Source organism: Homalodisca vitripennis, unplaced genomic scaffold, assembly GCF_021130785.1.
Source record: "Homalodisca vitripennis isolate AUS2020 unplaced genomic scaffold, UT_GWSS_2.1 ScUCBcl_4106;HRSCAF=10062, whole genome shotgun sequence".
In the NCBI taxonomy this organism is placed as follows: domain Eukaryota; kingdom Metazoa; phylum Arthropoda; class Insecta; order Hemiptera; family Cicadellidae; genus Homalodisca; species Homalodisca vitripennis.
This window is the reverse complement of record NW_025780309.1, coordinates 15,533-72,020: the sequence shown is the minus strand read 5'-3', so window position 1 is coordinate 72,020 and position 56,488 is coordinate 15,533. Positions and strand designations below refer to the sequence as shown.

Below are 56,488 nucleotides of genomic sequence, written 5' to 3'. Positions count from 1 at the left end.
TCCCATGATCCACAAGACCAACACAAAACCGTCTTTGTCCAATAGTGCAGTTCCACACTCAAAAAAATACTACAATAAAAAATATTGGGATATAATATGACATGTATTTTTATATATAATATATTTACTATGTATACAACTACACAAATTTTGAAACATGAAATTATTAATTGTGTTTTTTTTACCACGGATGACTGGTTGACGTCCACTATATGCATTACACATAAACGCTCGACGATGAACATGTACATATACACACAGAATATGAACTTCAAGTTAAATATAATTTACAAAGCACGATATTGTGTTACTGTATAATGTTGGGTTTTCATGTACAAAGTGTGTCAGAAACACATTATAGCGATCGGTTAGTAACTATCATTATAATTAATGAATGTATGTAAATATAAATCAACAAAAGATACATCTATTTTACTTTTTTGGTGATTTTAATGTCATCATAATAGTGATATTAAGGACTCTATTGCTTTATTAGACACTCTTTTGGGTTTATAGTTTAAGACAAACTATTACAGGCATCAACCTGAGATCTGAGAGGATAGGAAGGGTAACATACATTTTGTTAATTTTTAACATAGCAAATTTGGTTTTTATTTAACAGTTTCTTAGAAGCAAGTAGTTGAACCTAAAAGAATAAAACTAATAATTTTTTGTTTGAAAAATATTGAAAAACATTGCCACAAAAATTGGAATAAAGTATTAAATGAGAGAGATGTTGAAAGGCAAATCATTAAACTGGTAAGTAGGCATTCATGGCCATTGTTCGGTGTCTATCTCGCCCGAAGTGAGGTCTGTATTATATTTGTCAAGCCCACGAGTCGCAGACGGACTTGTCATTCTGAAAACTTACCAAGCATGAGTCTTGTGGTTTATTATATGTCAACTGTTAAAATATATATATATATATATATATATATATATATATATATATATATAGACTAGCAGTTGCCCGCGGCTTTGCACGCAATTTCCTGTTGGAAAACAGTACACTATATTCACATATTCTTTTTCTATCACATTCTAAACATTCCTGAGATAATTGATAGTCGTTCTTTTGTAAGCCTCTTGGGCGCATTATGACGGTATGTACCATATTTCCTGCCTCTATCTTTTGTGGTTTTGGTAGGTGTTGAAAAGTTATTCAGTACAATTAATTTATAAGGATCAATCTCTATAAACTAATTAGGTTATTGTGACAGGTCAAATTACGACATTTAAATATTCGCGGGGAATAGGCAGACTGTGACGTCAGTGAATCACATGTTGTCGGATTGAGATTTATTTAATTAAGAACAGAGAAATATATTAAACTTTATACGGGAACAAATTTAATTAATTAAAATGAAATATACATAACCAAAATTCGTGTTTTACAAAAGTATTAAATAAAACTACGCAGAAAAGCCAATTGTGGGATAAAATGACTTGCGTATTGATGACGTCAGAAAGCACATGTTGCTAAAACTTAAATAAAAAGCTTTAGAAAAATAATAAAAGAAAATAGAAAGACTTAAATTGATCAATTATAGTGAACGTGATAAATTTCGACAATTATAAGAAAGAATCAAATTATATTTAATCGTGAAGACGCTGATTTGAACGGGAGAGGGGATGAACATTGTGTGAACCGATATGCGTAGTTTTATACGGAGAATCCTTCTTCTCTGTCTGGACTTGAAGCAGTAAGGACGTCTACTCGTATAGATGAAATTTGAAACTGTACAATAGTGCATTGAAGTTGTAATTAGGGATGGGATGTTGTGTTAGTGAACAAAAATCAAAGCAAAGTGAGTAGAACTAGACAGCATAATATAAAATAAATTGACGTCAAAGTCATTTGCTTTGTCTTTCATTGAGTATCCCATCTACAAAGAAATGTGGTAAGTAAGATAATAAGCTTTAAATTAAAGAATATTACTTTCAAAACTTATTTGATTCAAAGTGATTGATAAGAACAGTGAATATTTTGTGAACTTTATTATGATATAAACAATCATATTGATCAGAACTTTCAATAGAGTAATATTAAGGTTAAACCATTATTCAACCTACTTAAAAAACCTGAGATAATATAGACCCAGTGCTAGTGATATATATATATATATATATATATATATATATATATATATATATATATATATATATATATATAAAACGTGTAGCCTACTTTCATTAATACAAACTACACTTTCAACAACACCACAGACATTGAAGTTTGATCGTTATTTAAATATCAACTTGGAATAATATGAGTTAGCCAACACGAAGCAAGTCGCATAACCAATGAGGGGCAGCACACTTTGAATACCGATTGTGAGAAAATTGGGACAGCAACTTGGGACCTGGAACGTAGCAGGATGGCACACAAACGTGGCGACCAAAGTGGATCGTAGCATTATAAAGAATCAAATTCGGTCTGTTAAAATTAATTTTCTGTCTAAGATATTTCCAGTATTATTGTGGAGTTTGCCTTGTGCTCCGATTAAGAAAATGTATCAACGAAAACCAATTTTGATTATAAAGCATCTTCTTTCGGCTCTTTTCATTGACCTTCGATCTAACCAATTTCGATTACCTTATGTGCAAACATTCACGGTTTTGTACAATGAGGTGGCTTTTATATCAGCGTTTAATAGTATTTTCATAGTATTAGATGGTTTATTGATTATTGTTGGTGCAATCTAAATTTAAAATTAGGTAATAACTTCTTCTATGCATTACATTACTGATCAAGCACTTTACAATAATAATTTTCTAAATTTTAAATGTAAACAAATGTTTCTGCCTCTTTGATGAACTTCAGCTGAAAGTATTAACAGCTGTCAAGTATCAGTTCACTTTGTATTGTGTGTCGTAGCGCAGTCTGCTGGATCAAAGGTAAAACATTCCAAAATCAACAACAGTTTATAAATAAAATATTGATTAAATAAACAATTTAAATTGGACCGAATTGTAAATCTAAACCATTCTCGAATTCCATTGAAAACTTACAAAAAATGTCATCAAAATCGGTCCAGTCGTTTAGGAGGAGTTCAATCACATACACATGAACACAGAAAATATATATATATATATAAAGATATAAATGAATGTTTTCTGCATGTCCTTTACAGAATCATAAACTATTTGACAGATCATTATGAAAATTTGTATGTATATGTATTTTTCCACGGAGAAGGTTTAATGCTATGCTATGCCCATTGATGTAACTCGCCACCAAGCGGCACTGCAAAAGATAAAAGTTTTCAAAGCACCTGCACACTATAAACTGCGATTACGAGACAGTTATGTGTATTAAATAGCCAATCACTATTTGCAGGCGGTAAGTTATGATGTATATTTGTCTTTAAGATAAATTTCTAATTGAACGAGTACGAAGCGGCGGGAAACAGCTAGTATCAAATAAATTAAATCAAACCCGAACTATGTTACACTGTTCAAGTATACTTTCAGTTTAACGCAAGTTAAAATATACCATTGAATGATACACGCCTATGATAGAGACAGTACAATAGGTTCGCCTTGACCATATATTGAAAACCGTTTACGTACAGTGATGAGATTCAACACCATTGTAGGTTTATTGAAGGTAATGCACAGCCAGAAGTTAAGATTTTTCATTCCACCCCAACTAAAGTGCCGAAGAGACGCTCTTTGATCTTTTAGGCTTCTTAGTCCAACATAGGTATGTATATGTGTATGTAAATTTTATTCCAACGATTATATTGGCAAAACAATAATTCTTTTAAAAGAAATAATAACCAAACCAAATACATTAGTTTCAAATTGTTCACCAAAATTCTGAGACTATAATTTGCACATGCGATTCAACATAACCAGAACATTATGAAAATTGCTTCAATCTAAAAAAAATACTTTAGAATCAAATTCTGGACCTAATTTAAATATAATAGATTTATGGAATTTTGAAATCATACATTAGTTCATTTTAAACTCTAGTTAATCAAACAATTTTATACAAAAACAATCTCTATGCCCCCTTTTGTATTTCTTAGTTATACTTAACAATATTCTACATAACAGCCGATGGAAAATTTGTTTTGTATCTCAAAATATAAACATGTTCACTGTTTTTTTGTGTGTTATGTATTGAACTTAACCTGACTGAAAAATTATACATGGCCTATTTATAAATATATACGCGTATTATTTATCAGGACAAAAGAGCAAACTCAAATTTGGCATCGGAAATGTAATTAATATAAACCAGAAGTGCTCCTACAAATGCAAAATCTTACTTAAGAGCCATTCACAATTTCCCTAAACCTCTGATCTGTTAAAATTTACTTAACCATAAAACTGAAAATAGTAATACATTAGAAACTCACGATTATTTTGTTACTTTCTGTTATTTTATATTTTGTTGTAGTTTGAAATTAGCAAAAACAATTTATTATTTGTTAAATTATTGAATAGTAAACTATTCTATTAGTTAACTCAGTTCACGAAAGTCTCTCTTGTAAGGATGTGAAACTTGAAACTATTGTTCCGTAACTAACAAAAAAAGTAGTAAGTTTTATGTTTAAGCGTATATATTAGGTTTATTCATGTATCTATACTTCTATAAATAGTATTCCTTGTATTTTAACAATTATTATATTCCTGATGATCAAATATTTTTGTATTATTCAATAATTAATATTTTTACAAAATTGAGAATTGTGGTTTTTACACAACTTCTTTACATCTTTTTATCTTTTCTAGTGAAAAGACTATAGAGAGGGAATATTTTTATGGAGATAACAACATTGCAATATGAAACAATTTGGAGAAAACTTTGGCAGATAAACATTAACACAGCAATAATTGATTTTTGGTAAAGTTATGAAATATTGATAAATTTGAATTTTGTGGTTGATGCTGGAAATTATGACCTTCTGTTTCATGGGACCTAGGATTCTTCAGGTTCAATAATGTGAGGATGAGGAGTGACCAAATTTCAGCATTTACTTTTAATGTGGATTTCTCATTCAGTATTTTCCTTATTTACTATTTGACTTAACAAAATTTTCTTTTCGTTATAATATTTTACATAGGCCACATTAATGGGAAAAGTAGCTATTAATACCAAACTATTTAATTGTGTATATGAATTTATTGATAATACCTGAAAAAAATCATTAATTAATTTTGATTTAGTAATCCAAACAACATATGTTTACAAACAAAAACTGATTGATGAATAAGTACAATATTCTCAACAATCTATTATATTATCCCTCATTATAGCCCCTGAGCTGTAGGAAATAAATGACTAGATTACTCATGGGTACTGTAATTCAGCTCAATTAAAGTACAGTATATTTGTTCAGAATTTCAGTTGAACTGAATAGTCGCCTATCTGTAGTAAAAGTTATCTAGTCTTAAAAATTAGTTTGAAATTTTTTATGAATATTTAGAGATGCAGTTTCTGTGATTTTGTAAAGCATTTTATAAATTAGAGCATGAAAATATAATTCAAATCACAGAGGATTTAAATGATGTTATGCAGTAAAATGACTGAAAATTTTCAAAAACTAATTTAGATAATTAAAATAAAGGAATGTGCTTATAAAATTCAATCATGGCCGATGCTTCTTCTTCTTCTATGGGACGGCCTACTGCCATGCACTTAAGCCTCAAGGGCCTTTTGCGCACCCCAGAAACACACCATGAGGCCTACTAGTCTATGATTTCAGCAGTTACACAAACCGCCGAAAACAACCTATCAGGTCCTTTTGGGGAAATCCACCTCCTCCTGAAGGATGCCGACTCTATGAAGATGCTTCCTCAGGTGACCATGTCCCGTGATCAGACCTATAACCCGAGAAGACATTGATCTATTTAGTGAGAGAAGGTCAGACGTCACTCTGGAGGAAGGCGACTGTAGTACCATTCTGCTCATTCTCATGCCTGGATGCAACCTCCACCTTCTGTTATGTTCAGTGCGAACCCATTTCGAGACAGCCCCAAAGGATTCACACCTTGGAATACCGCAGAACGGTTGAGGCCCTGTCATAATTGACGCTGAGCCCCGGCATCAGCTCTTTCATTCCCAGGGAACCCCTCATGACCAGGAACCCAACAAACAGTCACATTGTTGATTCTGGCAAGGGAAGAAACGACTTGATAGCGATCCCAGACAAGTTTCGATTTGAACACACAAGAGTCCAGCGCCATCAGTACTACCTGACTATTCATGAAGATATTGATCGTCTTACTCCTATATCGCAGACAAAGATTTTCACGAGCACATTCCATAATGGCTGCGACCTCTGCCTGAAAAACTGTAGGATACAGACCCATAGGGACCACCAGCTCCCTGCATGGTCTCACCCCAATTCCAGCGCCTGTGCCGCTTTTTTGTTTTAAAGCGGTTTGTAAACCATTTAAGCTCTGCTGGTGGAAGAGGTTTCCTTCCCTCCGACCAATCGTCCCTAGGAGGTATCACAATCCTAAAGGGTTTGTCAAAGGAAAACTTTTGTGGCATCTGATCAGAGATTATGTGCAGAGCATCCTCCTGAATCAGGATACTAATTGTACAGTGCCCACTGCTGCAGCTCGACCAGAGTGCCACCTGCTGAAGACAGTAGGCACTCCTCGGGCCATAGCCCGAATAAAAATGTCCAGGGGGGCGAGGTTGAGACAACAGTCTAGAGCTGCACCCGGCGCACTAGAAAAAATCCCAGTGATAGCAAGGCAAGCCATCCTTTGGATGCCTGCCAGACAAGCTACTGCCATCTTGGCCTCCGTTTTTGGCCACCAAACTACAGCTCCATACAGTAGTGCAGTTCTGACTACGGAAACGTAAAGCCAGTACAAAAGCCTCAGCATCCCCCAAGACCCACCTATCATGCGTCTGCATTGAATTAAAGACCATTTCCCCCTGGCGATGACCCTTTCTAGTTGAGGTCCCCAGCTTAGAACCTTATCTACGATCACGACCAGGTACTTGACCTCGGACTTCAACTCAATGGAAGAACCTCTGAGTAGAAATGGACCAACTCCCTCCATCTGTCGCCTCCTGGTAAAGACAACCACAGCAGCCTTGGTGGGGTTGACAGTAAGGCCCACCTCATCACACCAGTTTCCCACCATGTTTAGAGCAGCATTGCTCAGTTCTGTGACTGTTGTGTTGAACTTGCCACTCACAAGAATCACAATAGCATCGACATTAGCAGATCGTCCACAACTAGGTTCCACAGCAGAATGGCTAATGCTTACTAAAATCCATGCTCTCAATAACCATGTGTGGTATGAATATTTTTACGAAATTTATACACGTTTAATAAAATATTTTATTGAAACTCAAAATTTTGAACAGTCACAATACTACTTTATCGTGTTTGACAGAAAAATAAAAACAATTTAAGAACATTTTCTTTTAATGGATAATTTCATTATAATCATACAACTGATTATTGTTAGTTCAAAATAAGGTAAACAATTACAAATTATAGGTAAAACACAAAATATAATCAGAAATTTCAGAGTACGAGATTGATCCTTGTATTGGGATGTCATATTTTGGATTTGTTAAAGGCTTGCAACCAAAATTGGATGTAAAAGCAGATGGTCACTTTTGTATTTTTATGATACACAATGTCAACTTATCTGTATGAAAGACTTTTTAAAACTTGTAGTTAATGTACACATTAGTTGTGTATTCTTTATGAATGATGCTGTGAAGTAACCGGCTGTTTGGAAAACATATGTAACTTTTTTTGCCAATCAAAACAAATGTTACCATATGACTTAGCTTCCAATAAATATTTAACAGTTTAATTCTAAAATTATTAATTTGTTTTGTATGTTGATATTTTTGTAAATACCGAGCTCATTGGATTGGAGTTTGCGGCATTTCTATAGCCTCTCGCAGTGAAACGTACAAGATTACCTATAAAAATAAATGGTTTACAAGGTATAGTGAACTTTCGGACTACTGTATAGTTGATTTATGAATAAGTTTTACCCTATTACATACCATATTAAATAAAAGTATGAATAACTAAAATTTTAGAAAATGAGATACACAAAATGTTTTAATGAAAAACAAAGTAAATTGTGATAAACAGTCGTACATTTATTTCAAGAACAATATAAAAATAAATATATTGTGCAAGTAAACAGTGTAAAACATAACATATTATACTCTATATCTTGAGTTCTGTAACCAGTACATTTATAATTATCATTATTAAATATCACAGTTTCATGCTGTTTTATAAATACAGTTTGATTTAACACCTCATAATTTGAACAAAATATTATTATTAAATATAAAAGATTCAAAAGGAAAAAGTGAACAAACCCAATATCTAACTTAAAAAAGGCAACGACTTAAGAGAGTAAAAATACCTTTTTTGTAATTATATAATTGTAAATACTCCTCTCTTTGCCTAAGATAAGCTATAAAACTCATTGGAAATAGTAAAAATCTGTGATGTTAAAGTAAGCTTTTAAATTAATCACTGGTGATATAATGTAAGTATACAAAAGTATATAAGTAAAGGTCTTCCCTCCCATCCTCTCTCTTTAGTATATGAGTTGTGACTAGAAAATAACCAGATTAACCCTTAGCGATCAGGAACCCACAAATTTGGCCTACATTTAACTCTTGCTCAGCTCGGATGGTCTCATATGGGTTGTCCTCTCATGCATAGCGGCCGGTTGTGTTCTGCGTCATTACACAGTACTTGCATAACCATGTCCACCACTTTTACTTGGATTCAAATAGCAGTATTTCACTTGTAGCTCTTTAAATTTAGAGTTTTAAATTAAATTCTCAAATAATCTGAAAAAGTTTATTAGCTTCAAGGTTACAATTTTATCAATTGGTTTATTTGGTTTGAAGTAATAAGCAATTAAAGTTATTGGTTGATCTGTTTTTAGAAGTATTTTATTTACAGAATAAAAATACAATCTGTCACAATTAGATCTCTAGTATCAACAAAATATTATCTCTTTCCATATTTTGAGCTTCGCCTGCACCAAATGTACTAGGATTTAAATTATAGATAGGATACACCGTAACAGCTACAGTTTGACACAAAAATATTTCTGAACGATGCGTACTACAATACTACTACTGTATGTACTACAAATAGAGAAATATTAATTTAGTTACCTATGGCTGAGAGGTTCCAGCACTTTTTAGCCACAATTGGATAAGGATTGAATTTAAAAACTGCACAATATTGTGGGCCACACATAGTTGTATGGCGCACACTATGGCGCTGAACAGCAAAACAGCTAGGGCCACTGGGTGAGGGACAGGATGTGGTCATAAATCAACGAAATACCATCCTGAGGCACAGAATATTCCAAAATTCATATGATGACGATTGTAGAAGGTTAGTATTGGCAGAGCCATAGAACAAAGGCTTTAAGGCTTAATATCGTATGGCCGGTCATGTGACTCCCCCTCCCATCCCTCCTTCAATTTTGAATGGCTCCCGCACTTATTCCGCCCATAACAACATTTATAAGTAGTTAACCTTTTATGTCTGCACCGGAAGAAAGAATGCTGTAGAATGATTTGTCCTGACATCCAACAAAATATCAAAAGTGATCCTACCTTCTTGGAAAACTTGATTACCTGTGAAGAGTCATGATTTTTTTACTTACAATACCGAAACACAATATCAATCGATACATTAGAAATCCCCTGATTCTCTACACACAAAAAAACACAAATAACAAAATCAAAACTCAAGGCCATGATGATTGTTCACATTGATTGAGTACCAGAGGGGCAGAGTGAATAAAAATTATACACAGCGTCCTGACTACCAGAGCGTGTACTGAGTAAACTTAATAATTTGTGGAAAAACAAAAGCAAATCATGGATCTTCCACCAGGACAATGCTCCAGCTCACAAAGCTTTGTTAGTGAAGACGTTTTTGGCTCAACACAACATACCCTACTCACCCGACTTAGCCCCTCTGACTTTTTTGTTCCTTAAAGTCAATTCAACTTTGAAAAGAACAAGATTTTAGAAGAATTTAATTGATGCAGTAAAAGACAAAGCAACAGAGTCATGAACAGAGTTATGGAAAATAAGCAGCAGCATTGTTACGAAAAGTGGAGAAAATTGAATGGAGTAGTGTACAGATCGAGGAGGGAAGTACATTGAAGGGGATGATATCAAATTGTAAATATCTGTAAATTATATTTTTTTAACTTCAGCCTGGTTATTTTCTAGCCACAACTCGTATATAGATAAGTGTGTTCACTGTAAAGTATATTAAAATAGTCAAATATTTGTACAGATATTAAAGATATATAATTTATATATATATTTTTTGTTTTTGTTACAGTTTAAACAACTAGGGGGCTTGTCCCTAATTTTATAAAATACAGTACTAAAAGCAGAGTAATTAAATAAATAATTTACACTGATAAGTTAATTGTTATATAATTATAAATAAATACTAGAAAAGTTCTTAGATCTAGGAATGTTGACTACTTGTTTTAACAACCTTACAATTTTTAATGTAGTTTTGATTTTTTTCTGAGATAAGATAAAACACTGATTTCAAGTACATTAATAAAATATTCTTTGAATTCAAGTATGATTTAAACTATCTTGATAAAACTTTATGAATTCTTTATTAGTAGTATTCTTATTTAATTAAATTGTGTAGTAGACTTATGTAATTATGCCAAAGTTATCACATTTTTAGCTGTTATTTCAAAGTTTAATGAATTTGTTGAGCATATTTAACCCTCTTAGTGCCAGAGGTGGAAAAATCCATGTTGAAAAGTGCAGAGTAATTTTTTGTGTGACTATGTTTAAAGTGCCGAAGGGTTTTTAAACAAAAACGCAAGGTTTTGGATAAAAATTCACTTAAAATTTTGTTTTTTTATCATAACAAGCTCAAATTCTTTTTAAAGTTAAATGTATTGTGCGTCAAAAAATATGTAAAATTCATATTTTTATATAATTTAAAATATTAAAAATCACTGTAGACAGCGACATTGCTATGGAAACAAAATAAAAATTCAGTTTGAGGTAAAATAACTACTATGAGAAAAATTTATTTTGAAATTTCAAAGACAAAGAGCATTTAAAAACAACCTAAAATCATGTGTAATAAACTAATATTGAACCATAAACAAAATTATAAAAATAGTCAAGTGCTAGAGGTTGGTTTTGGAAAAAATTCACTTAGTTTATTTTTCACCATAAAAAGCTCTTTTTAAATTATTTTTCAAATTTCAATACTTTCATGATAAAGACGATTTAAAAGAATGAAAAAAATCATGTGTAATAAAACATTGCTAACTAAAACGAAACTCAAAACATACACATTACCTTACTCAGGCAATTTTCAAACAAACTACAACACTATCTTCATGAACACTCGGGCATATCACCGGCACAGACATATTCTAAAAGTTTTCTTATCACTTCATCACTTTTTATATTAATTTTAATAACTTAGAAATACTTTAAAAGAATAAAAACGCACAAAAAAAGTTCCGCTATTTACCACGACACCACCATCCAACTGAGAAAGTATTATATTTTTAGTTATTTACGTCATCTAACAGCAGTACAAAGTAGAAATAACAGTTAAAAAGGTTAATTCAGTTCATGTATTGGCCTTTGGTATGATGCCAGCCAGTATTGGATAAGTTATAGAGGTACTAAAATGAAATAGAAATCATCTCGTTCCAAGACTCGACGCTCTAGCATATTTTTTATATCGCCTAGTAGCGAGATCCCCAGCACTATAAGAGTTAAAGTTCTAAATTATTTTGTAGCATAATTAATTTCAAACTTCTTAACATTTTATACAGTGGAGTGAATAACCATTCCCTATGCTCAACGGATTCTCATATATATTCAGAACGAATAGAACATGTTCTATTCCATAATAAAACATATTGATAAATTTTCAAAATATGTAAATAATAAATTAAATCACTCTCAAATGTTGATTTGTTACGTAGCCAGACTTAAGAAAACATAGTTTAACATAACAGATAATGAATATCTTATTAATATGATACACACACGGTTAACTGATACTAAACTGGGAGTTTAGGGCAAGTTAAGCATGCTACTTCTGATAATATAATTTATACAAAGCATTCATATCTGTGAGTGATAAAAATGTAATACAGTAGTATTTTTTTTTTTGTTCACAGAAGTTCCACATGAAGTGAATAAATAGAAAAAAATTGTTATGTTAAACAAATTTAACTTGCTACAAAGTCAAGAAATAAATATGTATTAAAGTAGTGGTTATGTTTGATAACATTGTATCACAAGTTACAATGTCTAGCGATTGTATATATCATTGTATATCACAGATAGATAAAAGATTAGTTCAATGTACAGGGTTTGTCCGGAAAGTAATAGGACTGAGTCAATTAAAAAAAAATGTATTGAGCAAATCGTTACAATTCTTTAAAAACTTTCAAGATAGGCTCCTTTGCGTCGATGCAGCGCTACCAGCGCGATTTCCAAGCATTGAACGCGTCACAGAACCTATTCTCCGGAATAGCCTTGAGAGCCGCGGTACAAGCTGCTTGGATCTCCTCTGTCGTCTCAAAATGCTTGCCTTTTCAGGCGAGAAAACAAAAAAAATCTGGGGGGCACATCTGGGGCGGCTGTGGAAGAGTTGGGATGCCGGCCTTAGTCAGGTAGCTGTTCACAAGAAATGCGGTGTGAGCCGCAATTTCTGGTCGCCAGTGAGCACTTTTGGGACCATCTTCGCACACACTTTGCGCATGTTCAAATGCTCCGTCACGATTTCATGAACGACAGATTTCGGTAAATGTAACATCTGGGCAATTAAACGAATACTTAGTCGACGGTCTGAGTTCAAAACTTTGGGCACACGAGTCACATTGTCGGTGTTTGTCGAAGTCGAAGGTCTTCCAGCACGGTCCTTATCAGCGACCTCTTCCCGGCCCTCCAAAAAGGCCTGGTGCCACCGAAACACACCACTTCTTGCTAAAGCAACATCTGGGTAAGCCTGCTTGATTATATCAAATGTCTCTGTCGCAGATTTACCGAGTTTCACACTGAATCTAATTGTGTACCTCTTCTTTAACGAACGCTGCATTTTCAGCTTGCACCGCTCACAGAAACACGTCACGTGAAAATGCCTGTTCTGACTCTTCAGGTGCTCGGAGACAACTGACCAGCCGCTTGTTCGTTAGCTAGGAACGCCCTCTAACCGTATCCAGTCGTTGCGCGCAAGCTCCGAAGTACAGTCTCGGCGAAAGAAAATCAGTCCTATTACTTTCCGGACAAACCCTGTATAAGAGTACAACAAAAATATTTCCAATTCAACTAATATAGATGACCAAAACCAACAAAAATTTAATACAAAAGTTATAACAACAAATTATTAATTTTACACTTCAGCTCAATCTTGTTGAATTCCACAACATTTGTTAGCGGGAACAGCAATATCTGAAACATTCAAGAAAGAAGTTAATTTTCATAATATAACTTAGCACATTATAGCATTATTGCGTTGTTGCTTCAAATTACAAGCATGCTTGGTCAGGTAAGATGGAGGAGAAAACTTGGCAGAAGTTGTATAAATAGCATTGTGATCGCACCAGTACAAATAAGAGTTGAGGTGTGGTATACAAAAGAATCATAGAAGCTATCGTTAACCTTTTTAAACCATTTTGAGCATTGCTTCCTTTAATTTTTAATGGTTTCAATCAACTGGAAAAATCATATCCATGGCTCCAAGCAAAACTGAACTCTGCAACATATGGATTGTGTATATTATATGTATTATAGCTAAATTTATTAACAACTGAAATATGGAGTGGTATTTTTTGGGACAATTCTTCTGTATTTTCTAAAAATTTAAAAAATTAAAAATTCCTGCATCCGAATTATTAGTAAATTTGGTTTAAATAACTCAATATACAATCTTTTTAATTTTTACATATAGGATATAATATTGTGCAGAAGTAGCCAGAGGAGGTTGGATAAAGTCGGTGCAAGGGTATTCACAAAGAATTTCTGGCTGGCAATAACCTGTGCATCATCTTAGCCTATTTCAGCAAGGACCATTCTACTCTGGATTGAGACCATACAACCGTTTGACAAAACAGATTAAATGAAAACAAAATTATAATAGCTTTAAAAAGCTTTATAAAGGACCTACCTGTAGAGAAGCCAAACTACTCTGTTAGCAATTACCTAAAGTAAAATTCAGTAACAGTACCTTAATATTTTTATGATATAAATTTCAGTGAGTGTGCATTATTTTACTGTCGGATTTTAAGTGAAATAACTGTTAAAATTAAATTATCAAAGTACCTAAAATAAACTGTTAATTTAACTTTTTATTTTGAATAAAAAAGAATGTATAAAGGAATAATTCATAACATCTGTCCAATCTTAAAATTTTGGATTCTACTTTGTAGCCATACTTTACTAAAATTAATCAAAAAATATTATGACATTTTTATAACAGCATAACAGCATACATGCAAAACAAAAAATTTGTTTCTGGTTACATTTTTATATATTACCCCGATAATAATCTTTTGATATTAACATACAAAATGAACAAAATTTAAAAAAAAATCACTTAACCATTCATTACTTATTAGGCTTATCCTTGTATTCTTTCGAAGAGTTTTTCTGAAAATATAAATAACTTATAGGTATATTATTAAGGATTCAAACAAATCTATATATCGAGAGATTTATAATTTTATATGTATAGTAGCTGTAACTTGCTATACAGAAACCTATGGACTCATTCTCCGTCAATTAATGATAAAGTTGATATCTTTTATTTTATACACGTATAAAAATGTATATACTCAATGGGAGTACATACATTTATATTTAGCTATCCTTATAACCTGTAATGTGTGAATAAAGAGATTTTAAAGTTAAATCTGAAAAGGATAACATTGCAATAAATACTGCATCATTTTTGGACTGATATCATGGCAATACTCAGAAAAAAAGTGTTTTCTTCACAACAAAGCATTGTTGAATTAAGCCATCGATCTGTAAAAATTGGTTTTTCTGTGATTCAAAAAACTGCCACATCCCTACTACTCACCAGATCTAGCTCTATTGGATTATCATCCCAAAACGTTTCTAAGTAAGAGGGAAATTAGTTTAGAGATGTCATGAAGTAAATAAATGGAAGCCACGAGGAAGAGATCACTAAGCTGAAGAAACGTTGGTACATATGTACGAGATGATTACAAAAAAAGTAGAAGTAGATAATAAAACTCAAATTCTTGTCTTTAATGTAAAACCAAATTACTAATCAAACACCCATGGTAATTTAGTAAAAATGAAGGTAAGCAATGTTTTTTTTATATTTACTGATCAAAATCGTTTTATAAAATGTTTGCAAAAAAGAATAGTTACTTCTTGCCTGATATACATAATTAAGTATATATTCTAAAAAAATTAATAAAAATGTAAAAAATTATGAATACTTACCAATTTTCTTTGGATAGGGCAAATTGAGATTATTCATCAGTTTTATAAATTCTGCTTTTGGTTTTGTCAGTCGAGGATTGTATGTCTTCTCTTCAAGGACTGTACTGCACGTTTGACCTAGAGATTTTAACAATGAATCAACTACACATATGTTAACTCAATTTTTCTTCAATCAACATACTTACTTTCTGAATACTAACAGGTGTGTGTAAATTAAGAATAAATACCCAACAAGTCGACAAGATCTATTTAACACACACGAGATCTTAGGGTTTATAATCCAGAACTTATAATCGCTTACCTGTATCTTTAGTGTGCAAATCAAACTTAAATGCAAAATATGTTTGATTTCAAAGAGAAAGTTATCATAATAACTAATAACCAGATTGAATTCAGTAACTACTACAATATCATTAACATGGAGAAAGATTAGTCATATAGTTGAAATTCTTGGATAACACTCCATATTAAGTGAAATGTGCAATAATAATAGAACATCTACAGATCATTAAACAAAACTAAAAGACACAAACACAATTGTGTTTAACTACTATATTTGTAGAGATAACCCCAGCATTTTTATAGAACAAAGATACTAAGTTCCTGCTTAAATATATACATCCCCCTAAGAAATAATAAAACAAAAACTATAAAAAAAGGAAAAGTGACTTAGAGCCTTGCGTGGTTGAAGGCTTATGGCTATTTATCCAAAATATACTAAATAAAATGATAATCAAAGGAAAATGAAATCTGTACATTGAATTTTAAACTGTTAAGTTCTTGTTTGTATTTAAATTTTGTTCAAACTTTCATCAACTCCACATCTTTATTTATTTTTGGTAGTAAAATACCACTACTGCATTTTTATTAAGTTATTATTGTCTTTTTAAAATCCACTAAGCCACACTACTATCATTTTGACAATTTAGTTTTAAATCTCTGTTTCACAAAAATAACTTACTTTTGCACAGAGAACTAAATTATCTTTATTTTACTAATTCAATGACACAATTAGTATGACAAACACGTTTCAGCAATAAAAAAGTCTTTCCAAAGAACATATTTCAAAATTCCCATTGTTTTATTTAAAATGAGTTGGTGATTTATGGAGCATTGTTTGATAACATTGTTTTTACGAGCCAATAAGATAAAATCCTTTGTAGTAAACTTGTATATTGATGGGTTTTACATGAATTCTTTTAGATTCTTACTGGTGTGTTTCTAACAAATGGTATAAATCAAAATCATGGATAGTATAAACTTTTCTTCTTGTTTCTTAAGAAAGGATAGTTTATTAGAAATGTGTATGTCTCTTGTATAAAATGAATCAACCACTGAATTCAATGGATTTTTAGGTATAAAAAAATCCTAGCTAGACTTCTCAAAAGTAAACAAAATTAAATTAAAATGTATATTATACCCCAGTCAATTTGCTAATTCCTATTATAAAAAAATACACAAACATTACAAATAGCTTATGTTCGTGAATAATACTCTTTATGATTATGACTGTGTATGAAGAGTAGTCAACTGAACAGAACAGTGTAATATTTAAATATCAATTATAAAATTAATTTTTCTTAATATGCATGAGTATTTAAAAACTCTCACTAAGAATTATAGTATATTGTTCCATGGACCAAGAGAAATATGGTTATATGTAGATATATGTATATAACTAACAAAGAATGTGTGTTGCCTTAAGAAAATCCATTCTTGAGGCCCTAAATGTAACGAAAACCGAAATTATTTCCAACGTCGACGCCAAAATGGGACGTATTGAACAAACTGTTAACAAGCTGTGCGATGAAATAAAAGAACTTAATGTCAAAGTTAACAACTTGGAAGAAGAACAGTGCAAGTTGAAGGCAAGATGCGACGGGTTGGAGCATGAACGGGACCGACTGAGCGGAGAGGTACGAGACCTGCGGCTTCGAGTTTTGGATGCGGATCAATATTCTCGGAGAACCAATATCGAAATACAGGGTTTACCTCTTACACCAGCTGAAGACATCTACGAAGTTTTAAATAAAGTTTCCTCAAAACTCGGAGTGCAATTTAAGAGGGAAGACATTTCTGTGGCGCATCGATTGAGGCTGTATTAAAAAAAGCAGGTCCACCCTCCAATTATAATACAGTTCATTTCTCGAAGTGTAAGAGACGAATGGTTCGCGGCTTCAAGGAAGAACAACCTACAGTCGACAGATATCGCAGCTGCGTTACCGCCAAGCAGAATCTACATTAATGAACACCTAACGGCTGAGAAAAAAGCGCTACTGGGAAAGGCCAGGAGACTTTTACGTGAAAGGGAGCTGTATTTCACTGGTTACATCAACGGAAAAGTTCTTGTAAAGTGCCGGGAAGGTGATAACGCTAGGAGAGTGTCAACCCTTGATGATCTCGACACCTTCATTACAGAATCTCGTTAATTTTGAAGATCATTATTTTATTTTCGTAAGTAACATACTTGTATTTGATTTGTTAAAGTAAAGTAATATAGTTTTATTTTCAAGTTTCAGTACAAATATTTTTGTTATTTCTAATTTACATACATAGGTAAACAATGTTTTAATATGGTATAAAACAGCATTTAGTTAAGTTTTTCTTTATTTTGCATGTAATAATGAAGGAAAATCATTCTTTTGAGGATTATTGCCCTGAGCCCAATCAAGTTTTATGATGTATGTGTGTATGTATGTATGTAGTTGCATGCTTGCATATGCACACACGCATGCTTGTGTGTGTTTATGTGCGTGCGTACATGCGTGTGTGTGTGTGTGTGTGGTTACAAAAGAACGAACTTAAGTATAGTAATGAATATAAACTCAACAAAAATTGTAAGGGGGCTAGTTTTAATTGATAAAGTACATAATTTTAATCATACATTAAAAATAAGAATGTTATAGTTTAGCTTATGACTATGCAAGTAAAATATAGGACTCTTTTATGTTTGTTTCATAAATAAAGTTAGGAATGCATATTTTAATTTGTTTTCTTTCAATTTTTAATATTTAAGAATATTGTTAAATTTTCTTTTTACGATAAAGGGTTTCATTATGATGCTCATTTAATGTACATTGATATATGTAGAATACTCTTAAGCTAAACTTGATTTTAGTTCGTAACTCAGTTGTGTTTATATTAATTGTCATAAACACATATGTAAATACCAGATTAGAGATAATATTAAGATTAAATAATTTATTTCAAGGTTTATAATTTTTATCGTACACTAAAATAGTGATTGTATAGTAATAGTGAGCTTAGCAGAAGACTATGCGCACAAAATTTATCGATTCAGTTCTTATTCTCTTGTTATAGTGTTTAACCCTTTGAACCCCAGACCAAAATATTGATGGTGGAAAAAACGTACCAAAAATCATTTGACCTAAGAACTACCGAGAATCCCCGGAGCAGAAACAGCTGTTTTGTTTTGCATACTGTTTGTAAAAAAATTAATACTTTTGCTATTTTTTATGCTATTGTCTTGTATTACACACCAAAATGTCCAGAATGAAATTGTATACACAGAAAAAGATTAGTCTGAAGTATAAAAAAATGTTTAACAGCATTAAAATAATTTTAAAATATATGTATATAGATTTTTAAGCAAAAAAATTGATTTTAAGATTTTTTAATTAAAAAATAAGAAATATTTTTATAATGGGCACCCACATTTTATTCTTCTAAATTTAGTTTTGTGTATGTACAAAAAAAATTATATTGATATCTCTAAAAATAAACTTTTTTTGAATTTTTATATAAAAGTATGCGACTTGTAAAAACCTCTAGGCGTACAACACAAAAATCACTGACATTACCTAAATAAAATAAATTAGTAAATAAATAAATAAAAATATTTAGTATTTTAATAAAATACATATAAATATGTATTAATACTCATAAAATAAGTATTTTAAGATTTCAAATAAATATGTATTAAACGCATATACCATGGCGACGATATTACGTCGCCCGGGGATTCTCGCAACTTCATTGGCGACGATACATCGTCGCCGCGGGGATCTTCGCATATCTTCTCGGCGACGATATTTCGTCGCCTGGGGTTCAAAGGGTTTAATAATTGGATTATACGTTTTTAGAACTTTTTTGTATTGGTACTATGCCTATATAGTTCTTTTTCTTATTATAGTGGTATAACTTAAAACATAAACATGACTATTAAATTAAATTTAGTACTGTTCACTGGGCAGGTGGGCTTTGTGGGCTATGGATCCGATAGAGGGCAGCGATAATGATCTAATTGAAATTAACTCATGCATACAAATCCCAGATGTTTCACTTCTCAATAATTTTTATAGTAGCAACAATGGTCACGACAAACTAAAAATATATCACTGTAATATTAGGAGTTATTCAAAAAACATAGATGAACTGATGATTTATTTAAGCCATTTGAACTTTAATCTGGATATATTAATTATGACTGAGTGTTGGCTGAGTGATGGGTTGGAGGGGGTGAGCATTGATGGCTTTGACATTTACTTGACAGATAAGCAACGGAACCGGAATGACGGGACAATACTTTATGTAAACAAGCGATTGACTGCCACTTCCACGCAGATTACGTTGGGGGATGTGTTTGGAATTAGTTTAGATTTTATTTATTTAGGAGAACAGTTCAACATACTTGCACTTTACAGAACTTTTGATAGCAATTTACACTTATTTATAGATGAGTTAGAAAATTATTATTCGAGAACGTTTAGAAACAAAATGTGTGTATTGATAGGAGACATAAACATAGACTTGCTTAAGAACGAAGCCCTGACGGATAAATACATGAATTGTTTACTTGGGACGGGACTTGTGAAATGTGTAGACAAACCTACTAGAGTAACTGAAAAACACTCAGTCTTGTCTTGATCACATTTTTGTACGATATAGAGATATGAGTAGAGTTAGAGCAGCTGTGGTTGAGACAAGCCTCACAGATCATTACAGTACTGTTTTGACTATAACCGGACCTACTGCCACTAACAAGACACAGACTGATACAGCTACGTACGTAGACCGAATGTTACTTGCTGACAACCTGACACGCGCCCACTGGGAACCCGTACTTGAGTCCTTGGAGGTCAATACTTGTTCCACACTATTTAACGATATAGTACAGAAATCAATCGAGAATGCCACAAAGTTAAGTAATAAAATATCTACTAGATCTAAGAAACTTAAGCCTTGGATATCTGCGGGATTGATTTGTTCAATAAGAGCGAGGGATAAGCTAAGTAAAAGAATTAAAAAACAACCTTTTAATGTGTCATTAAAACATTATTACCACAACTATAGACAAACTCTAAGCACTTCATTAAACACGCTAAGAGAGAATATTATCGTTCTAAAATTACTGAAAACAGAAAAGACTCTAAAATGTTTTGGGGAATAGTAAATGAATTGGCGGGTAGGGTGCAAACCAGGGACACATTTCCAATACGAAAGTTTCTGCCGACAAATTCAAACATTACTAACGATAAAATTACTCAAGTAGCAAATGATTTCAATAATTATTTTGCGTCTGTTGGGAAAACGTTAGCCGATACAATTAACCCGGTAGGGAACCCAGTGGTGAGCGATAGCGACTATAGACTGGATGCGACATTTACATTACGTACGGTGACAGAACTGGACATAATACGGCACGTGACAAATTTACGTGGAGGCTCTGCCCCGGGTCATGATGGCGTTTCTGCACGGGTCCTCAAGGACAATTTAAGCACTTTTATGAAACCACTGCTATACTTGATCAATTTAAGTATTACCCAGGGAGTATTCCCTGATAATTTTAAGTTAGCTAAAGTGTACCCTTTGCACAAGTCAAACAGCTTTACTGATAAAAACAACTTCCGTCCGATATCCCTCTTGAGTGTCTTTGCTAAGGTACTGAAGAAGGTAGTTAAGGAACAGCTCGTACACTTTTTCCAGGTAAACAATGTACTTTCTCAGTGTCAGTAGTATGGGTTTAGAGACAACAGGAGTATTTCGGATGCATTGTTTGATTTAAAATAAAGAATTAAATAATGCAATCTCAGCTAAACAATATTGCCAAGCTAAATTTAAACGGAAAAATAACATTATTTGCCGACGACACACTTATTTTTCTGAAAGGAAATATATGGGCGGATGTGAGACGAGAAGCATTAAGTGACTTAATGTTACTGAAAAAGTGGTTTGATCAGAATGTCCTTTCCTTAAATATAACTAAAACAAAATTTATGCCAATCTCTTTGAATCCTCAATCGGATTATGTCTTAGGAAATCTGATCATACATAATTGTGGAAATCATAGTAACAGTACCTGTAATTGCGAAGCATAAATATCTTGGCTTTATTATAGATTTTGTACAGTTTGGATTGTAATATTGTACATATATTTAGGAAATAAATCAATTCATTCATTCATCATATAAAATATATCATATACATAAGTGCAAGATACCACAAGTTCAACAAACACTGGTTGTACACTTACCTTTGTAGTCATGAGCAGGATAAATTTTGAAGTTGTCAGGAAGGGTAAATATCTGAGTATGTACAGAGTTGTAAAGAGTTGCTGCATCACCCTCTTGGAAGTCTGTGCGGCCACAGCCTCGTATCAGCAGAGTATCTCCGGTGAACACCAGACCTTGACTTTCACACACATACGTGACACATCCTATTGACATAACACATGTATACTCATATATATTGTATGCATTGCAAACCATACGCAAGAGAGATTGTTATCCATCTAAAAAAATTTAACAATCTCTTTGCAACCAACAAATCAATGTAACAACTAAAATAAAAAAAAAATTTAGAATTCAATTTTAAAAATTAGCCGTCATTAAAAAGAAAAATGGATGAGTTGAATGCTGGAGCTGAGTACATAAAAAACTAAAGAGACAGACATTTGAGGTAAGAGTCAACTGTGGGTGGAGGAAGAACCCCCTCACAGCTCTGTGCCAGATTGATAAACTAACAGTATTAACCCATTGCGGATCGTATTGTTTTAGCGTGCGCGGGCACCAGCGACCACGAATTAATTTACGGTCAGCGGCCACACGAACAGCAATGGTGCACCACATCATATCGCTCGCTATTGTATACTAGAAAGTTCAGCTGTGAAGGTATTCGTTCAGATGGAACATGGGCCTACTGGGGTATCCGTGGTGTAGGAACGATAACAAGCGAGCAAGGTTCCGGAGTGGCAGAGATGATGTCTGAATCATAGTCTAAATAAAGCGGCTCGGACGAAGCGATTACAACATCCGGGCCATTGTCTAGACAAAACCCACCAACATGTACGTCTGCGTTAGTTCTGTGTCATTAACCTCAAAAGTATTATAATTTACAACTGAGGAAAACACCCAATCAGCAGCGCTAAAAAGCAGAGAGTAAACTCATATGAATAATTTTTCAACTTCGACATACAATTGCGATCTGTAGGATATTTATAAAACTTTTGAAAACTCTAAACATAGACCGTTGTTAAGCACTCTTAGTTGACAAGTGAAGACTATCGCCCGATCTATCAGACATTAATAGAACTATTTGGAGAGAAACTTAAAAGCAGATCACTTTTGCGACCAGAGCTCGTCATCAGTTAGGCCCGGCCGCTGCGTGACGAGCCCAGCTCGTCAGTGATCTGCAATGGGTTAATCTAACCTTGGAAATGCAAACGTTTTGTCAACTTGACACATAAAAAACTACACTGCAAACTATTACTTCCAAAACTCTTAATGTAAAAATAATTCATTATGGTGCAGTAGGTAGTAACACGGATTACGTGAACAAATTACGCAAAGCCTGACTGAGCGCTGTTGTGACTACCATTGTCACCGGATCTTGCATTATATCCAGCTCCGGTTCTGACAAAACACGATTGCCACCGATTCATCAAAATCCACTACTTTCATCGTGTACTCTGTGCAATAGATCATGAGACTGGATGTCCATGAACATTCCACTACAATAATGATAAAGACTAAGTATTATATGCCTACCGCTGGTATGGCCAGGAGTACTTCGAACTGATAGGCAATGGCTGCCGAATTGCACATTATCACAGGGGTCCACATACACATCTGCCATGGCACCACTGCAGCGGGAAATGAGACTTTTACAGCCTGGTAGCATCTTCTTGAGTACTCCAGTACCAGTGATATGATCTGCATGCATGTGAGTATTCACTGTAACGTGACGTCAAAGCGCATTAATATCACTAGTTACTAGAATGTTTCGTGAATATTCGGGCAGGAAAATTAAGTTCGTTATAATGTAACAAAATAAGGTACAATTGTCATTTTTTTATTTTATCATTTGATTTTTACATTTTAATCATTTAAATTGTTGTTAGACCACGGCATTATATATAAACATCTAATAAAAAATCACAGGAAGAAAGAGCATGATATAGTTCTAGATAATACCAGCAGAGCAATCCAGGAAATCATTTCCAAAAACAGTATTCTTAAACGGAGATTGGAAATTCAAGGGTGGATTAAACATCCGGGAGGTTAAAAAGAGCCCTACTCACAAAATTTAGAAATTTGTTTGTTTACAATCATTTCCAAAAACAGTATTCTTAAATGGAGATTGGAAATTCAAGGGTGGATTAAACATCCGGGAGGTTAAAAAGAGCCCTACTCACAAAATTTAGAAATTTGTTTGTTTACAATCATTTCCAAAAACAGTATTCTTAAATGGAGATTGGAAATTCAAGGGTGGATTAAACATCTGGGAGGTTTAAAAAGAGCCCTACTCACAAAATTTAGAAATTTGTTTGTTTACAAGTGAATTTCTCAAGCTAATTATAATTTTTTAATTTGCTTATTCACTAAAATTTGATTGTGCATGCAATTTTTTATTCATGCATGCAAACATTTAAACTTTTCAAAATATTCAAGACTTGTGTTCTTAGCATAGTAGTTAAATAATGATATTAAGGGACTCTAAAATACAAAACCAACCATTAAATTGAGCTTTTTAATTAAATCTTTTGTATTTTAAAATGTAAACCAATAACATTTGTTTGTAACATTATATTATTTGGTAAGTGAGGTAGTTGTGATTGATTTTTTCATATTTCTATAATTATATTTTTGTTGATCATTTGCTCACAAGTTTCTTTTTTTAATCCACTTGTTCCTAGTTCTTAACACATCTACTGTGATAACTCTTTATTACAGCTTTTGTAGTGTAATTATTAATTAATTTATTACCCTTTAAGGATTCTATGTTATAATATGTTGCTTTTGCCCTATTAATTTTAATAGCTTTCCAATAAAACAAAAAAATTACAGTCGTTTTAAGCCTATATGCAAAATATGATGAAATTATGACACTTTATTCGTTGTGCACCATCTCACGATTTGTCAAGTGTTTGGAGTTATAAAGAAAGTTCAATATTAATATAATTAAATCGATAAACATTAATGTAGTATAAGTTCTATATAATTTCTATGTTTTGCAGATATGTTCGGATATAAAACGACTCATTAAATCATAATAGATAATAGAAATCAGAACCGTTCCGAACTTAGGTCGCCAACAGCCGCATGTTCAGAGTTTGTCGGAACTGCTCCCACTCTTTCTCTCCGCGACTTGCGATCACACCATCCAGGTGACGCATGAGGAGCTCGTCCCATTATTGAAGAGAATAAGAGACAATACTGATATAGTATGAGGTGAAACTACAGTAATCAGTACAATCTCATTTATTCAGATTTAGCTTATAACAGTCATGACACCATGCTACAGGTGACTTGAAACCTGTACTAACAACATCACTGTTGAATATTTTTGATAGCAGTGTGAATATATATTTCGCTTGGGTGCCCCAAAATCTTTGTAGAGAGGAGCAAGCAGTAACATGGAGGGGGAGAGGAGGGAGTATATAAACCCTGTGAAATGAAACACATGAGGAGCTTAAACTTGTATATATGGCAATATTTAATTACATTGTCTATAGGTCAAATTTGCCCACCAATTATCTTTCCTCTGATGAGTTACACACTAACTTCATTAGATTCTGAAAAAGTTAAGATATTTATTATAACTTATAATAACTAAACTAAGTGACCTAACCTGCGTACAGGAGTTGGAGTGGCTGTGATGTGTAAGTCCATTTTTTTGTTGCACTTCCAAGATATATAAGCTAAGAAAATCCATTGGTACGGCTTTCAGTGTTTATATTTCAGAATATCATTGGTTTTTTTTTAATAGAATAAGTTCATTTTAGAACATGGTCATTTTCAACGGAAAAAGGTCTATGAGTTGGTAGCACACAACAGAATTCGACCAGAGACTTACAGAAAATAAGAAAGGGTATCTTAAAAGTAGAAATTTAAAGCTAAGTGCCAGTAACAATTTATTGTTTCCCAGATTACATAAACAATAATGATAACCCCTCTATTTTCTGTGGTAAACAGACTTGGAGACAACAAACACCCTTTATTGTTTCTTACAAAATTTCTGTGTACAAACGTCAGACAAAGTTCTCCGATAAAGTCATTTACAATTTTGTTCCGGATCCAGGTATTTGCTTTTCTCAAAGTACTGAAAAATAACATTTTAAAATACTGTTATTTTAAACTGTTAATACACATTATTTTAGTGGATACTGTAATTAATTTTGTGCATAATGCTGTTACAATCGAAATTGCAACATGATAATTTTTAAATAGAGTACACCTTTTCAAAACAGCAAAAAGGTTTAAGATTTGAAAAAATAACATTATCCATGAGCTTCATTTAAAATATTAAATCACTAGCTAATACGTCTTTAAGAAATAGTTTAAAAACTTGATCAACACAAGCTATACCTCAAGCGTTAGTGAACTACACTGCCATCCTTCTGCAATTTTATAAACAAATTGTTGCAGTTCTAATTACATCTGCTAATTGTCAGAAGCATGTTTTGTGAGTAAAAAGTAGGGCATTAGTGAAAATTATGTTCGGACTGCATATTTTGGCTACTTTGGTCAATTGTGAGATATGGATTAATACCGTGGGGAAATATTGCTAGAGTTCAGGAAATACTGGTGCTTCAAAAGAAAACTGTTAGAATTGTTGGTAAAGCTGAATATCTCGATCATTGTAAACCTGTTTCCATTAACCAAGGAATTCTTAAAATAGGTTATTTGTATTTGTTTGATTTATCTGTTTACATTTTAAATAATAAGGACTTAATAAACCGTACACAAACACATAATTACAACACAAGAAACAGAAAATAACATTTTAATTGACTATTGTCGACTGGGCCCATCTTTGAATAGTCATGTTGTAATTGGCTTAAAAGTGCATAGCAAATTAAAACATCTGATTGAAAAATACCCTCTTAAAGTCTATAAAAATAAACTTTATGAATGGCTGTTACAAAACCCCTTCTATTATATTGAGGAGTTTCTTCTATTAACAAAATAGACTTTTAATGATTGTTCAAAATAAACTCATGGTATAATCAGTGTTATTCTCAACTACACAATTAATGTCTTATATTATGATATACATAATCTTTTTATATTATACTTATTAAGGGGGCTGGCCCAGTATCGCAATCACTTTTGCATGGTTTTGGAAAACAATTTTGTACTCAGTCAAATATTGCCCAATTTGTTTGAAACTTTCAGGTTAAGTCAAAATAGACTTTTTATACACACTTAAGAAAAAACAAAATTGTAAATATAAAATTTATTATTTTTTTAATTTTTGTTTTTTTTTTGCAAAAAAAATCTTTAGTCTAATGGTTTTAACATGATAAATAATTTACCTTATGAGATAATTTCACAAAATAAAATGTATCTTGTTCCTAGGCAATAGTTTCTTGGCCTGAATTAAAAATATATCAAAAAATGTACAAATAAAACAAATTACTGAATTTTAAAGTAGTTTTACCAAAAAAAATTGAGTTTTTTAGAAGGTAATAGGCTTGGAATATAAGAAATACTTTACTCACCATTTTAATTTTAGTTCAAGCCATTACACAGCTAAAATGAAGATCTGGTGAAAATTTGGTGAAGATTGCTCCAATACTTTTGGAGTTATGATGTAAATAATAGGAAAAAAACAATGTTTCTGGAAATCGCAAACAAACATATTTTATTGATAAATTTACTAAAATGGTACTCTAAAATCCTCCAGCAGCATAAGAAACACCTTCCTTTTCCTTGTCTTGACTTTCCTTTTCTATTCTAAGCCTTCTCCTTGCTCTCCTTTTCTTCCAGACTTGCCAACATAGTTCTTTTTATTTGCGTCGCGCACTCGTCGAACGTCAAAAGTCTCCATGCAGCTGTTGAAGTGTTTTTCCGGGTTTGATTTTCAAGTGGTCTAGCACTTTTGACTTTGCATTATTCCCTTCATTAAATATCAGGGAAGCTTCATGAGCAGCTATTTCCACAATATCCCTTCCTGCAAAATCCTTTTTTAGGACACAGTGACCACAAAATAACTGTTGAAACTTTCGTTGGAGTTCTGTGTTTTTCCCATAAGACATCTTTGGAGGACGTTTGGCATTGTTAGGTCTACAAATATTGGTTTTATCTCCAGCATGATGGCTTTGGGGATAGTGTTTTTATGTTTAAAAGTCCCAAGACTGTTTGAAGCAACTGCTTGTTGGTAACGGCACCAAGATTCTGGACCTTCTGGACAAAAATGATGGAGCTGCTGCTCATCGGTACTTGCTTTATGGTTCCAGATGGCCCATACTGCCTTTTGCATGTTTATGAGATCATTTTTATTATTTCTAATTGCATTTCCATAATAAATACAAAGTTGGTTGATAATAGGTTCTGATAGCCTATTTTTACCACTTATTTTTTTTTCCATCGCTAAGTACTTTTTCCTTTGTTCTTGGTTTTGAATTTCATAAGTCTACTGTACATACGTTTTTTGGACATGGCCAACACACTCTTCTTTCACAATACTCACACCAGATCCATATGGTTCCATTTCACTTATTTTAGTAAAAGTGGATGTGTCCCCATCACCAATATATTTTGTATACCGTACACCGTGTAATTTCTCGGACCGATTGAAAATATTCTTCATTCCTTCCACTTCCATGCTACCTGCAGAGCCAGAATGGTTTCTTTTGCACTTTCCACTTTTCTTATGCTCTTCAAGCCAATTCTCATAAGCCACACCTGACTTGGGTCCTTTTACAGACCTACATCCATGGCAGAAAGACAACAGAACTTCGACATCAAGAATCTTTTGAGTTTGAGCTTCGATTGCTGTACACACTCCGTGTAAGGATGTATGCCCTCTTCGCATCCAGGTTCCATCTCCTGAGATAGTAATATCAGTATTCGGATCTGTTTCTGTTTTTTTTTTTTTACTTCTTCCTTTGAGGCCTGAATCATACTTTGTTTTTGCAGCTTCCTTAGTTGCAAGCAAAATCTGTTTGTTGATGAAGTTGTAGGTATTTTTAGAAAGGGCCCGGCATATTCATTACCCCACAAAATTTTTTTAAACTGTTTAGGCCTTGTCCAATTGATCTCATGCCATAAACTGCCCTCCTGTTGACTTCATAGGTGTTCTTTGTATTTTCAACTAGCCTACTTGTATGAAATGAACCCGTAGATTTCGGATCACAAGATTTGCAGCGCATTACAACTTTGGAGCCCTAGTCCTATAACATTACATTCTAAAATATCAAACATCTCCATGGCAGATCTTGCACACTAAACAAGATTTAATTCCTTCAGACAAACTCTCTATGTCAATAAATCTATAGCCAACAAGATTTTTTGTGATCTTTAGGGGACTGATTCAGGCTAGGCCTAGATGAAGTGGGGATGTTTTAACCTTTATCTTCTTGCTAGACGTACTTTTAATACTTTTCCTTCACATCAGTGTACTTGTTTCCATGAAACCTCCGCTTCTTGCTTCTGTACAACACCCTTTTTTTTACTCATTATAAAAATCACACTGTAATCACACATGAAACTATTTCACTCCACAAACTACAGTAATAATCACCGAAAGCCAAGAACAAAACAATAACAATAAGTAAGTATGCCAGCTGTCTGCTGTAGTTTTGGTACTGTATATCTTGTGTCAGTTTGAACATAGAGTTTTTCCTATCATTCAATAAAACCATAGAGGAACAAAACTCGAAGTATTAGTAAGGGAGTACTATAAATGTGCCTACATATGAATGACTAGAAAATAGAATCAAAACAAAGTCTTGTCTGACATAACGTTTACACTTTTACCTGTAACTCAGCAAAAAAAAATCGTATGCCCATGATATTTACAATCAAATTAATTGTAAATAAACAAAGAAAAAATTAAAAAATATAAAAAATTTTTTTTTTTACTGGGCCAACAGCCCCCCCCCCCTTAAATATTATTTATGGTGACAATATTGTTTAGATAATGTAGCTGAATTAGACTTTGTCAATGCATGTAACATGTTTTACAACAAATAAACAAATTTATTATTATTATTATATATATTTTACAACACTAAATAAGAACCAATTTTTTATTTCATCTACAAGAAATTAACTATAGAGAAAACAAATAAATAAGAAATAAAAATAGTTTACTTTTTTGTAAAATCCTCAGAAAGCCTCTATAGGTTTAGCTTTTGCACATAGCTTCCGGTAAAAACAATAGACTTTTAACAGCCACCATTTCCACTGATGATGACTGTCACTCAAAATCCATCAAGCAGTCTGACTGTGCTGTTGCATTAGATTGAGTCATTACATTTCCCAGTTCCTCATAATGAGAATCGTTTTCACTGTCCTCTGTTACCCTTCAAGAATGTACTGCTGATAACAATTTCTAAGTCAGCCACCGCACTATACTAAAGCTCTTGTTGGTCTGAAGCCAATCATTTACATCTTCTAAATTTACAACTATTAACCTCTTGTAAGCCAACTACAACATTGTTAGTTTATTATAATACTGTATACATTATTTGAACCACTGAACATATATTAAAGCTTCTGAAACGAGAACGAGCAACAGCTCACATAGAACAAGCTGATAACAAGCCCAAAGCACTATGGCAAGTAATAAATAACGAAAGAAAGGCAAAATCAAACACAACCATTGAATGGAAGCTACAAACAGGCAATGAAACCATACAAGACCCAGCAGACATAGCAAATTGCTTCAACAACTTTTTTGCCACAATTGCAGACAGAACACTACAAGCCAGTAATATCAGCCTAAACTCCTCACAACAAGACGAACCAGCACCAGCAGCAAATTTTGAATTTAAATTTCAACCTGTGACGCATTCTGATATAAAAAAAAGCCATAAACTCACTCAAACCAAAAACTTCTTCAGGCATTGACGAGATATCAGCAAAACTAACCAAGATCTGCAAAGAAGAGATAACAATCCCCCTGACAGATATCACAAATAAATCACTCCAACAAGGAATTTTCCCTGATCTACTGAAAACAGCAAAAGTGTATCCAAAATACAAAAACGGCGAAAACACCAGCACAGGTAGCTATAGGCCAATCTCCCTCATCTCAACTTTCTCAAAAATAATAGAAAAAGTAGTTCTGGAAAAACTTCTCCTTCACCTACAGCAAAACCAATTTGCTCACAAGCCAACAGCATGGATTCCTAAAAGGAAGGTCAACTGCCACTGCCCTGATACAATTCACAGAACATATAATTGACGAACTAGAAGAGGGAAACAAAGTAACAAGCCTATTCCTAGACTTTAGCAAGGCTTTTGACTGTCTCAATCATAACAGACTACTTTCCAAATTAAGAGCTCTAGGTGTGACAGGGACAACGGAAAAATGGTTTCACAGCTACTTACATGACAGGAGGCAGCTTGTCGAGATACAGTACACAAATAACAACATCAAACAGAAGATGAAATCAGAACTCATCAGTGTACATAGAGGAGTTCCGCAAGGCTCTGTCCTGGGCCCCATACTGTACCTTCTATTGACAAATGACCTCCCAAGCTGGCTACAAGACTCCTGCCATACAGTAATGTACGCCGACGATACAGCCATCACACTGGCACATAGATCACTTGAAACACTCACCAGAAACACCAACACCGCCCTCAACATTACCAAACAGTACTGCACAACAAACGAACTGGTTCTTAATGAAAAGAAAACAGTCCCAGCTAACCTTTACTACCAGAAACAAAAACAACACTAACATAACACTACCAGATATAGAGTCAAAAAACAGCACAAAGTACCTTGGAATAACAATAGATTCTTCCCTGTCCTGGACAGCGCACATAGACGGCCTCTGCAAAAAGCTCTCATCATGCACTTATGTCATTAGGAGACTAAAACAAATAAGTGGCTTGGAAGCAGCAAAAACAGCATACTTTGCCTTATTTGAATCACATATGAGGTATGGTATTGCAACCTGGGGAGGTACAAGTAATACCAATCTAGAGAGGATTCTGGTACAACAAAAAAAGAGCAATCAGATGCCTTGCAAATATCGCCCCACGAGAAAGCTGTCGAGACGCTTTTAAAGAGCTAAAGATCCTCACAGTAGTATCACTTCACATTCAAGAAGTGATTCTACATGCTGTTAATACAGCACAACTCAGGCATAGAGACATGCACCAGCACAATACTTGTCATGCTGCAGACTTCGCACTACCAACTCACCATCTCAGCCTGTTTGGAAGGAAATCCTCATACAAGGGAGCAGCATATTTCAACCGCCTACCAGACCATCTCAAACAAGAACCAATCAAGACACTCAAGAGAAAGCTAAATCTATGGCTACAAGACAACCCCTACTATACAGAAAAGGAATTTTGTGACAATTAAAACATGTTTATTTTTATGAATCTAATGACCACTGACTCGATGTACTGTTCTCAAAGAATATGTCATTAAAGTATATTGTCTATTGTCTATTGTCTATATATTAACAAAAAAACAAATTACACTGAAAACTCAGCATTGTTTATTCGTGAAAAAACCAGACTTCCCCAATTCTGCAAAACCTACCTAGATAACCCGAGATAAATAACGTTGTACTACACATGTATGGAGACTATCTTGAATAATTTGAATCTAACTAAAACCCAAGAACTTACTTTTCAGGCACGTAACCAATGTCTCTTTTTAACTCTCTTGAGTACATACGAATGCTTAGGTAAAACTTTGTTCTGAGAATATTTAATTAATATTTTTTCTGTGTGCTATAAGGATTATCAAGGCAAAAAAAATAACTATTATAAAAATTCATACAGTTTTTCCAAGAAATATTTCTTGGTAAGACCCTATGGTCCAAGAATAATCTAAATTTGTATTTTCAATCTACAACTTTCAATAGTTAACACTTCCTGCTCAAATAGCAGAATTCCAGTAAGCACAAAAAATGCTTGAGCTTTTAAGTTGGGCTGCATCCGTACTAATTATTTGATTGCTATCAGACAAACATACTTCCCTACTTATTAGTGTTGATTTTTGAAAGTATGATGCAACCTCTTTATTGTTTAACCATTTTAAGATAGTTTCACTGCTAAATAAAACTTAGAAACTGAAATTATTGTTGTCTTTAATGGCTCTGTAAACACCTGCCAGCCCAAAATTGTCTGTTTAAAACTAAAATATTTGTTTTAATCAGTATACATTTCTTCTGTAGATGTAAAAAAATCCCAAATTGATAAAAAACCTGTCCAGAAATTAGGAGTATGTTTTCAGCATATATACAAATGAAATATGCAGTTTTAACTCACAACCAAACTCTACTGACAAGAAAATAAACCTGGATAATTGGAGTCAAAATTATTTAAGTTTTACATGTACTTTTCTTTTGAAACCTATAAAATCTAATAAAATATCCTACTATGCCTACTTACTTGCATATTTGAGGCTGAAACCAAGTTCATTTATCAATTTTGCATCTCTCTCTGCATGTTCCAATCACTGGGTCAATTAAAACAGCTATTTTTGATGTGACATCAGCCAGCAGATACGTGTAAGTACTACTCTCGGTGTCAAACAGCTGGAACAGATACATTTGAAATAGATAGTGGAAACAAAATTTGTCCCACAATATTAAGGCTATATAAATAATTACACTTTTACCTAATACTAAAACCAGTCCCATAGGGTGATTTACATATTACCCAATAACTGAAAAAACATTGACGTATTGTGAATGAATGAACGTTCTTACATCTTAAGATGCAGCTATGTTGGAAAGACAAATGATATAGTCAGTAAAGTGTAATAGAATAGTAATAAATAATAAACATTCTTACTGCTACCTAATATAACATAATACTTTATGAAATTTTAAAGTGAAAATGTTATTAATAATAAAACATACACATAAAATAAGTATAATAATTTTTAACAATATTTTTCGATTTTACATTTATAAAGTGAAAGCATAACAAAAGGAACCCATCTTATTTCAAAATCGTGGCAACAAGGCAAACCAATTGATTTATTTAGGATTTTAATGAATGTTCAACTAAATTGTGAACGTGTAGATGTAAGGTATTGAATTTGATTGCCTTAGATATTGCAGGACGGCATGTTTACGGTAGCTGAATGACAAAAATCGTAAGGACTGAGCATTAGCTTGACTCTAAAAACCATTTGCTTTGTGGCCACAATTTAGTGGCAGTGAGTTCGTGATTATAAACAAGTGGAATCACAAAGCAATACACGAGACACTAAATGCAATTTTTGTTAAAGAAAATCATCAAGGGCACATCACATCCATTTCTCATGAGAGGTATACGATACCGATTAGTTATATAAATACTGATATAATTCCTACACTGGACCGAGAAAAATAGTATGATATTGCGAACAAATGATATGAAATATGATATTTGGAACCAAGAACATGTACTTTACTGTATAATTTATCATCTTTATGTATGGATGACAACTGTCAAATGTAAGTATTGAAATATGTAAGTATTATTGTTGTTGATTTTAGTTTTTAATTATCAATAACTATATATCCATACAATTAATAAAACAGTACCTTCGGTGCTGCTGAAGCCCGCGCTGATGTCGACGAAAGAAAAACATCCCTCGAGATAGTACCTATCAATAAAATATCAAATTCTAGAGGGCTGATCAGAAATATAAATTGAATTGTAATGGAAAGGCAATTATTTACCGTGTAAATCATGTGATGCCGCGTGGCCTGCCGTAATCGGGATTCTCGAGAAAGATAAGATAACAGCGACAGACAATACCGATCACAATACCTGGAAATGCTTGTAAGTTTGTAATTTTGTAATTAAAGAGTTGTTTTTTTTCGTTCTACTCATGTTTGTTTCTATAAATTTATATTTTTGTGTTCGTCATACTGGTGTGGTCCGGTATAATCCCAAAGTACCGGGTAGACTTTAATAAGCTGGCCTACACTCATTATTCGATTGCTATTATCGAATGGTTCGACTGTTTTTTATCCAAAGGAATAATTCAATATTAGGCTACAATTTATTTAACTTAGCTTATGATATCAACTTATTAGTTTATAGTAACTTCAATGTAAACAATAAACAACTACAATGGTGATAGATATGAGGAAAATATATGAAATATTTTTCACAAATGATGAGATTTAGTTTGGGTAGAGGGTACGATAAGTGTAACTGGTTTTTTATATAGAGAATGTAAGTCTTCGATACCTAATATTCGCCCATCTCAAATCCTAGACTATCAATCGATAAAAAAAGTATCTATAGTCCTCAAATAACAATCCATATGTTTTTAAATTAAAATATGAATTTAATATTTACAGTGATCAAACAAATTATTATAACAAAAATTAGGAAAACTGAAGACGACCATATTTGCTCCTTTCACAGTTACAGTTTGTTTCTTTCCCACAAATTTCACATAATGGGTTTTCGGTACGAGTCTAACATGTTGAACCCACAAAAAACAATATATTTTATTTATGTCTTATCATCTTTCAAAGCAATATCTTGTAGTTTTTCTAAAATTGACTGCCATTTTTTAATAATTAAAATTAGCTTACTTATGTAAAATTGAAATGTGTATTATTTTATTTATTTATTTATTTTTATTATTTATTATTGTGTATTATTATGTGTATTATTTTAAAGTGTTTAACTTATAGCTGTTTGATATAGACTACTTAAGTTAATAATCCAAAATGGTAATTATCATAATTAACGGCCGGGGCGGAAAAATACGAGTTTTGCGTTAAAAACTTATTGGAATCGTCATATAGAACAAAAAAGTATAAGGTTTTGATGGGGTGGAAATGAGAAATAACGAAGTTCTAGAAAATGAAAAATTAAATAACTTTTCAGTAATATCTCCATGTTCTACATCCACGTCTAGCGTCACGTGATCTTTTGGTGGCGAATGATTGAACCTCGTGATGACGTCACCGGTTGCGCCGCCAATCTTTGCAAACGTAACATGAAAAATAATACAGAAATGAGCAGAATTTTTATAAAAATAAATGTTTTTCTTAATTTCTAGAAAAAAATTAATTACGAGTGCCTCCGGCCATCAGTGCGGGGCTTCGGCGGCTGCCCCGCGCTGATGTCAATAAAAGAAAAACATCCCTCGAGATAGTACCTATCAGTAAAATATAAAATACTAGAGGGGCTGATCAAAAATATAAATTGAAATGTAATGCAAAGGCAATTATGTAAAGTTAAAAAACTAAAATAAAATCATGAAAAACTCAAATATATAGATGGATCAGAGAACGCATACCATTAGTGTGTTGGCGGATACAGCTGAGCAGCAGCAACAAAAAAGTCCGTCTATCACAACGAAACGACAAAGTCTCCCGGTTTAAAAAACACCACTCCGACTCGAGCCGCACGACGAACACATACACTCATTTTAAAAAAATTCCATGTTCAATTAAAAAAGAGATAATTTCGTTTTGGTTAAAACGTAAACTCTTTTACGTGCCCTACGAAACACTCCGACACACACAATTCACTAGGGTTTGGTTGAACTAGTGGATGGTTGATTTCATCATTGTAAACCGCACTCACTCAATCCGACCTACTGAACACGATATCTTGTGTAGAACTGACCCATGCCCCGGAGAACTCAGATAACAGGTACGTTATCAGGCTGCTATCAGTCCCGGCCGCAGATAATATTCAAGTAAACAAATTATCCAGACACAGCACACAAACTGAACATTAAAACATTAGGAACTTAACCACTTATCAATATACCCCCTAAAATCATGTTATTTGTCATTTGCACCCCATAGTTACTATGTATATTTTTTGTTCAGGAGGGTGAGCAGAATACGTTGGTAACGTCAAATTCGTGATTATGCCGCCCCGGCGTTTAATCTTTACTGGTACGTCCAAAATAAATTAATCAGTATCGACTGATTATATTGATGGTTATGATTAAGTAATATAGTTTGCCAAATTTTCGATATAAAAAACCCGGGTTCCGCTTATCATACCCTACCCCCATTTGTTTAAAATGGCTTCAACATGTGGGTTCATTGGCTCCTGGTAACACATGGGGAGAGAATTCTTTCCTCCATTTCACAAAAGTGGTTACTCATTGATATCAAGCTGGGCAAGTCATAAATATTGTTTCTTTGATATCAAAGTCCAGACCATAGTTGGTTTTGTTAAGTTATTGTTTAATTTTTAGGGTAGGGTACGATGTGCAGACCCAGTTTTATATATTGAAATTGGCAAATGATATTACTCAATTATAACCGATTGAGTACAATAATTTTATATCATCGTAACTTTTTTAATTTTTAATAAGTAACATTTTATTATTAAAAATGGCTTAGAAATTGTTACAAGTAATTTCAGATGGTTTTTGGTAAAATGGCCAAAGTAAACATTGTCCATAATTTGTAATAATACAAAATTGAGATAACATTTTTACCACTGAAATTATATTATTTGAGTTTACAAATAAATATAATATTATACTAGGCCTATTTCTTTATAAAAAACTCACAAATTTATCCATGCATTTTTATAATACTCTATAGAACTGTGAACAAATAAACAAAACGCCTTGGCGTAACCAATAGTTTCAAAAACTATCTGTAACTCACATACAATAACTAACACTCATTTTAATTCAAAAAACAAACCTGGCGAAAAAAGAAGTCTGGTGAAAGAGAAGCTTGCTCGCCAGTGTTCATTTTCTTTTGTTTGCAACTAGAATAGTTTTTAACAATATAACTTTGATGAAATTGTTTGCACCCACCGGAAGCACTCCAATTTGATTCAACAAACTGCATGATACTCCTCTTGCTGGCGAAACAAAGTTGCGTAAAAATTATTATACTAGCCCATTCCTATTTAGACAAAAACAACGTACACTGAAGAGTCAGTGGGCTTGTCGTACATACTTAAACTGTATTGTTATCACTATAAATATAAAACAGAAACACTTATCTTCCTTTCTCATTTTGCACCAACTATCCTGATAAACGAACAAAACAATAATAACAATTTTAACAGCGATAAAAAAGACAATTTTTCTAAACCTAATGGCCTTCAATTCCAATTCGATAAGCCAAGCTGATAATAAAAACAGCTGATTCAATTGTAATTCAGCTGATGGCTAGTTGAAATAACATTTGATTTCTTTGTTCGTAAGTTTTAGACAACTCCTTTTGTTGGAGTAGTCCTTGATTATTACTACTTACTGTTGTTCAATTTTCTTCTACGTTTACCCAAAACCACTACATTTTGTGTTCAAACAAGGGTAAAAAATTGTTGGTAATGAACTTCGACTATTTTTCTTAATATGCACTGTGCTTGCGACCAGTAATGAAAAGACTACTACAGCTACCCCCATCAGGGCCATGCTGGAGGGTTCTGCTGATCCATCACACCTAAAGACAGAGAAATCTGTTACCTCAAGCTTAGCATCATCGATAGGAAAAAGAGAGATACTACATGATCTCTTAAGAGCAAGTTATTATAGATTTATGGAACTTACTTCTTAGTCCATTAACATTTTGGGGATTCAAATGACAAACCGTTAACATTTCTTAGTTTTTAGACCTTAGCTACAAGTGTCCCATTCTTATAAACGAATGACACTTTCCTTCTCGCCCATTTTTGAACGTTCATCAAGTTTTCAGTTTGGAAATTATTGAGATATACCTGTCCCTTTGGTGTCCGATATCTTGAGAAGGGAAAAAGTCTTTAATAAATAGCTGAGCATCGCATTCTTTTTTCAATTATAAGTCTGAGAGGGTTAAATTTATTCATTTCAGGCTTTTCAAATCTGAAAAGTTTAACATTTCCCTCAGTCGTTATATCCTGACAGATGAAACTGATAACCGTTTTAATTCCTTCAATGCGACACCAGTCATGTGTCGAGTTTAGGACAGCCGGGATAGTATCCTGCGAGGTCAGCCGCAGTCAATGTGTTGAACTATGATACATCTTTAGCTACAGTATACGTTGTTAACTCATTCACTGTGACACCAGTCATGTATCGAGCTTAGGACAGCCGGGGTAGCATTGGTTACTGTCTACCGCAGTCAATGTGATCCAATCATCCTTAGCTAAGGTGTTTGAGGCCCTCGTTCTTGAACAACTCCAATTCTACGTAAAACCCTTTATACACGAAAGTCAACATAGTTTTCCTTCCTGGTCGCTCCACGATATCAAATTTCCTGCTGTTCCAGGAATTTGTGATGTCCTCCTTCGTCAGTGCATGTCAAGTTGACTGCATATACTTGGATTACTCTAAGGCGTTCGATAGGGTTCATCACGACCTACTGATTGCAAAACTTGAGGGTTATGGCGTTGGTGGTAAACTTCTGGATTGGCTTCGGAGCTACCTTATGGACCGTTCTAGTTGTGAAGTGTAGTGGATCCATCTCGGCACCCTTCCCGGTATTATCTGGGGTCCCTCAGGGATCTCACCTTGGACCCTTGTTGTTCATCTTGTTTATCAACGACATCTTCAGAGTGATCTCAGCTTCCTTTCTTTTGTTTGCCGATGAGATGAAGATTTATGCTAGAATCCTCTCTTCGGATGACCAGGAGAATCTACAGAAACCCCTTTCTAGCAGTGGTGTGAGGCAAATTCTATGGACCTAAATATCTCCAAGTCCCAAGTTATCTTGTTCTCTCGCGCTACGTTAACCTTCGACTTTAACTACCATATTGGTGGTGTGCCCCTTAAACAGAGTTGATCGTCTGAGAGACCTTGGGTTATTTTGACCAGTTCACTAAGTCCTTCTGATCATATTGCGTCCATCACTTCTAAGGCATATGCTCTCCTTGGCTTTTATTGGAAGATCGACAAGGGGCTTCAAATCACACGACTCAATGCTGGTTATTGTATAAATCCATACTGCAACCAGTGCTTGAATATGGAACTGTGATCTGGTCCCCTTACCAACTGGGCCACGTAGAAGACTTGAAGAGGGTGCAGACATGTTTTTTTGAGGATGCTGGGAACTCGTCTGGGCTGCGCCTATATGGAAACGCCTGTTCTCCAACTGAAACAGCGTTTTCATCTGCAGTCACTGTTACCTTCGGCGGCATCATCTTCGATCTTCTCTTCCTGTTCAAGCTGATCAACGGACTGGTGGACTGCCCTGTTCTCCTGGAAATGGTTGATTTTTAGCGTCCCTAGGGGAACGAGATCGCGGACTGTCTTCTGCCGCAAATTCCTGCCCACGAACAAACGCATGCAACAGTGGCGTTTGCAAGAATTCTGAGGCATGGTGGTGTGTGGTCCGGGCAGGTGGATTTCTTCCTGGGGTCTCTTTCGCCTTAAAAAAAATCATGCAAATTGTTAACTAATTATAGGTCCTATTACTCAGTAACTTTGTGGTGATGGTAGACTTGTTATTGTTATTCTCATTGTCTTGTTAAAATTATTTACTTTTGTTACTAGTCTTTTTTAGTGTTGTTTACTGTTATTGTTTATCTGATTTGTTTTGTATTGAGTTTATGGCATTTTGATAGTTCGATTGATTTTCTGTAAATTAACCCAATTTTTCCATTGTTACAATTGCATAAATGTATTCTTTGTTATAGCGATGGTCTTAATGACCTGGAAGATTTTGATTGCATGTTGTAAACGTAAACATAGTTTTTAAGATGTTTCTTATACCTAGATATATACCTGATAAGTTAATTTGGTTCTTTTAAGTCAATATGGCTAATATGGGTTATTGTATCCGTATGGAGGAGAAATAATATAAATGTATGTGAAACTATGTTTTTGAAGATCCATTAGTCTTGTTTTGGCTTATGATAATTCATATAAAAAAAGGATTCATTTAGAATATAACATGTACGACGACATTGTGACTCATTACCGTTCTTGCAAGGATTATTACATATTCATAAATTAAATTTTTCGGGATTGAGTGGTTATGCTCAAATAAATTTATATGTTTCTTTGATCGACAAGAAGACCTCCCCTTTCCAAAAAAGAAGCGATCGAATCCATGATCCCTACAATCGCGGTTCAAATGATGGTTTAATGCAAACATTAATATCTATTTTTGTTGAAGACATCCTTGGAGCAATTAATACTTTTTTTCATTCTCAAAATACAATTGATTCCAACACAAATTTCCGGTCATGTAACGTGTTTAACGCACGTCTACCATAAACGCACCTGGATGAATAGATTCCTAGTGAGAATCCTCCCGTAGTCTATTATTTTAACAACTCGAAATTCCAGTAATATTGGCAAACCCTAAATAACCATCAATGGACAACAAGCTGCTGTGTGTTTTTTTGCATTGAATTGAATGCGGACACGACAGCAAATCATTAGGCTTTAAAAAAAGTTGATATTATTCCTTACTGAACCAAATAAATAGGATAATATCATCGAAAAGGGATCAACAGTAATGAGTAAAGGCCTTCTAAACCGAGGTTTAACAGATATGCTACATATACTCAGAAGAGTATACCGTAGAATATCAGTCACAACAGCAAAAGCATTGAGCATAGAAAGACACATAATCTATATCATCTTGTAGAGATTGTAATATTAAGGCTATAAAATTTAAGTGACATTATTTATAACATAAAAATCTCTTCTAAAACGAGTATTATTGTTTACAGTTTAGTCAATTGTAGAATATAAATTCCATGTAATGTTTATTATGTTATAAGTTAACCGTTGGTTAAAAGTCTAAACTCAAAAATATTGAATTGTTTTTATAAAATACCTCCTTCACCTTTGGTGGAAAAGCCAAGAAAAAAGAAAGTCTCGTCCTATTGAAAACCTTCAAGGGTTCAAAAGCACTCGTTAAAAAATGTTTGTCTTTAGAAAAAAGGGTTTTTGATCTGAGAAAAAAATTTTTGAATTTTTAGAACCTCTAAAAGTAAATTGCTGGTCTTTGGAGAAAAATTTCAATGTTAAAAAAACCTGATAAAAGAAAAATTTTTTGAAAATGGGAATTTTATCCAATTTGTTGAAAACTTTATTATTCCTCAAAATGAAGAATTAAATTTTTGACAGAAAATTTCCTAAGCAGTAAACCTTTTTTTGCCCAATTAAAAAGCATTTTTCAAATCAATTAGGCTGGGGAACCCCATTTTCCTATTAGTTTTTTCCCAGTCCCCATTTGTATGTTTAAAAGTTGATTTTGTTATAATTCCAAAGCTTTTTTTTCAGGCAAAATTAAAAGGCTTTCACCCTTTTTAAAAGCACCAATCCCCAAGTAATTTTTTCGGGGTTTGTGGCCCAAACTTATTTAATTTTTTGCCACCCAGGAAAAAAAATTTTTGTCAGATTCTGTATTTTCAAAACTTTGGGTTTCTACCCAGTTAAATTAAAATATGTTAATTTTAAATTTTTAATTTTTTAAAATTAAAAAGTATCACAACAAAAAAACATTAATTTATTTTTTTGTTTAAAACAAAAAAAATGGTTTGCCAAAATTTAAATCCCATGATTAATTTTATTTTTACCCAATTTTTTGGGGAAATTTTGAAAAGATTTGTAATTTTTAAAAATTTAAAGAGAAAGCTATATTTTTTTGTAAATTAAAAATTTTTTATTCTTAAAAAAATAATTTTAAATTAAATAACTTAACCCACCCTTCTTTTAAGGAAAATTGATTTTATAACAATTGCTAAAAACCCCAATAAAAAATTTCCCTCCAAATTTTGCAAATTTATCACGGGAATAGTTTTTAAAAAATTCTTTTTTATAACCCCAAACATATTTAAATATTTGATTAAAAGAACCAAATATTTTCCTAAAAAAAACAGCGGAAAGACGCTATTAAAAAAAACTGTGTTTAATTTTCCCCATACCAAAGGGTAAAATGTTGAACCAAATTTATTGGTATTTAAAATAATAAAAACTTTGGTATTCTGCTTATTTCCCAGTTTTGGAACCGAGTTTTTTTTAAAACCAGGAAGACCTAAAAAATTTTGTAAAAAGAACCAGATTTGTATTGTTTGATTTTTAATATGACTTTTAATATGAACAATTTCTTGTTTCCCTTAAATTGTAAAAAATACAATGTTATTTTTCCGTAAAGGACAACTCTACTTACTTTTTTAAAAAAAATTTAAATACATACAAAACAATTAAATAATAAAAGAATAGTGACCTAGGACTGATTTAAGAATAAAAAAGGCAAAAAAAAAAAGCTGACCAACACACTAGGCAAATTTCCAACATGCCCCACCACATCACTCCAACCGACCAAACTGATAACTATTAAATTTGGATAATCAAGCCCTACTTTGGAAAGCAAAGAAATTCCACCACACGGGGTTAGGGAAAATCCCCAGGGGTTAACCCTACATCCTAAAATAAAAATCTCATTTTTCCCAAATTCACCCCAAATTTTATAGGTTTAAAAAGTTTACTTTTATTTTGTAATAAAAAATTATATACCTAATTAAATCTACATTAAAAAAATTAAAGAAAATTCTATAAAAAACAATCGACATCCGTTTAATACCATCGTTCCTTTAGGGTTATTAAAAAGACTACCCGAATCCCAGTTTTGTCAAATTTGGGAAATTTTTTTATATAATAAACAAGGGGTCATTTAAAATTATTGGTAAAAGGGTCAAATTATGTACGGGTAGTATTTTTTGTTTTCCCAAATTTGTTAAAAAAGAAAACACCCCTTTGTATTCAGGTTTTTAATTTGTAAATTATAAAAAAATAAAAATTTTATTTTAAAAAATAATAAGCCAAATAAGAAGTTTCAAAAAATTTCAACCATTTTGGGGGGTTTTTATTATGAACTGAAATTTTTAACAAACTTTTTATTTTAATAAAACGTTTAAACAATTATAAAACTGACCCTTCAAATACAAATAATCAGTTGGTATTGGTGATTGGAACTTTTTTTGTTCCCCTAACAAAATAAGTTTTGACCTTACGACCAAAATATGTTGGATTTTAACCACGGGTTGCTAATTTCCAGGATAATTTGGAAAACTAAAATGGTTAAGAAATTTACTTACGGGTTTTTCATTAATTGATATATGGTTTTCGATTCCATTTTTGGGCTTTTCTTAAAGAACCAAAATGTGGAGAACATTTTAACTTAATAAAAATGCAATACAATCTTCCCCTATGTTTCCCTGCCCCCGTGGAATCCTGTTATTTTGTCTTTTCCCCCCCCATTATTTTTTAAATTTTTTATAGTTAGGTTTAAAATATAATTTTTTTATTGGTTTGAGATGTTGTCTACTTTAATGGTTTAATTAGGCAATAAAGTGCCATTACCTAAGCGATATGGAAATTTTCCTCTTTTTCCCGATAATACATAAGATCCCCCAAGGTAGCTTTAAATTTATATCCCCTATTCTTTTAACCACCAATAAATGTTCCCGGCCAATAACCTTTGAAATTCGTTTTCCCCCCACACCCTTTTCTGAAAAAAACTCTAAAGGTTTTCCCGTCAATTCAGGCGTTGGTAAAATTTGTTTAAGGGCAACAATTTTTAATATAAAAATTTTATTTTAATCAAATTTTTAAAAGCCTAAAGGGAAATATAAAAAATCCCAAAAAAGCTTTTTTAACTCCCCTTCCTTCAGTTTTTGTAGAAAAAAAAACTAAACATGTAAGGCCTGATTTGTCAATTTTTGAAATTTTTTTTTTTTATAACAAAAACATTACCAATTTTAGGTTATACTTGTTGACATTAGTTTTTTCCTACCGTAAAATAATGAAACTGCTTTTGGTATTCTTGTTTATTTCAATAAAAGTGAAATTATAAAGGAAAAAATACATTAATTAAAAATAATAATTACCAACAATTGTATTTGAAAAACTCATTCACCATTTTTAAAACAAAAACAAAATTTTGGGGAAAACCCATTTTATTTCTAATCAGCTAAAGCAAAAACAAAATTACTTTTTAAAATCAGTTGTTTTTATTTCTTCTTAATGTTTTTTCCCAGGTAACAAGAAACTTTAACGAATCATCCCCACTTCAATAATTTTAAAATCATTTTTTATTGAAGAGAATAATTATCTTTATTTTTAAACCCCAAAATTTTATCCATTTAACATTTTAAAAATAACAAAATTTTTTTCACAATTTACCCGGGTCGTTAAGACTCAACTTTATTCGGTTATTCTTTGTTAAATTCAAAAAAAGGAGGGGGTTATTTTATTATTTTTTTTAAAAGGGGAATCAAAAGGGTTCTGACAGCCTTGTGAAAACAAATTCCACATTTAGGAATGAATTCTTTTTCAAATACCTTAAAAACCAAATGATTTTTTCCCCCATTTTTTGAAAAGCTGGCAAATAAATTTAATACTTTTTTTTTTAAAAAATGGGGGTAGAATCTAAGGTTTGTATTGATAATACATTTTTAAAAATTGTTATTCTTCCCGGGAAATTTCGGGTAATTAAAAGTCCCTATTTTAAAAACATTAAAAAAACCAAAAAAATTTCCATGATTTTCTAAAAATAAGGGTTTTATAGGTTTTAAAATAAAGCCCAAAAAAAACTAAAACGCTCAAAAATAAACATTAAAAGTATTAGTTTTGCACAAATACAGTCGTGAAATTAATTTCATATTTTGAGTTGGCTGCGTGGGCCAGCTTCAAAAAAGCTTTTTTTTTGTATTGTACTTTTTATTCAGTTTTTACCAAAGTAGTCTTTTGAAAAGTAAAAAAATTATTCTCACTTACATTTGTCATTTAATAAATAGAAAAGTTTTTAAATGCTAATTTGGTTTGTGTTAAAAAAATTTTTTGACATTGGTCTCACGGGTTTATAATGATTTCAACAAAAAAAAATTGCTGAAAAAATTCTTTTTGTAAACTTTACTGAGTGCTATTATTTGAATTTTCAACATTCATAGAAACATGTAGTTTAACTATCCGCAAAAAATTTTAAATAAAAAACATATAAAAATTTGCCAAAAAAACTTCATTTTACATCTAGGCAAAAATGGTTCTATGATGGCGCGGTCCAAAAACCCTTTTTTCATTCAGAAAGGGTTGGCAAAATTTTTTCTTTTTGTCAAAACCGGGGGGAGTGGAAAAATTTTTTTTATGTTGTCTGTCTGCGGGGTTTTTAAATTTTAAGAATGAAATGAATTTTTTTATTTTGATTTTTAAAAACTTTTATAGAAAAATTTTTCATGCTTTTTCAATGAAATGAGGTGCCCATGCCCCTGGTCATGCAGTTTTTCCCCCCACCCCCCTCATTTGGGGACACCTCCTGACTTGGGTTTGGTTTTTAGTTGCCCCTCACCCCCCTGCCTTTTAAAATTATTTTTTTTTTTAATCTGTGGAACCCCGCCTCTTTCCCCAAGCTTTTTACATGACCCCCGTTCTGTTGATTTTTAAAAAAAATTTTATTGACAAATTTTAAAAAAACCTTTTTTTTTTTAAATTTAAAAACCGGAAGATTTGTTATTTTAAAATATTTTCTTTAAGGTCCATTTCATAGACCACCAGGTTTTTTACAGTGTAGGGAAAGTCTTTTGGACTTATGATTATGAGTATTCTGCAAATTGCTTTTCTGTGTTTTGCATTGCTGTTCCCGTCTAAGGGATTGTTTTTTTTAATAAAAGGAATAGCGTTTTAAAAAGGGTGGCTTGTCATATTACACATGTCTAAAAAGAATTTTAAATAATAACGAAAAATTTTTGTTATAGTATTTTTTTTGCAGATGAAAAAAATCCCTTTTGGGCAATATCCAATTAAAAAAAAAGTAAGTTTTGGTTAAAAAAAAATATTTTGCAGATTTAAATTAAAAATTTAGGTTTTTAAGCAATGTTTAAAATTTTAAAAAAATGGGGCTGTCCATTAGTCGAGTGGCGATCATTCATAGGACTATTCTTTACATGAGTCTAAAGACAGCTGATAGAACTACTAAGTAACAAGAGATTTTTTGAGATGCGTTATGATCTCTATAATAGACTATAGTATTGGAGATCAGGTGTATTTGACTAATGTATAACTCGATGCAATATATTGCGGTATGTGGATTCTACATGAAGGACATGTCGACTGACTGTTTATTCTGACTTTAGAGTACTGAGAGGTGCGAGCTAGAGATCATAGATTATAGGGGGCCGTCTTTATGTTGGGTCGCCTGATTTTGGTTATAACATAAAGGGATTAGTATGCTGGGGTATGTGTGACAGTCTGTGCTATCTATGTTCTTGACTATTCTATCTTCTAGAGAGGTTTATAGGGCTGATACATCACGTGTTTGTTCTGGTGACCAGATCAGGCGGGGGTGGGGGGACATGGTCTCTCACCAAATAGGTTTATGTGCGGGTAGGTCACTGTATTCTGGAATCTCTTAGGAAAATCTTACCTACTATGAGTTATTACAATTGTTACGTATTTGTTCTCACAGACCGTCTCTTTTTCTAGGAGATCGCATGGTCAGCACAGGATTGCCATGACTTGTACAGCGATATTGTATCGTAGATCACATCGTTACTAATTATATAGGTGACGACAAGTTACGACATCTTCAAATGTTACATCACGTTATTTAATTTAATTATTTCCTTCTACAGACGATAATCTAGTAGGGGTTCTTTGTGTCGATAACTTAGTCTTACACTATAGTTTACAATAAAACAGACATAGTTTCAATGCTTCTAGAGCGTGATTCTAATCAGGATAGTATAACCATCTAGAGAAGGGCTATCTCGCCATAAAATACACACACTAGTTCTCTTCTCTATCAAAGAGTAGAACTCTGTACTGTATACTGTTATGAACATCAGTGCTCCATGGTACACAAGGCAGCATTAATAACAAACTATCTAGCACTGCAACACAGTTTACGGTCAGGGGTGATTGCTGAGAAAACAGGCTTACTGAGCTGATATAAGTTTGCATATTTGTTGGCCACGTGAGCACATGGTCAAGGCGCACTAGGGGGACAGGGTTTAGGATGGAGAGTACAACATCTGAAGTACTCGAGCAGAACATATCTGCTTAGACTCATATTACAGAGTTGAGAACATAAGATGAGACAACTTTATTAGAGCATCTGAGGTAGGATTGTAAGTAAGTGGATCTGCTATAGTGTTTCGTGTAGACTCAGGCTGAATCGTGATAGGATTAAGGGATGGCATGGTGTCAGGTTTTTTATATATATGGTGGCGTCATGCGTCTAGTGCAGAGTTTACATCGAGTACACACTACATTGTAAGACAATTTGGTGGAGCATGAACATTACACCTATATACTGCTCAACACTGAACACTCACTAATAGAGGATCGGATGGGGGCCTTAGATCGTCTATTGTTTTGTTGACATGATTAGTGAAGGCAGTCTGGAGGTAATTACTGATTATTTATGTGGATTAGTGTGTTAAGTAGAGACTCCAGAGCGATGGTATGGTTCGTCGGGTCAGCGGGGGAGATTCTACTCTGTCAGTGCACACACGGAGCATAATCAGCTTCTCAGGGACACAATATGGCAAATAGAAGACAGCTAGAACTGCTAACTGACTGGACGCCAATTTGGTGGAGAAAAAATGCATCCAACTTCATCTTTCCTTTTTTGAATTATTTTTCGGTGTGCTTTAAAATATTCTCTTTTGTTGCTTAGCAATGTACAATGAAAAAATATTTTATCATTATGTAATAAAGAGTAGTATGCTCTTAATTATTACGAGTCCCATAAGTACATAATATGTACTACCATTTTGGCTAATTTTTTTTTCTTTGATTTTCAGATTTTCATGCCTTAGTGTTAACAAAAACTTAGAAGAGAATTTTCGAATAAAATTATAAACAGTATTATGTTTTTAAACCAAAATATTTTTGCACTTTTTTTGTATGAGACCAAAAACCCATTGGAATCAGTGGTCTTTAGCTTGAATAAGCGAATATATAAACTATTTTTATACCAAATAACTCGTCAATATTTATTAGAATTTTTGAAAAACTAACTTGAAAATGCTGAGAAAATCTCTTGACATTTTTAGAAAATATTACCAGCAGTTCCAGGGTTAAGTTCAGTGCTGATTTAAATAAATTTTTTTATATGATACCAACTAGTTTAGCATAACCGATAATTTAACACCATAGAAATTTTTATCTTACCACGTCTCAGGCACACAATTAAAGTACCCCAATCATGTAATATTTTTGGAAGAACATTCTGTTCAGTACGTACAAAAATTTCTAAAATCATGTAACCAAAACCCAAGAGTTGCAAAAACAAACTAAAAAGAAATAAAGTACCGTAATTTGTCTGAGTTAGGCCTTATGAGTAATGAACAATTTTCTAACAGCCGTAAAAATATATTCAAATTTGTAACATATTGAGTATCGAAGCCAGATGATAAAACAAATACGATTAAGGCTTCAGTATAGAGCGTTCTCGATTTTAAGATATTTTTCATACTGTTCCCTAGGTTATTTGGGTTAGTGATAAAATTTAATATTTGGGAAAAGTTGATTTGTAGAGAGTTTTGTTTATTTGTGATAGTATTAATGTTTGTTGAGTTTTTATTAGTAGTTTTATTAGATAATTGTGTAAATAAGTGAGTGTATTGTCATTTAATATATAAATAAGTTTGCATACAACAAGCATTTATAACAATTTATTTTTTGTTTGCATTAATGACAGTACTCTCAATTTGTGCCAATATTATTGTATTAAAGCGCGCGCGCGCGCGATAAGAAACATTATGTAAAATAAATCTTATAACAATGTAACAATAATTACAACTTTTTTTTTCATATTGATTTTTGTGTCCCTATAAATATTTCTGATATAAATTTAAAATTAAAAAACAGGACAAATTTCTTTAAAAAATAAATATAGGAGAGAGAGGAGCATGAATTTTTTATAAATTATAGTGGGTGTGAGGTTTAAAACAATATCATCAATGTTTTAGAAAATATTATAGAGCGGATCACAGAACAATTGTGAGCGATGTGTAGCGCGCGTGTGAGTAGCGGGCGTAATAATATTACAAGTTGACAATCGACAACCCAAATTAGTTTTTTTCACATCTTTAGTGCCTTACTTACCAGAAAATATTTTTTTAAAGCAAATACTTAATTTAATTAACACAATATATTATTATATTCTGTTTCAGCAGTGAGCGCTACGTGGCCTGACCAAGAGGTAGCAGAGAGGGAATTAAGAAAGAATGTTGGGAAGAAATGGAAGCTTTGTCTTATCAGGATGTTGATGAGCATATAACATTGGGCACAAACATAGATTCAGAAATTGGTACCCTAGAATACCAGGAAGCATTCCCGGATCACATGATTACAGAAAAAACAATTTGCTATTATTAAGGAAGAGTATTGAAAGGGAAAAAGAGAGAGGAATTGAGTAGAAAAAAAGAGCTAGGAAAATCAGATTCTGGCGATGACAAGAATAGAGATAGTGATATTGATGCCCAAGTTAGAGAGATGAAAGAAAAGATTGAAGCAGCTTACCAAGCAGAGAACTTAAATTTCCAGGAAAAGAAAGGAAAGAAAAAGACTCCTGAAAAGGGGGATTGGGAGGGAAAAGAAAGGTCCTCCTGAAACTTTAATTCTCCGCTACAATAAAAGGTTAATACACCCGATAAGAAAGTAAAAGTCAGTCAGCGAAGATGTAAGTTTTAGAAAAATATCTACAGATGGAACTCATCTGATTCATTTCCATGGTTGTAGGTAAAGAATCTCTCAAAAGAAAGTTAGATGAGGGGAAAATACTGAACACACCTTTGAAAATATAAAAAAGGAAATCTACAGGAAGATTCAATAAAACGAAAATTAATCAGCAAGGAAGTTCACAAGATCAAAGTGAACACTGAAAACTTAAACTAACTGAAGATGAATAGTTTTAAACAAGAAGTCCTTAAGAAGAAAGTGAGAAGATGGTGATACAATTGGGTATGTTGACCACACCGGTTTTCCAAACCTGAAGAACCTAGAGCAAGTAGATGGAAGTTAAAATCAGAACCTTGAACCCTTCCCTCCAAAGCCTGTCCAAACCTAGACCTAAAAGCAAAGCAGAAGATCAAAAGAATAAAACGTAGAAAAAGAATAGGATAAAAAGAGAAGCAAAGAAACTTGCAGCTTGTCTAGAAGCTTTGAAAGGTTGGTCAACCACCACCCAACCCGTTTGATGGAAGATACAAGGATGAGCGTCAACTGACCCTTACATGGTGAGGTATTTTAATACACACCTTTTTTAATGAGTCCGGTTCAAGTTATTAAATGATAATTTTTTCTAATTTAAACTTTTACAAAATTGTCTCATTACTCTACATTTTTTGTCAACACATTATTTTCACAGAAATAAAAAAAAAAATTAATGTGGATTTACATTACCAGGTTAAGGATATGATGACCCTCTTTGGAAGTCGGATATCAAAAAGAATAGAATGGAATGTTGGGTGACCCAGAAGGGTAAGAATAAGAAAATAAATTCCTTTGTTTTTTCGTTTTAATGAGTCAGATTCATTAACTGAGAAAAGAAGAAAATATTTGAGTTTTTCTGAGAAACTAAAACTGTTTGCCTAGGAAAGAGAGATGTTACGGTGGGACCAAAATCGCAGAGTACCAGTTGGCCTCTGCAAGGGAAAGGAGAGCTGTACATGATCCAGGAACAGATTCTCCACCTATCTAGGTGTACCAAGAAGTTTTTAAACGAAAGTACCCAGACTTGAAGCGGCGGCCCTGTTGAAAAGGAGGATACGGCGAACATTCCTCTGTGACAGCGGACTGGGTTGGTCAGAATCTATGTTGCGATCCTCCGGTAAGTCAGTTATTTACACTCTTTCTGATATAGCTACAGAAGAACAATTGCCTGGAAACGACTAAAAAACTCTTAAGAAACAATTATTTGTGAGAAAATAAAAAAAAATAACATTTTAAAATTTTCTATTTGTTAAATAATATGCTTTACTTTATTCATAAATAATTGGTACCATAATAAATAATCCAAATAGATTAAAATGTCTTTATTGTGAATTTTGAGTTGTACAACAAGTTTTGTAGAATCTTTGTCAACTCCCCTCCTCCATCTGCGATAGACGGAATTCTCACTGATTAAATCTTTTAGTGTTTGTAGAGCGTTACATGTATTACAGGACGCTTGTGCGCGCGAGAGCGCGCGCGTGAGTGATTTTTTTTATTCATTTTGCTGTATCAAATGTTCTAAGTGGATCTATGCATGGCTGTAGCTACTGTTAAATGTTGGTCTGTTGGTTATTACTGGTTAGAGAACCTGACAAACCCGTTTAAATATGTTTAGTCTAATGACTAACCCAGGTGTAGTTTTCATGGACGTCTCTATGCAATGTAAATGATTATTATGGACTATGAAACATATTAAAGATCTAATCCAATGGGTATTATACACCTACTGATCTAGTAACAAGGAAGGAGTACGCCACAACCATGTGTCACATAACGACTTTGTTAAGGTTTAGGTTGTTGGCAATCATTTTAAGCCTTATACGAGGGTAATTTCATACTCGATATGTCCTGGCAGTCAGATTGGCAGAACATATCAATCGTAACACTGGGTGAAATCTGCCAGCACCGGGGAAAACCAGGAATCATAAGCCTGTACAACTGGGGAATAAACACAAAAACAATGTTTTTTGTCTATAAAACTATAATGAAATCAGGTAGGCCCTGAGATTTGTTAACAGCTCCTTGAATAAGGACTTGATCTAATCCCAACACCAAACATCATATCCCTTGGAAACTGGTGAATGAAGATCTGAAGGACCGTGTGTGAGTTGATGCTTGTTGCCGATTTATTGGAGTGATTGACGATGTGCTCAATGAGCCCTAACTGTTGCCGGTTAAAAGTCCGAGGTTAATTCCTGCTGGTGTAAGTGAAGTTTTTATCGTAGTTAGTATCTATCTTTATGATTGCGTAGGTCCCATACACGCAACAATAATAATTTGAAATAAACAATCATAAAAATTAACATCATGTATATAAACATTGTCCTCGGAAAATGAGCCTGCCAGGTCTATGATGCGCTGGTGCGCCAGTACCTCGAGTTGCTCACGGCCTAGAAGAAAATAATGGACTGGATATAAATAAAAAAATGAATATAAAATATAATACAAAATAATCACACTATTATATACCACATACATATAAATTGCTGAAGTCCAAGTGATGAGGACTTTTCCCAGAAATTTTTAATACTCTTGAGTGGGTATGCGACTACGTATAAACTGTCATCGAGGAAACACATAGTAAATCATTTTTGTCGGGATATAAAGCCCCATTTGAGATGGTTTGAATACATTATAGAAAGGGAAGGATGACCATGACTCAAAATGGATTACCGCTAACGCCTACTAGGAGAGATTATAACCATGTCACTTGGTAAAATCTCAAACAGTTGTACTCCAACCTTTGTTTACAAAATTTATTCATTCATACTATTTTCTATGTTGTCATCTTGTGGTTACCCATAAGGATCCCCAATTTAAAAATGTTTTACTTTCGCTCAAAAAACCAAATGCCCATGGGTTGACCATGCACTACCATATTATCATGCGAGTCTTGCTAATTACAGGGTGATTCAAACGGAGATATGACAGAAATGGTGGGGATATGTAAAATATTCATACTTGTTGAAAATGAATTGAAAAAAGTGTACATAAACATGGGTTTGGAAATGCTTTGTTTAGTGGATTTAAACAGCTAGCGAAAGATTGTGGACCCGATTTCAGCTCACCATTGTAAAACAAGCTCTTCCCGAAAATTACTGTGTAAGTTTGATATTAAGGGTGAATTTAATAGTTTTTCTTCTTAAGGTTTTGACCTGATAAATTGAATACAATTTTGGTCCCAACGAACTATAATTTAAGTAGTTTATTCTAAAAAAAACCAGTGTCCATAGATGCAAAAAACACAAGTGAAATAATTTGTTATCTACGAGCAACAATAACTTTGTTATTTCACCAAGAAACAGAACAAAATTTTTACTATAAAAATTGATAGAAAGAATTGTAAATTTGAACAAAACAGTGGTATGATAAAGTACACATAAAGCGAATAAGATGTTTGGTTTAAAATGAATTTTTAAATTTATTTCACAACAGTACAGACATCCCCCCTTTGAGCCTGAAATCCAGACAAAGATCTTTTTGCTAGCCAGTAACTCTCTACATTGAAGTATTTTCCAGACCTATGTTTGAATAGACCTATATTATTTCTTTGCATTTATAAAATGAGCTCCCACGAGTATTCTGCATATCCCCCCTCCCAGTCATAGTGATTTTATCTTTCCTATATAAATTGAGGCTTCATGTAAAAATTTCAAGTCTATAGGCCAGCTATCGTTTTTGAGATATCCATCGTGGATCAAAGCAGAAATGGAAATTTTTTCCAGCCCCATGCTCAGATCCCAATAAATAAAAGAATATTTATTTGTATCTCCATAGATTACATTATTATTATGGGCTAAGGGTACAACTTAATGGTTAACATTCAACGAAAAATTATTTTCAATAAAAGTATTATTATCTAATACACTATACATAATTATTGGTTTGAGTTTCTGTTGTTTCTTTTATTAATCAGGTGTGTCTTTCTGATGAAGGTTTCTGGGTATCTGAAAATTAAAACAATGATCGTTTGATTTTTCTGGTCTTTTTTAGTAGCTCCGGTCAATAACTTGCAAGAGTACACACACACATAATATATTAATATTATATATATATATATATATATAAATATATATATATATAATAATATATATATATTATCAGAATTATATTTTACAATATATAAATTATATATTTACAAATATTAACTGCTGATTACAATACAACTAGAATATCAGAAGTGTTGATAAATTATAAATAGAAGTGGGTGGATAGAGAATAATGTCAGTTCAGTTATCATTAATGCTGTGGGGTTTATTTTGTCATGGTGTAAGTAAAATGTATTAAAAGTACGTATTTCAAATACCTTTTATATTAATAGTTTTTAAATATAGTATTAATTAATTTTCTTTTGATTTGACATGACCCATAAAGTGTAATTTAAAATTACCTCCATAAATGCCTTTACTTACAAATATAATATTTTAAATCCTGAATATCTATTTAATTTTTTTAAATATGTTAATATGATGGTAACAGGAATATTCCCGGAACATTTGCCACATTGTCAGTGATACAAAAAATGAGTGACACAGTGTTACTGATATTTTTGTATCACCGAACAATGGCAATTTCAAGAAAAATCCTGTTTCCTTCATAATCCTTCCATCTTCAAAAACAAAATTTAAACAAACCATGTAAATATCCCTGAAATAGTTTATTGTAATGACTTTTAAAGAGAAGTATTTAGTAATAATCCTCAAGATAGAAACTAAAAGTTTAAATTAACATTTAATTTAATTGACTTATTAATACATAAGTATTGGATTCAACATAAAACTAATAAAAGTATATTGTTCTAATAACTAACTAACATAGCTGGTTCCACAACAGAATATAAACAACTGATATGCTGGATATTGCTAGAATAAAATTAAAACATCCAAATTTTCTCAAATAAATTCGTATAATTTTGTAGTAATCTTTTTTCATTTAAAATTTTTATTAGTTCTAGACAAAAGTATTCGATTTTTGATAAATTTAAATGAAGAAAAATATATTCTTGGACTAATAAAATATTATCTAATAATTATTAAGCACCATAATAAAAATAATATAATTTGTCACTTCATTGACTATGACATTTAACTGCCAGTTATTTATATAAAAATTTTAATATTCAAAATTGTACTTACAACCAAAAAGATATTGCAAATGTCTGTTGGTGCTCTTTCTTGTCGAGTACATCAATGACTGAGAGCATCTTAATTATGTTTTTCATATTATCTAGTGTTGATTGCTAAGGTGGGGAGTTGAATAATTTGATGAATAAATACCGAATTAAGCTAATTTTGGTATGGAATGCCATGTCAGGATAAAGCAATGTTGGAGTCTATGTATAGATGAGACAATGACACAGAGATATAGTGGACCGTGCCGGTGCCGGGGAGATGGCACCAAGCCAGCCCAGTGGCCAGTCAACTTGGCAGTGGTTGACTGGCCGTCACAGCGTTTTATCTCTTGTGTGATTGTATGTACTTACATAAGTGTTTGTATGTTCACATTGATAACAAGTTTGACTATGACACCAGTACAGTTATTTAGAGTGTTCCTCTTAATGTTTTGTCTTGGTTGTTAGTTCATATCACAAGTCAGTCAGTGTTGCGTTTTGTCAGTTTGTGTTTGTTTAATCCTATGACTAATCCTCTATGTAATCCTGCCGTAGATTTTATGGTGGGATATTATTGTGCATTGTACTGGATCTCAATGGTAGATTTTGTCATATAAAATTTATTTAAATTATAAATAAATATTATTAAAGTGTACAGAATAAGTAATTTTTAAATTAAATCATATAATAATAAAAACAATTTCAATCTATATCCAGTTGTATCATTATAATTGTATATTTATAATTTTGGAATGTAATTATAAAATTTAAAAAATGAATCCCCGCAAATTAAATTACAAAAGTTATAATCAGAGCGTACTGAAATGTAAAAAAAGGTGTAAAACTAGTGAACTTTAGGGAAATTAATTAAT

General features: G+C 32.8%; 1 protein-coding gene across 1 annotated transcript; it reads right to left on the bottom strand.

Annotated features, from left to right (window-relative positions):
- Positions 1–13,336: 13,336 nt before the first annotated feature.
- LOC124372851 (persulfide dioxygenase ETHE1, mitochondrial-like) lies at positions 13,337–37,651 on the bottom strand. The gene is given in 7 exon segments (XM_046831261.1): positions 13,337–13,453; positions 15,476–15,592; positions 21,969–22,151; positions 23,482–23,667; positions 33,307–33,370; positions 33,372–33,452; positions 37,551–37,651. Coding segments are annotated over 7 exon segments (729 nt in total). The 5' UTR covers positions 37,602–37,651; the 3' UTR covers positions 13,337–13,406.
- Between the last annotated feature and the right edge of the window lie 18,837 nt (positions 37,652–56,488).